The 70,539-nt window shown below is 54.9% G+C and overlaps 1 protein-coding gene across 1 annotated transcript; it reads right to left on the bottom strand.

Annotated features, from left to right (window-relative positions):
- Positions 1–11,334: 11,334 nt before the first annotated feature.
- HS6ST1 (heparan sulfate 6-O-sulfotransferase 1) lies at positions 11,335–50,266 on the bottom strand. The gene is made up of 2 exons (XM_055397555.2): positions 49,474–50,266; positions 11,335–14,584 (listed from the first exon to the last, which is right to left on the bottom strand). Exons 1-2 carry the CDS (start codon positions 49,998–50,000, stop codon positions 13,876–13,878), a joined length of 1,236 nt encoding a protein of 411 aa, XP_055253530.1. The 5' UTR covers positions 50,001–50,266; the 3' UTR covers positions 11,335–13,875.
- Positions 50,267–70,539: the final 20,273 nt, after the last annotated feature.

Consider the following 70,539-nt stretch of genomic DNA (forward strand, 5'->3'; position numbering starts at 1 on the left):
CATCACCAGTCTGTGAGCAAGTTGCAGCTCTGGTTTCACGTTAATGCTGTTTGTTTCGTCATGTACAACTTGTAATGTTGTTAAGCCCTGGGCTTGGTTGGCCTGGCCTCCTCCCAGGGCTCAACAGTCTCAAGAATCTTCCCCTATCTTATCTTTGCCAGTAGTCATGTATTGTAAGAGTTGGACCATAAAGAAGGTTGAATGACAAACAATTGATGCTTTTCAACTGTGGTGTTGGAGAAGACTCTTGAGAGTATCTTAGACTGCAAGGAGATCAAACCAGTCGATCCTAAAGGAAATCAGCCCTGAATATTCGTTGGAATGACTGATGCTGAAGCTGAAGCTCCAGTACTTTGGCCACCTGATGTGAAAAGCCAGTTCTTTGGAAAAGACTCTGATGCTGGGAAAGATTGAGGGCAAGAGGAGAAGGGGGTGACAGAGGATGAGATAGTTGGATGATATCATTGACTCAGTGAAAGACAGGGAGGCCTGGCACGTTGCAGTGCCTGGGGTTGCAAAGAGTTGGACACAACTGAGCAACTGAGCAGCAAAATCATATCGATGGTGCTGCAAGGCTTGCACTCCTGGCAGACAGTCAGGACACTCACAGTCTGTCTCATATAGAAGAAGTCTGGGCCAGTATGGTGCTTTTATGATGTCTCAGGCTCCATCTCTCTGTGGCTCACATTCTCAAAATCACTTCATCGTCTGAGATGGTGGCTGGGGCTCCAGCCATCACATTTGTGTTCCAGATACAACCTTTCTAGAGGAAAGAAAGATGAAGGGCTCTGTCCTTTTAAAGGAGGCTTCCTGGAAGTCATATATAACATTTATGCTTACATTTATTTGGCCAAAAGACCAAAAAACACTAACCACAAAACCAACAAAAATTTAATGATTTAGACTTCATTAAAATTGAGATGCTGTCATCAGCAAAAGAGTAAACAGTCAAGCCAAAGGCTTAGAGAAGATATCCAGAATCTGACAAAGGATTCCTATCAAGAAGAAAAATACTTCTGACAGATTAAGAAGAAAAAGACAACACAAATTTTAAAAATAAGCAAAAGAGACATTTTACAAAACAAGATTCCCAGCCCACAAGCATATGAAAAGGTACTCCACATCATTACCTATCTGGGTAATAAAAATTATTAAGCCACATGAGATATCACTATTAGCTGCTGCTGCTGCTGCTGCTAAGTCGCTTCAGTCGTGTCCGACTCTGTGTGACCCCATAGACGGAAGCCCACCAGGCTCCCCCATCCCTGGGATTCTCCAGGCAAGAACACTGGAGTGGGTTGCCATTTCCTTCTCCAATGTGTGAAAGTGAAAAGTGAAGTCGCTCGGTCGTGTCCGACCCTTAGCGACCCCACAGACTGCAGCCCACCAGGCTCCTCCATCCATGGGATTTTCTAGGCAAGAGTACTGGAGTGGCGTGCCATTGCCTTCTCCGATTCAGCTGCTAAAATGATGAAAATGGAAACGATTGACATCAACAAAGGCAAGATGTGGAATGTGTGATGGAAATTAGTTCTAACACTTTGAAAAACTGAAAGCTTTTTTTTAAAAAAGAAACTGGAAGTTTGTTATAAAATTAAAATGCACTTTTATATGGCTCAGAAATACCACTCTTTGGTATTTACCCAAGAGAAATAGAAACATTTTTCATGTAATTTAACAGCAAGTGCATTTATAAATAATTAAAGCTTAGAAACAACTCAATAAAAAAAAAAAAAAGAAACAACTCAATGTCCTAAAACAGGAAAATGGATAAAGAAATGATGTGCTTTCCTTTGTCACTGATCTACAAAAGCACAGAGGGGACTTGCCGTGGCTGGGTTCGCCCCAGGCCCAGCTAGGAGCAGATGGCCCCTGTGGGCCTGATCCGGTGTCATGAGACAGTACCTTGGCCGCAGAGTCAGGGAGGGCATGGTGGGCAGCAGCCAGTGACCCCTCCTCCGGGGAGACTGGGGGACCCTACCAGTGTCTGTGAGGAGTTGCGTATTAACACACATGTTGTACAATGTGCGTGACACACAGCACAAGTAACACACAATTCACAGTGCGGAACACGCACAGCCGCACATGTGCATGCATGACACACGACATGCCCCTGCTGTGTGTGAAACAGATGACCCATCAGGACATCCTGTAGCGCACAGGGAGCTCTACTTAATAACATGGAACGACCTGTACAGGAAAAGAGCCTGAAAGAGAGTGGATACATGTATATGTGTAACTGATTCACTGTGCTGCACACCTGATGCTAACAGAACGTTATAAATCAGCTATGCTCCAACAAAACTAGAAAAGTCACGCAATACCCAACACATACTGTAATCACGCATAACCCGCAATTCAGTGTGTGCATATGTATAGCACACAGCACAAAACATGTACCAGAGTATGATGGGTAACATGCAATACATAGGATGTAACGCAGTGAGCAGTGACACAGCAGGAAACATACACAGCAATCATGTGTGGGGCTTCCCTGGTGGCTCAGATGGTAAAGAATCTGCCTGCAATGCAGGAGTCTTGGGTTCAGTCCCTGGGTTGGGAAGATCCTCTGGAGAAGGGAATGGCAACCTAATCCGGCATTCTTGCCTGGAGAATGCCATGGACAGAGGAGCCTGGGGGCTACAGTCCATGGGGTCAAAAAAAGTCAGACATGGCTGAGCGACTTTTCATAACACGTAACATACATAGCACATATGGCATAGAATACACACAGAACGTGACGCATGTTACAGTACTTGCATGGTACATGTGGTGTAACATGCCTAGTGTGTAACACATGACAGGCAACAAACACAGCGTGCACACATGCTTAGCATGTGACAGAGGGCGTCTCGTCTGTGTAGCATACGCCACGCACAGCACGTGACATACATGGCGTGAATCACTCGGCCTATAGCAGAAACCGCGTGTGTACACACATGGCGTGCAAGGCACTAGCACAGCCCCCATGTGGCTTGCCCTCCACGAGGTACCTCTCCTGGGGGTCTGGCCTAAGGCAGTCACTTTTCTGTTGGGTGTAACTAGGCTTGTTTTGCCCTAGCGCTCACCCTCTACCCTTTACTTTGCCTTGGCCCGAATAAGCTGGGATAAAGGAGGGGGCATCTGTAACGTGGCTGCAAGCAAGGGAGGCACGTCTGTCCCAGTCCCTGAAGCCACGGGAGGTGGTCACTCTCAGAAGGGCCGGACCTCTGGCTGCCTTGCGGACTGCACCCCCAGGCTGGCCCCCGCCCCCCAGTCCCCTCGTGTTTCCACCCAGGGAGAAGCAATGTGGAGGGAGGCCTTAGGGGGATGGCCCTGGAAGCAGGGTCCCCGGGCTTGTTTTCCCCATAGGCAGGCCTGAAGCAAGGATCCCAGTGATCCAGCATGGTCAGGAGGTGCTTCCAGGCAGCTCCAGTGTGTGGCTGAGGATGTGGCCTGGACAGAGAGCAGGGCATGGGGCCCGCTGGGGCCCTCGGGGACTGATCCTCTCCGTCCCAGAGCCATTGGCTTTCCAGCTGCAAACAGCATGTCACAGGGAGCTCTGGGCGGCCACTGCCTACCTGCATCTCAGCGCCTGTCTGGGCCCTCATCTTAGAGCAGAAGGACAGGCACAGTGAGAGCTTCAGTCGTGTCTGCCTCTTTGTGACCCTGTGGACTGTAGCCCACCAGGCTCTGATGTCCATGGGATTCTCCAGGCAGGAATACTGGAGTGGGTTGCCATGCCCTTCTCCAGGAGATCTTCCCAACCCAGGGACTGAACCCGGGTCTTTGTCTCCTGCTTTGGCAGGCAGGTTCTTTACCACTTGTGCCACCTGGGAAGTCCAGTGAGAGCAGCGTTCTGCCCCAAAACTGGCAGGCAGAGGGTCTGGGGGTACAATGTCCACACTGGTTCCTAGGCTGGTGGGTTCAGAACCAGAGTCATGGGCAAGGGTAGGCGTGGAAGGGGAGGTTGTGAGGAATGGCCGGGGGTGGGGGGATATGGGCACACTCAAGGGAGCCCCTTTCTTACCAACCTACGAGCAGGTGAGTTGAGCTGGAGCTGAGGGGTGAGCCTGTCATGCCCACGTCCTGGCTCAGTGCCCTCTCCTGTCACTTGGCCCTGCCCAGCCCTGAAGGGGGAGCCTTCCGTAGTCAGGACGGGCAGCCAAACCAGCAGGAAGAAGAGGTAACTGGAGAGGTTCCAGTTCGCCTGGGCCTGCTGAGGGCGGAGCTGACTCGAGAGGGAGTCAGGTCTTTCTTGGGCTTGGGAAAGTGAAAAACACTCAGCTCAGGAGGGCCTGCGCCAAGCTTGCTGCCGGCGCCGACCTAAGTCCGGGCAGCAAGTGTGCCGGGTGGTCACTGCTCTGCCCTCATACCCACTTTCGCAGGGCCCGAGGCCCTTCTTGTGGAGCCCCTCTGAACACTGGCCAGAGGAAACACCGATGCCTGTTCTGGATTAAGAATAACACTCCCAAAGGCAGCTCGGTTATAATAGTCTTCTAGACAGGAAACTTCTGCTCTGGGAATGTGGAGTAGACATGCTTTTCCCTATTCTTCCTGCTAAGTTAGACCATATCTATGTATCTCTATAGAAGATCTATCTATAATATATATTATACATAGCATATCATCTATGTATCCTTCTATTATATCTAGCTATCATGCATGCATGCTAAGTTGCTTTTTGTGACCCCGTGGACTGTAGCCTGCCAGGCTCCTCTGTCCATGGAATTCTCCAGGCAAGAATACTGGAGTTAGTGGCCATGTCCTCCTCCAGGGGATCTTCCCAACCCAGGGATTGAACCCGCATCTCCTGTGGCTCCTGCTTTGCAGGCAGATTCTTTACCACTGAGCCACTGGGGAAGTCCATCTATCTCTCATATCTATCTATCGAGGCTTTAATGGCAAAGAGAAGAAGACACAACAGCTAAGGACTTTGAAACCCAAGGAGTGACATGGTACTAAGTTCCTGAATTTCCTTTTTGCCTCACATATCCCAGAGTCGGAGCAGAAACAGCCAGGAACCCAGAAATGCCAGTGGGCATAGGCAGCAAAGTCCTAAGGAAACCTGCTGTCATAATTAAAGGGCCAGGAAAGGGGCAGCCTAGCAGAACGGAAAACCCTCAGGTGATAACCACCCTATTCCAGCCAATCCTCATGGAAGAACCTGTGGCCCTGTCCCACCACCACTGGCCAAGGCCAAGTGGGGATCCTAGTTTACCCAAGGCCCCTGCCAGGAGGTGGGAGAAAAGGAAGGCCAAGCAGGGAGCCAGGACTACTTTTATCCCCACAGGCTGGTGATAAGCCCCCTCACGAGGGTCAGTAGTGAGGAGCCCCCTGACTCCAAGTGTCAAGAGAGGCCAGTGGGGGAACTCTTGGAGCTTCCGTGAAAGACACAGGTGGATGTGTGGGCAGGTGAATGTGTGGACAGGTGGATGTGTGGACAGGTGGGTGTGTGGACAGGTGGGTGTGTGGACAGGTTGGTGTGTGGGCAGGTGGGTGTGTGGGCAGGTGGGCCCACACCAGTGACCATCCCGACTGCTCAGTGACTCATCCAGCAAAATGATGTGAAGCAGTTCCCAGACCCCACATCCCTCAGCCCACATCTCAGCTGGGAGTCCTAGGCCTTGCCTGTCTCCCTGGCTCTTTCCTGCATCAGGAGTCCGAAGCCTGAGTTACCTGAGTTTGGTGCCTGCCTGAGTGCAGGCTTTTCACGATGATGATTTCATTTTGAGAGACAAATCATACAGAGAATAACTTGACAACCTCCCTGCCCTGTGCCCACCACCCAGAAGTGACAATTGTTATTCTTTGATGTGCCTTGTTTTCTAACACATAAAATGTTATAGACAAACTTGAAATTTCCTTATTCCTCCAGCCAGAGTCCCACCTGCTCCCTGCTCTGTCAACTCTGAGAAAATCACAGTTTTGAATTGTGTTTATCTTTCATTTCACTTTTGTTTTTATTTCAGCCATCTATATTTTGAATAGGTAATTTATTCACACGTTTCAAAATTCAGAAGGTACCAAAGTATATACAGGAAAAGGGCCCACTCCACCTGTGGAGCAGATCCACGTGGGTGAGGCCAGGGCAGCCAGTGGAGTGGCTGTGTTGTCCCTTGGCTGGTGCCTTCAGCTGGGTTCCCTTTGCAGGAATGCCACCCTCAGTGGTCATGGCATGTGGCCCACTGCGTATAGGACTAGGTTCAGTTGAGGGTGAAGGAAGTTGTGGATGGCAGTTGCCCACATTAGGGGCAGGTCCATTTCTCGTAGATGGAGTGGACAGCTCAGAGCTTGTAGGGCAGTTCCATAATCATCAGAGACCAGTCTTGTTGCTCTGTCATCTTCAGCACAGGCTTCTACCTCATGGGCTAAGATGGCTGCTTGACCTCCAGCCATCATATCTTCATTGTAGCCAATCTGTAGGAGGAAGGAAGAAGGGTCCACTGCTTCCTCCAGTATTATTTCTAAAACTGCACATGTCGTCTCCTCTTGCATACTGTCAGTCAGTGTGATGTGGTATAGCCACATGCCATTTTAAGGGGCTGGGAGGTGTAGTCTTGACCATGGCTGGTGTGCTCCCGCTGATCCATGGAGGCTCTATTGCTTAGGAAGGAGGGGAGGAGCACAAATATTAAGGGGTAACTAGCAGGCTCTGATGACCGAGTTTGAAAATCTTTTGGTGTGGAGATCTTTTCCTGTGTGGAGTGCCAGCTGAAAAAGGGCAAAGTCTAGGCCGTGTGACGTGTAGGAAGCACAAGGGCACACTGCACCTTAGAGGACAATGTGTGAGTTGTACCAGCTTCTGCTGCATGGAAGCCCTCTGGCCAGAGCCCCCTTGAGGCACCCCCCTGGAGATGACACTGAGAAAGTGCCAAGCTGACGCTTCAGCACACAATATTGTTTGGAGCCCCTGAGTCCTGAATCCGGGCCTGTGGCTTCTGGGGAAGGGCACGTGTCACAGAACAAAGCAACCCGTGGAGCCCCAGCCACAAGGCTCCAGGCCGGCTCCCTAGAGTCTTGGAGAGGCTGTGCCTTGAATGCTTGGCTTTTTGTTTGCTAAAGAAGTGTTTCCCAGTCTCTAGGCTTCCTTTCACAGAGAAACCTCAGGGTCCCGTGACAGGTCGAAGAGCGGGGTGGGGGGGAAGGTAGGGTGAGTGGGGTTGGTGAGGACAGGCCCTTCAAAGGGAGAAGCTGCTGGGGGCCTGGGGTGCGGGTCCTCTTCAGTTCAGTTCAGTTCAGTTCAGTCGCTCAGTCGTGTCCGACTCTCCGCGACCCCTTGAATCACAGCACGCCAGGCTTCCCTGTCCATCACCAACTCCCGGAGTTCACTCAAACTCATGTCCACAGAGTCGGTGATGCCATCCAGCCATCTCATTCTCTGTCGTCCCCTTCTCCTCCCGCCCCCAATCCTTCCCAGCATCAGAGTCTTTTCCAGTGAGTCAACTCATCCCATGAGGTGGCCAAAGTATTGGAGTTTCAGCTTTAGCATCAGTCCTTCCAATGAACAACCAGGATTGATCTCCTCTGGAATGGACTGGTTGGATCTCCTTGCAGTCCAAAGGACTCTCCAGAGTCTTCTCCAACACCACAGTTCAAAAGCATCCATTCTTCGGTGCTCAGCCTTCTTCACAGTCCAATTCTCACATCCACACATGACCATGGGAAAAACCGTAGCCTTAGGTAGAGATAAAGGGGAGGCCCAATGGATCTCAGTGCTCCATGCCTGTGGCCTTGGCCAGGGCCAGGTACTGGAGCCAGCGTGGCTGGGCTGGGAGGGAGTAGAAGGAAAGGGGACCTTGTGTGACCTGTCTGGGGCCTTGGAGCTGTGTGTTTGCTGGATGGGTCAGCTGGTGGCGTGGCGGGATAGCCAGGGCAATGAGTTGGCCTCCCATGACTGGTGGGCTGGGGATACATGTCTGGGGGAGTTTAAGAGCCCTATGCCTGCTGGTGTCGGGGTCCCTGTGGCAGGGGGAAGGGCTGGAGGGCCAGACTTGGGGGAGATCTCTGTGCCCTGTCCAAGCTAAGGGGATCACCCCGAGTTCAGGCTGCTCTGGACACCTCACAGTGGAGTTGGTGAGGACAGAAGCTGGTGGTCCTGGCTGGGCCCCAAGGTGTTGGGGGGATGGCAAGGGGCATGTATGAGCACCTTGCCACCCATCACTGGGGGATAGGAAAGTCCCGTGCCTGGACGCCTCCCAGAGGGGCGGGAAAGCAGGAGAGTCCCTACACACTGGTTCTAACTGGGAAATTCTGTTAACTTGAATGGATATATTTAAAAAATTCAATCACACTTCAAAGGGAATGGAAATTTAAAGTGAGAATATGAACAATTTCTTTAGAAAGGGCCTGTTCGGGAGCAAGTTGGCTAATGCTGTGTGTTCAGACCCCTCTTCTGGGCCTACCAGGAACCTGGGTCCCACCTGCAGCCTGAGTAGAGAAGCCCAGGGTTTGGGTGGGCTGGGCTGGGGGTGCAGGGAAGTGGGGCGCCCAGCGGGGGTGGGGCCAGGAGACCAGGTGGCGCTGCCGGGGTGGGGATGGATGGTGCTGGTGGGCAGGGAACCTGGAAACTCACTGTGGTCCTTTGAGGGGAAGAAAGCAAGAGGGCCATCCTTGGATGTTTCTGCAGCGGCCCCTCAGCCCATGTGGCTTCACTCCCTGCGGGGGCAGTGCCACGGGTGAGACTGAGTTGGTCCTGGGGACGGTCAGGACTCCCCAGTGGCTGGTCGCTGGTCAGGGCTGACTTGTAAGGTTTGGTGTGGCCCCACTTTGGTGTCTGGACCCAGTTTCTTCTCTTCCAGAAGCAGGTGAGCCCTTTCAGCAACCCTCCCTGTCATAGAGAGTGGCCGAACCGGCCACTATAATCTAAACCTGACCTGACAACAGGCTGTACTCCCAGAGGCTATGTCTGTTGCTGCAGCATGGAGGGGAGGGAGACCCGCCCCCATTGCAAGGGCAAGGCCCTTTGAGCCACACCTGCTTGTGTGTAGGGGGCCTGGAGCTTGTGTGTAGGGGGCCTGGCCAGTCAGGGGTGCTGGTCAAGGCTCCCCGTGATCTTCCCAAGGCCTCTGGTCTTGGAGGTCCCCGAGACCAGGCGTGTGCTCTGGGAGGGGTCCTCAGGGTTGGTGATGGCTCCCAAGGCCCCCCTGTGCTCTGGGCTGGGAGGAGGGTCCTCTCATTCCCATGCAAAGGGTCTGGGCAGGTCAGTCAGGACTGCCTCCCCAGCAGGAACCTCGCTCGGAGTGCCGAGAGTCTGTGAGCTCGCCCCGAGGTTGGGGCCGAGGATCCACCGCTGGGGTGTCTGGTGTGAAGAGGAAGCAGCAAGGGATGCAGGGGTGGGAGGCTGGGCTGGGGGGCTGCGGGCTGTGGGGGTGGGGGAAGGGTCGGGGGGCAAGATCAAGGAGGAGCAAGGTCAGAGGGGAGGGTTGGGGGGCCAGAGAGGTGGATGGGCTTGCAGGCTGCAGACGGTGCGGGAAGACTTGGACGAGACCTTCACCTTCAAACAGAAGGTGAAGCCTCTGTGGGGAGGTGCTTTCAGGACTGATCCGGCCTCTGTCTTCACACTCTGGCCCTGCGGGGCTGCGTGGACCTGCCGCAGTGGGAGGAGCCCCTTGGGTTTGCTGAGGGAGGTGTCCGGGTGGGCTGCAGCGGGGGCTGCACGGGCGTCCACTCTGGGCGTCCCCTGGGCGGGCGGGGACGGCAGGCTCTGCCCTTCCCCAGCACTCTGGGCTTTGCTCCGAGAGGACACTCCCTCGCAGGCTCAGGTGGCTGAGAGCCACACGCTGTATTGGGTCTTAAGGCACAGCTGCGTCTGCTCCCCTCTCTGCCTCTCCCACATAGGAGAGGGAGCTCGGGGGACCAGGAGGTGGCCACCTGTGCCCACTGGCACCTCTGTGGTCTCAGCTGTGACCGTCTTGTCCTCCTCGCTGCAGGCAGGGGTGGGGAGGAAGCCTGGGCCACAGTCTTTCTCCTGCACACACAATGCAGGAGTATCCAGATTGTGGGAAGGGGAGGGAGGGGGGCCCTCGGGCCGGGGGTCAGGACATAGCCCTTCGAGAGTCTCGCACGTGGCTGCGCCTGCAGGGGAAAGTGCAGGTCTGGTACCCTAGTCCCTGGCCCTACACCCTCTGGCAACAGCCAGCCCCACCGCCAAGCCCAAAGGATCCATGCCCACGGAGAAAGAGCCAGGGAGGCCTGGGAGCGCATCGGGACCCAGAGATCGAGCAAGGGCCTTCCTCCCCATCCTGTGGGACCGAGAACTAAAATTCACCGGTGCTGGCAGCCAGCACATTGGTGCAGCAGTGATGCCCCGAACCTTTCACTGAAAACACACTCTGACCTTGGAAGAGACAACTGGCTTATGTTAAAACGTCAAGGCTGAAGAGGGCCGGGTGGGACTCTGCCCAGCCTAAGGACACAGGAGAGGCAAGACAGACAGCGCCATAAAGATCACACAAACATTCCGGACAGTGTGGGGATAATCAGAAGATCGGGATGTGGCCTGTGTATCCGCTAACATTATCATACGTTAGGAATATGATGTGTGTGTGTGAAAGAATGTCATTTTTAGGAGGTACATACTGAAGAAGTTAGAGATATTCTGGGGATATTTATAATGTTATTTAAAATTTGTTTTCTAACGTTTTGAAAAAACGTCCTGTGAATGTGTGTGACACATGTGCAGAGAGAAGATGAGTGTGAGTGCAGGGTGACAAAACACGACACGGCGGCAGCCCAGGTGAATCTCGGGCAAGGCTTCACGATGTCCGTGAACTGCTTTTTCCACCTGCCATTTGCAATCTTTTAAAATTAGAAGTTGAGGGGAAACAGGCACTGAGAAAATAAACAGAAGGTGTGGGCCTTCCTTTAAGCTGGGCTCATCTTTTCAATGGAGAAGAAAATGCAACCCACCCCAGTATTCTTGCCTGGAGAATCCCAGGGACAGAGGAGCCTGGTGGGCTGCCGTCGCAGAGTTGGACACGACTGAAGTAACTTAGCAGCAGCAGCATCTTTTCAAATCCTATAATTAATGAGCTTTTTCTGGCCATGCTGCGAGGCTTGTGGAACCAGAGAACAGCTCCAAGCCCTTGGCAGTGAGAGTGTTGAGTCCTAACCACTGGACCGCCAGGGAATCCCTGAAGTTATTCTTTGTGGTGATGACAGTCACAGCTCTTACTTTCACAAAGCAAGGCATAGTGACGCAGTGTGTAAACTCCTCTTACTGGGCCTCTTGCCCCTCAGGGAAGCCCATCTGCTCCTGTCATTCCTGGCTCACAGACACAATTCAAAAATCAAACTGGGACGGGCACCACGCCACGTGGGCTGCTATGTGACCACAGACCACACATACCAGTGTTCCTTTTCAGGGTTTATTTCATCTGCTAACATTCATCTTGACCTAGACAAAAACAATTAGATGATTATGACTTGCGTTTCCATCAACTCATTTTTTTGTATGAGTCACCAAAAGGTTTCTTCTCAACTTTTTTTTTTTTTAATAAGAAGCTATAAATAAATAAAGCTTTAAATGCTCCTGGGTTCAAGTTAAAGACTTCCAGTTCCCAAAAAAGTTCACAGACTCATTGCTCAGACAGTACTGCTGTCCCTGACTCCTCCTCCGAGAGAGGGCACTGCAGGCTGGCACGGGGGAGCTGTCCGCTCACCGCACGTTTGCTTCTGTCCCTCGGCCCTGGGAAGAGGCCGGGAGGCCACGCTTTCCTGAAGCCCCAGCCTGTGGCGTCGGAGGAGATGCTGAAGGCATGAGAAGACTTCGCCTCAGAGTGGGTGTCCTGAGCAGGCAGTGCTGGACGGGAGACCCCAGCAGCTGAGGGTGACACCAGCCGGGACCCTCACTGGTACCCATCAGGGTTTTGGCCGGAGCCAGGACCTCCTCCTGGATGCAGCGGGGAAGCCGAGGAGATGGTATGACTTGGGACAACGGGCCATAAGCTACAACGTTCCATTATGTACAAACAGATCCTGCACTCAGGCCCTCACACTCAGGAGCCCGCCATGAGGAGGGCTGATGCAGCCAGGTTACTGGCTGGGTGCCAGGGGCTCAGGCAGAACAGGGCTGAGCTCTCCTCCTAGTGGGAGGCCACTGCGCGTGCTTGTGTGAGAGCTCAGGGCTCTTGTGAACCTGGAGCACGCCCACCTCATGTAAGTATCAGCAGATACCCGCGCTGACTTTCACATCCCTTCCAAAAAGCCACTGGGTCACCTGGCGCTCACCTCCTCGGCATGATGTGTCCACTCTGGGGGTCTGCTGACCGTTCTGCCCTTGAGCTGCAGGATGAAGTGGCCAGTGGCACAGGAAGCCCCTGTGCCGGACAGGCGATGCCGATCCTGCCTCCTGGGTGGCCGCCTCATTTGACAACACCCTAGCTTCCCCGGTGCTGTGGAAGGGTCCCCCTCCCACTCTCTCACCCCACAGCAGGGCAGCTAGGGTGGCGGGCGAACCTGGGGCAGAGAACCCCAGGGCGATCTGTCCAGGAGGCTGCTGTGGCCTGTGGTCCTCACCTCCTCGAGTCACAATGAGTCCTCTATCGGACAGAAGAGGAGCCTGTCCACCTCAAGTGTGGGGCTCACACTCAGCTGCCCAGATCTCGGTCTCACACGGACGGGGGTAGACCCAGAGGTGACGCTGGCCTGGCCCCCTCAAACACCGGAGGGATGGGCGTGGGGCAAGCATTTGCAATGGACTGAACATGGCTTTTCCAATCTGCAGGGCTGTGGGCACAGGCCTGACCAGCTGGTATGGGCAAGGGCGCAGGAAAATGCGGGGAGAGGCTGGGATGGGGGTTGTGCATCTGGGCACAAGGAAGCCACCCATAGGTGCTTCTCCCAACTCTAGCTGAGAATCTGAAAGAACCGTGTACCCTATCCTGGCTGTGCTGAGCCACCATGGCCCCAAACTATGGCTCGTGGGCACGGCCACAGTCTGCAGTATTCTAGCCAACGGAGGCCTGACTGAACTTTATACACAGGGTTCTAGGGGCAATAGGGTGTAACCTCAAATAAATGTCCCAGTGGTGGGCTTGGAGCCCGGGGCGGTCCACTGACAAAGCCCAGAGGGTCAGGAAGGAGACCAGGTCAGGCAGAGCTCCGGATTTCCACCCGCTTCCTGTCTGAGCTGCAGGTGGGGCGGTCTGCTCGGGCACAGGCAGCATCGCCCTCAGCCACGGCCTTCCTACTCCTGGGATGCCCTCTGCCCGTGGGAGGGGGCGCTGCAGTGTGGGGCTATCCCCCCACAGCTCCCCTTAGTCTAGGGACTCTGGACAGTGGGGTGGGGGACCCCAGGCAATGTGCTTTGATCTCCTCAAGCCACACTGCGGGTTTTGACCTTGGGCTAGAGAGGGGAGTGGGCTGCCCAGTAACTAGGCTAGAAATGTCTTGGCTTTACAGAAGGTGGGCCCTGACCTTGAAGGTGGGTGAACTGAGAGCTCCATTCCTGAGGCCACCTCAGAGGGCTGCCTATGTCCCCCTCGGGCCCTCAGGCAAGGGTTTCCCTGGAGGCTGAGGGGCTGCTGGGTGGCCTGAGGCTGGGGGAGGTGGCCGTGTGCCACATCTCTGACCTGGCAGGGCTGCTCTCCACCACACTGGCCTTTTCTAGTCTTCAAATCTGTGGCTTTTGTCACCATGAGGTCGGGGCCAGGAGAGTGGGTCCCCGCTTGCTCCCAGCCCTGCAGGCCAGGTAGGGTGTCCTTCAACACACTCCCCACAGTGATTCTGCAGACCCCAGCCTGGCAGGGTGGGAAGAACCCAGCCGCCTGGCTTACTCCATGGCTCAAGGCGCCTCTGCCTTCTGGCTAGCGGGTGGGGGTCCTCTTCCCCGAGTTCTGGGGGCTGTGTGTGCTGGTCAGTCTGTCCAGCCCCGCTCCCCCCGGCCAGCCGCCACTACCACTTCTCGATGATGTGGCTCATGTAGTCCTCCGTGGGCACGCGGCCGGGTTCCTCGGCGTCCCCCCGCGGCGGGGCCTCCTTGGCCCGGTGCAGCAGGCGCTCCTCGCGGCTCCGGAGGCGCTGCTGCCGGCGCTCCAGCTGCCGCTTGTACTGGTAACGCTGCTGGAAGAGGTCCCGGGCATAGTCGTACAGCTGCATGTCCAGGTCGTTGAGCTCCTCGATGCGCCGGATGGTGTCCTCGCCCACCTCCACGCCGCCCGCCCGCGTGCTGTTGTACTGCATGAAGGGCCGGATGAACTTGAGGTTGAACGTCCGCTCGAACAGGTACTGAGTCTTGCGCTGGAACTCGGTCAGGCCAAAGAAGGCCATGCCCCGCAGGTTTTTCTTGGCGCTGTCCAGCAGCAGCTGGGCCCGCTTGCCCTCGGGGATGAAGGACAGGTTGTAGCAGCCCACCAGGCTCAGATCGGCCAGCATGCGCACCTGGCGGTTGTTGGCCAGGTTGTAGGGGCAGTCCATGAACTCCTGCAGCGTGCAGCCCGACCAGTCCGTGCCCTCGTAGCAGGGCGGCAGCTCCTCGGGCGTGGGCGTGCGCCCGTCACACATGTGCAGCGACGTCTTCCACGTGGCCCCCCGCTGCACGTGCCGCCACTCGCTCAGGTAGCGCGACACGGGGTCGCGCAGCAAGGTGATGTAGTAGAACTTCCTGCAACGAGACGGGGAGCGGGAGGTGAGGCTGGGGTGCCGGGCAGGGGCTGGAAACACAGGGGCCGTCTGGGGGTGAAAGGCGGGGCAGGCCGCAGTCCTAGGGCCGACTGCTCACCATCTCCCCTACAGGACCTCCGGGGAGCGCTGGCCCCACATCTCAGTTCTCCAACGGCCACGGCCAGATGAGAAACCCAGGTGTGAAATGTGGCATGACCTGTAAACATCATGGACCGCCGCCTCTCATGCACAGTGTGACCACCACAGCGTCTTGCAGAGCCCAGCTGTGGCGCCCTCTCGAACCCTGGTCCACTCTGGGTTCCTGCAGCGGTCCAGTGGGGCACCCAGCTCAGGACCCACTGGGTAAGCCATAATTCATCATTTGTATCATCTCCCAGCAGCTGTTCCAACCCCCACTTCCCTCAAGATGCCATCTGCCTAAAGTATAAGGAAGGGGCATCTGTGCCACAGGCCTGTGCCCGGCCACCTGCTGTTCTGAGCCCCCGCTCCCATCTCTGCCCTCCTTTGCGCATTATACAGCAGACACGTCAGCTGTTTATGTTCTGGCTCACTATCTTCGGAAACGGGGAGCGACGGCACTGATCAAAAGTGAGCAGGGGGGAGGTGCAGCGTGGGGTGGGAAGGGCAGAAGACCTCCACCCCAACATCCAGGCAACTCCCTGCCCAGGATGAGACTGGATGTGTGTTTTCTGGAGGTGCTCATGGCTCAGAGACACGAGGAACTGGGCAGGCTGCACGTTCATGGGAGACCAGCCCCTGCCACCGTGCCCAGGCTAAGCTGACCCTGCCCTAGCCCCACACCAGAGGAAAGTGGAGAGTCTCTGCCCAGAGCGAAGTTCCTCACATCTGGGGTCGCTCACAAACAGGGGGCATCCTGCTTCTCAGGCGCCAGCAGGATCTGCCCGTCCAGGCTGTCCATGTGCTAGCCTTTAGAGCTCCAGAGGAGGGGAGAAAGGACACAGGGGAGGAGGCGACGGAAGAAACAGCGAGAAGCAGAGTACTTAATTCATCCAGCGTGAAACGGCTCACCTGCCGCCCCGCGAGTGAATGGGAGATCAGACCCAGGATTACAGAGATGACCCATGAAGCATGTGGACAGAAACCCGGAATAAGTTAAGAGGGCTGGCTGTCAGAATGGCACTCAGCTTCTCTGTGGACCACCAGATGTTAAGAGTCAATGGAACAGTGGCTTCAAAACGCTGGCAGGAAACGACCAAATGGATCTCAGGTCTAGCCAAGCTATCAACCAAGTGTGAGGGGAGAGGAGAGACATTTTCACACCAATGAAGGCTTGGGAAATGTATTTTCTGTGAATCCTGCTCTAGGAAGATACTGGAATGTGTACCTCATTTAGTAAATAAAAAAAAAAGTGTAGGAGACAGGAGCTGGAACCCAGGGAGATCCCAGATATCCCCTGGGCATCCCACTCGGCCTGTAAGGAGTAGAGGGACGGGATTCTAGAAAAAGGGGCGCGGACAGATCACCTCACACCACAGAGCATTTGTGGAAAAAAACACATGGTATGGTAGATACACGTCAGGTCTTTGAAATCATTTGGAAAAAAGCAAGTCTATGAAGATGGAAGACAAACCAAGTAAAAAGTAGGGCAATCATTACATCCAGGAAAAATGAAGTTACATAAAAAAGAAAACTAAGTGTACCACTAGACTCAGAAGAAAAACACAGGTTTTTGAGACAGCAGGATGCAAATGGTGGTTACTAATTTAATAAAGACTTGAGCTTTAACTCTCCTTGGAGGATGGGTGGGGGTGTGGAGAAGGATGATCATGTTTAAAGTAGTCAATCAAGAAACAGCACTACAGGACTTTCCTGGGTGGCCCAGTGGCGAAGACGCCGAGCTCCCAATGCAGGAGGCCTGGGTTTGATCTCTGGTCAGGGAACTAGATCCCACATGCCACAACTAAATATTTTACATGCTGCGACAAAGATCCTGCATGCTGCAACTAAATATCTTGCATGCCGCAATGAAGATGGAAGATCCTGCATGCTGCAACTAAGAGCAGCTAAAACAAAAAGAAATAGCACTAAACATTATTTAGAAACATGAAAGTAAAAGCAGGAAGGCCTTCTCCATCTTTTCGGTTGCACATGGTCTTCGGCGCTGTGCTTGTTTCCTGTCCTTGAGGTGAGTGGGGGCTCCTCTTGCACAGCAGCGCGCAAGCTTCTCAGTGCAGTGGCTTCTCTTGTGGAGCACAGGCTCCCGGGGCTTGGGCCAGTGTGTGGCGAATGGGCTTAGCTACCTTGCGGCATGTGGAATCTTCCCAGACCGGGAATCAAACCCGTGTCCCCTGCATTGGCAGGTGGATTTTTAACCTACCACCAGGGAAGTCTGACACGAGACTAGTGAGAGAGCTGCAAGAGGTTCTCTGGGGAAGCTGGACAGGAAAAGCAGTGCTGGTTTTTATCATAAGCCTCTGGAGCTATTTGTCTTTAAGCATGTGTGTGAATTCCTATCACTAAAACCATTAAAAGTAAAACAATGAGGACACTGGCTAAGAAGGCATGTGGAGAGATGCTCCCCTTCATCAGGCATGGAGGAAACAGCACCCTCAGCCGCAGGGACACCTGCTGGAGTGGCACATCAGAAGCGGGGCAGTGACAGCTTTCAACAACTGCTTACGGGATGTTTACTGGGGACAGCTGCCATGGAGTGACTTCACAGGAAGGCTGGAGGCACACACAACCACCCATGACCCTCGAGTCCTCTCCTAGGCACACATCCTGGGGAACCCTTGTCTGTGAGCTCTGGGAGATGTAAACAAGACCATCACAGCACACTCCTGGTGACAGCCCCAAACATCCTCCGCAGAGGCATGCATTCACAAACGGGGTACATTCTTCCAACAGAGCACGGCTCAGTGACAGAAGGAACAAACTATAGCTACTCACAGCAGCGCAGGTAAATGTGATGAATGTCGCAGGAAAAAAGCAAATTAAGAAAATACAGAAGAGTACTACTGTCTGAGCCACCAGAAGCCCTATGGTTTATCAAGCTTCTAAAAATAAAACCAAAGAAAGAAAAACTATTTAGTGGTACAAGAAAAGGTGATGTTAAAATATTATTAAAATATTAACAAGATGAGGTGATGTGATACACGGGAAAGTTCAAGTCAGAGGTTAGCTTCGGTCTGTTGGGGGAGGTGGGCACAGTGGCTTCCGTGGCATTGTTCATGTCCTCATGCTTAAGACAGGCAGCGAGGGGTTTATCTTTATACCTTATTCCTTACGTACATTCAGGCAATGTATGTTTGGGACATATTTGGGACGTATTTCTTTTGTGTGTCCCAAACGCTTTATGATAAGGAAAGCGGTTTTAAGACCAAGGTTCTCCAGGGCAGCCTGCGAAGGCCCTAGAGGGCTCTGTCGAAGTGTGCTGGTTCCCGTCCACGTCTGTGCCAGCCGACTCCAGGTGCCTGCAGCCCCTCCCTCAGCCCACTCTGTCACACCCGCTAACAGGAATAGGCAGAGGCCCCACGGGGAGTGGAGGGCCCCTGTGGGCACCACCTCTGGGGACCGTGAGGGTGGCCAGTATTCTGGGTCAGGCGGGGCTGCCCTGAGGCTTGTGAACGAACCACACGATCAGCAGCCAGCTGCTCCTGACTCGGGGAGGAGCCACAGCTCGTCTGGAGCTGAAGGTTTGGGCTGCTGGTCGGCTTCCCATCGAAGAGGGCTTTGGGGTGCAAACAGGGCCAGCAAACAGTGCACTCCACTCCCTGGAGCCAGGGAGGGGGCCTCACACTCAGCCTCTCTGCCTCCAACACTGAAGCTGCCCAGGGAACTCAGAGGGTCGGGGCTGGTCTCCTGGGAACTGGGAGGAGCCACAGTGGGCATGACTGCAGCTGGGGAAGTGGGGCAGAGGCGGTGGTGGGAGCCCGCGGCCCTGCCCTGGCACTCAGGCCCCAGGGCACCCCATGAATGTGCGGCAAAGGGCCAGCAGTGTCCCCAGGGCCCCAACGGCAGCCACCGTGCCCACCACAAGCCAGGCGCAGCCCAGACCCAGACGCTTTCCCCCTTTCAGGCTCAGAGGGGGCGGGGCTCTCAGAGTGCTCTGGGCTGGGAGGGGCAGAAGCAACAAGCATGGGAGGGGGAAACGAATGGCATGGCTCCCCAAGGGGGAGGTCAGGAGGGCTTCTCAGAGACAGTGGGGACACGGCCTTTCCTGACTTGAGAAGGGGGCAGTACAGGCTTGAGGCACAGGCAGGGCCAGACAGAGAAGGGTCTTGTTCATTTACAGGAAAACAAGCTCAGATGGGAAATGGCACAGCGTGCAAAATTCACATGGATTTCAAAGACAGAACATGGGACTTCAGAGAAACTTCAGGCTGTGAAATAATTCTAGCCTGCATGGGCTGCGAGCAGCCGACAGCCCAAACACAAACCTCCTGTGTCATGCTTCCTTGCGTTTAATTTCGCTTCGTTTAATGCTTTCTGCAACCTTGGCTGTTCTGACATTTTTGTGTGCCCTGGTTCAGTGCATCCCACAGCAACGGACGTCCCAGTGGACAAGCAGTGTGTTTTGTTCTTGGGTGCAAACACCGCTAACAAGGACTGGCCCGCTCTACAGTTTTAAGAGTTAGTTCTGGGACCGCCCTGGCAGTCTGCTGGTTAAGACTCTGTGCTTCCAACGCAGAGGACGTGGGTTCAATTCCTGGTGGGGGGACTAAGACATCTCTTACTGCTTGGCTCAACAACAACAAAGCCTGAATGATGGCCTCTGGGAAAACTCTGCAAGATGCAGCTTTGTGATCCTTCCTTGGAAGGTGACAGCTTAGAAGTGGCTGAATGGCAGGGGCTGGGGAGCCGACCCTTCTGCAGGGCTGGGATCAGGGAGAGGACCGTTTTCACTCTGTCCTCATAAGCCTGCTCCCTCCTACACCTGTAGCGGGCATCAGGCAAGCTGGAGCCCACGGCCCAGTTGGGAGGTTGGCTTTGTATCCCTTGCACTTTATCAATGATAAGCAAACCAGAGCCAGCACCTGTGCTCTGAAGCAGAAACGGCCCCTCCCCTTCCATAGGTCATACCTGCAGTGAAGGGGCTTTATTTTCTCTCTTCTGCCCAAGTGTGGGTTTGACCCAAACCCCACTCCTGACCTTCCTTCTGGGAGCCCAGAGCCGAGGTGGGTACACAATTCTGTGGCTGGATGAGTAATTACACTTCTGGAAGGAAATCTGCCCTAAAGAGAAAGGCTGAGTCATGGTGAGGTTGTTGCATGCTGGCATCACGGGAGATATGGATGCATAAGTCAACGGCAGACACACATGGCAGACCGTCCCGCAGCCAAGGGCACAAGGCACAAGGCTGCTGGCACGGAGCAGGGCCTGTGCCCACTTGTGTGGTGACACCTGTGACCCGTGATCCCTACCCAGGATGGGAAGGCACTACAAAGAGGCTCTCAGGATGGATCTTTTCTAACATTTTATAATGAAAAACTTCAAACTTAAAGAAAAGTGAACACTCATATGCCCAAATAGGTGATTTAAAAATTTTCTTTTTTATACTTTGGCACTGCCTGCAGTGAGCACACATTATTTAAGTAACTGAAACAAGTAATAAAGGTTATAAAACACCCCTGTTGCTTGGAGTGCAAAGAGGCCATCAAAAAGGGCCAGCTTTGCAAGGTCTGTGCTCATGTGGCCTCTGTGGCAGGATGCCAGCCGCCCTCTCCCCTCCTGGGCGGTGGGCTCCGAGGGCAGGCGTTTGTGAACAAGGTCTAACTCACAGAAACAAACTTGGACCCTGAAACAAAGGTGGATTTTTCTACCTGTACTTGGGAGCTGTAGCTCCCTAATTGCAGGTGAGGACGCTGTTAGATAGGATTAGAATTATAACACCCCCTCTTTTTTTAAAAAAAAAAAATACTGTGTATTACTTCCAGATACACAGTCAGTGGAAAAAAAATTAATGTATAGGGGGATTGGCTTCACTGCCACTTTCTCCCCCCAGGACGGGCTTTGGGGTTCCAGAGCAGCAAGGGAAACTCTGTGAGGGGCACCCCAGCTGCATACTGTGGTCTTTCAGGGCCCAGAAGTCTCTTCATGAGGACAAAGGCGACACCGTGAAGCTAGGATCCAGACGGTCAGTTGTTTTTAAATCACACTCACTCTGAGAAGTTTCTGGAACTTCAGAGGGGGGACCCAGGGGAGAATTTGCCATGGGGCCTGCTCGGGGGAGCCAGCTCCCTCACCAAGCCTTGAGTCCCTCTCCCAGCAAGAAAATGACAACCTTCAGGGGATCACGGCATGAGCCACCTTAGTTAATGAGCTCACCGAGCTGAGCTCCTGCTGGCAGTCAGCGCTGCTGACCTCAGGCCAGGCGCGCCCCAGGGCCTGCGGCCTGGCAGCACCCCGCCCCCCGTGGTCCCCTGGCTTTGGAAAAGGCCGCATGTGGGTCCAGCCAGCTCCAAGGAGTGCATTCACGCCGTAAAACGTGCAACACAGAACTCAGATAAGGGGTTCGGTGCCTTAAAAAAAGCCCAAGCCTGACCTAGCTCTGATTCCCACAGTCAGGTGGAAGCAGCTGAGGTGCGGGGCTGGCTGCCACCTCCCCTTCCCGTCACGGGAAGGGGCCATGGGCACAGCTTCCTGGGGGCATGTCACCTCCCTTCCTCACCACGGCTGAGTGGGCAGCGCGGGCCCAGTGAGGGGAGTCTGGTGGGGGAAGCGGTGGGCCCCGCTCTGATCAGAGCGCAAGGATGGGGCGCTGGACCGCTCCCTGGAGCGCAAGGACGAGCAGCTGACGGGTGAACGGCCAGCCTCCACCGGCTCCAGCCAGCACTTGCCACCCTGTGCCAGAGCATGCCCCTGCTCTGCGCCGCCTGCAGACCATCAAGCGCTGGGCTGGCGGCACAGGCGGGGAGCCCCCTCCATATGCAGGAAAGGCTGGCCCAAGGCCATCCTTCCTGGCCCACGTGTCTGCACAGCAGCCGTGAACTCACAGCCGTTACTTTAGTCAGTTCACTGACTCTGCTTCCCAAAATACCTGGGTTGGGAGAGTGGCTCCACAGCATCGGTGGCTGGGTGCTGTGTGCAGGCAGGAGGGCCAGTTCCCCCGCTCCTCCCACAGCCCCTATGCCCTGGATGCCCCGGGCAGACAGAACCTAAAGCTGACACCATCTATGGCAGAACCAGAATGGAAGCTCTGAGACAGGCCTGGCCCTTCACTGGTCATCCTAGCTGGACGGGCGGGGGAGGTAAACGACGGCCCAAGGCCACCTGGGCACGGGAGCCCAGTCTTCCTTCTCCAGCAGCAGGCACACCTGGAGGCACGTGGCCTCCTGCAGGCTGGTGCCCAGCCAGTCTCACAACTCTTTTCTGCCCCACCTACCTCCAACAAAGTAGGGAGGCCCTCCTCGGCTCACCCAGTGGGCTGAATTGTTACAGACAATGGGGAAAGTACAGCTACAGGGAGTAGTGCTCACGTGGGCCCCCAGGTGACTCCACAGGCTTTGGAAACAGCATGGAAATCCCTGAGGAGGAAGACGCTCAGGAAGTGTCTTGTAGCCAGGTGTGGCTGTGTGACTCAGCCTGGCCATCATGATGTCCTTAGAGACACCTCCCCATTGTTTTGCTCCTGTTGGATGGAATGTGGATGTGACTGCAGAGTGCCAGCAGCCACCTTGGGCCATGAGGCAGAACACGGCTTTCTGGGGATGGTAGGGCAAGAGAAAAAGCCTGGGTTCCTGCTGTTTCCTGTGGCTGCACCACCTGCCTGGCCTGCCTACCTGGGCTTCTTTTCAAAGACAGAAAAAAACTGCCACCCTATCTTGGTCTCTGAACCTTATCCATCTACTCTAGGGCCAATGCACAAGGACCTAGGCATGATCAGAGGTAAGGCCAGCCAGGCCTGAGTATCAGAAGTTCAGTAATAACTTGCATTACTTAAATGAACCCTCAATGTTTTACCCTGATCATTCTGGACACTCCCAGACACTCTTTAGGAAGGAAGTGTTCCCATTTTGCAGATGAGGAAACTGAGGTCCAGAAAGGTTAAATAGAAGACCCAGCCACAAGTTGGCTGGTGGCAGTGCTCAAGCCCCTGGACCCTGTAACCACCTGGTGAGAACTGTTCACCTGCTGAGCTACACCCTCCTAGAAGGCACACAATCATATAACCTAGCATGGTTGGTCCTGGCCACATGCTGACCACTTGCCAAACAACAGTCACCAGTGGTGGCATTTTAAACTAAACCATGGACACAATTTATGATTCATTTTCGTTACGGAAAAATGAGTTAAAGAGTCAGAATGGTCTGCATAAAGGAAAAACACACCCAGGCCCACAGTGAGGAATAACTAGCAGTGCTGAGCGGAACCACTTTCCCCAGCAGCTGGGGCCATCCTCCTGACAGCTGTCCTGGATGGGGAAGAGCCAAGATCCTGGACTTGGCCTGGTCCTGGCCTTGGGCACCTTGCCATGGGAGGCTGCGGAGGCCTCCAGACAGGTTTTTCTCTGGTCACAGCCTGCTCCAGCCCTGCCTCCTGCTGGCTAATGACCCTGATGCAGGTGCAGAGCTTGGGCGGGGGCAGGGCTTGACTCTCATGAGGGCCCCGTGTCCCTGCCAACGCAGGAGCAGTAGGGCTGAGAGCCAGGCTGCCTGAGCCCTCACCTCAATGCTTCAGCGGCTCTGCCCTAATGCCCTCGCTCCCCACTCCAGGGAGAAGCCCGTGCTCCCTGGAGCTTCTGCCTGAAGGAGGGGGGCCTGGCTGGAGGCCTAAGTGTGGCCAGCGACACGTGAGTCCACAGCTCTAGATGCAGGCCTCTCTGAGCATCTGGCTTGCAGAGCCTCTGGGATTCTGCGTCTCAAGGGATGGAACTTAAGGGGGAGTGCCAGTATGACCCTGGCACGCAGTGTGCCCCCTACTGACCAGGGCTGGTATGTTCAGGCTGTCGGGAGAGGGCTGACAGACTGTGTGGGGCTGCCTGAAAGGGGATCAGGGGAGGGGGGCTGCTGGCCTCCAGGCTGCGGGGCCTTCGATGGGACCGTCCCACAAGTCCACGGGAGCAGAAGGCCCTTCCAGGCATCCTGAGCCTCACACTTCCGCCCGGAGGTTCATACATTGTCCCCTACCCATGTGGGCACCCTGGCCGTCAACGACGCCCAGTGCTGGCTCAGAGGGGCGGTGCTGGGAGCTAAGAGCCCCAACCCGCTCCCTGGGCCAGCACGGACATAGGCCCTGCTGGCGCCCAAACAGCTGCCCCGGTTAGGAGGCTGTGTGAGCAAGAGACAGGAAGGTGAGCAACGGGGGCTCTGTGTCCTGGCACTGCGATCCGAGGCATCAGACTCGGGCAGGCCCTACCTCCACCCACGTGGTCTGGGGAGGGTCACCGGCCCCTCTGAGCCCGTGACTGTCTCCTGCACCTCCCAGTTTCCTCAAGGATCCGTGAAAGGTTATATGTAACAGATATCACAGCCCAGGCAGGTATGGGTGTGTGAGCTCTGAGACTGCATCTGTCTGTGTCTGGGATCGGTGCCCTCTGCAGGAGCCCACGGCCCCCTCGAGTAGGACTGCTCTTCTCCTCTGTTGCAGAAGCACCTGCAGGACCAAGGCAGCCCTGCCCTCAGGCAGCATCGGAAGGGCTGGACCTGTGCCCATGAGATGCCCAGACAAACATGTGCCAAGGGGCAGGTGCCTGATGCCAGGGCAGGGTCAGGTGGGCCGCCAATGTGTGACACCTGACCTGAGATCTGAAGGACAGGCAGGAGCAGGCCTGCCAGAGGGTGAGGGGTGGGAGGCAGCGTTTCTCCCGAGCCCCCAGAGCACAGAGGGTAGAGAGGAGGGGTCCAGCAGGGTCGGGGTGGGCACGCCAAGCACGCAGAGCGGCTCATCAATGCACGGGTGGGGGGAGCGGAAAGGAGCCTGTGGTTTCAACAAGGCAAGGACATTGTTATCACTGAGAAAAAGGAAATTTTCCTCCTTATTTCAAGATTCCAAGTTGCTGAAAAAACATGTATGAAGAAAAACAAGTCTTCCTAGTTGAGGTGGAGGAAATATCTCAGCAGTCCCTTCCTCCTCCCCTGACAACATCCAGAGTTTCACAGGCATGTGAACATCTTCCCTCAGTTTATAAACAAGGTTTGCACAGTTTCAGGGAAGCAAAACAGGCTCTCTCAGCCCCCAGCTCTGTTGCGCAGAGAATCCAAGGAATTGCTGACCACGTGGGGATAGCAAGGTGTTCCTGAAGGCAGGGGAACATTCCTGAGTGCATTCCTGGGCCTGCAGCCCTGCCTTCCCCCAGAGGCAAGTGACCAGGAAGAGGGATCCCCACGGAAGCCTGGCCCTCTTCTCCCAAGCCCCCTGACCTTCATGATCCCACTGGACCCTCACAAGGCTCCCTCAGGACACTCATGGGGCAGAGGTGTGTGTGACTTAACCCCCAGGCCAACACACACTGGGGGGGTGCACAGCCCTGGGCACGTGCAGTGGGGAGGAGAGGCCCACAGCGAGAGCTGGGTGCCCCGAGCGGCAGACCGGCCTTGCATGGCCTCCAGTCAGGCCCCCGGCTCAGTCTGCCCTCCTGCTTCCAGCCTGTGGTGCCAGTTGCTCTCGAGTCTTGGTCAGGGCGATCACCCTTAGAGAACCTCTCAGGCAACACATCCAGCACTGGGGGCTCGGGTGCTCTGCCCGTGAAGGTGCAGGTGAGGCCGCCTGCAGATGCAAGCAGGAACAGATCCTGCTGTGCCGGGCAGGGCTGCACAGACCCACAGCAGGCCTCCCACTGTGGATGCACGTCCTGCCATCCCTGACACTGACGGACCCAGCATCGACGCCCAGCGCTGATCCCCGCTCCAGGCAGCTGACTGGAAAGGCTGTGGCTGACCTGCCTGAGGTCACAAGGGGATCCACCAGTCTTGTCCTCCCAGCTGTGGCCAAGCCTGGGGTTACACTCCACCTACCCAAGCACAGGTCTCTCCAGGGATGTCCTCTCCACCAGGCAAAGGACTGACTGACTGGCGGCTTTCTGGGAGCTTGTCCGCAGCCCCCAAAGCCACCACAGTGAGGGTCAGTCCCAGCCCTGGACTGCCGCCTGGTCATCAGAAGCAGTGCTCCGTCTGGGGCCATCCAAAGGCAGTAGGGAGCCTCTCCTGCCCTCCAACTCCTCCAGGCTTCTACCTGCGGCTCCTGAGCAGGGCTCTATCCAGGTGACACATGCTGCTCAGGAGGTGACCAGACTGGCACCAGCCGGGCCCCACGGGGCTGCTGTTCACACACGCCTGCTCCCTGGCACTTTCTGGCTTCTGACAGCGGCGGGGAGGTTTCACTGTCCCCTGAACATCACATGTGCCCACCTCGGGGTAAAGTGAAGGTGACCAGCCTGCTCCTTCCCTGGGAGGGGCTGTGTGCTCAGTGATGGGGCCTGAGACCTGCCTGCAGAGCCCTTGTCTCCTGCCATCAGCCTGAGTCTCGGCCAAGAGCTGTCGGGGTCACTTTCTGCGCTTCGCGGTCTCTGCTGGTCCCCCCACGTCCTTGTAAGCTCTCCCTGCAGACCCGCTGTGGCGAGAAGGAAGGAGAGTATGGCCTGGGGGCAGTGTCGGGCCTGCCAGGGCATGCAGCACACACGCCCGGCTCCACCTGCTCCCATCGTCTGCCAAGCACGCCAGCCTCTGTGTCTCTGTGCCAGGGACAAACCCCACAGCAGCCAAGAGCAGTGCAGAAGACGCACACAGTAGGGCACAGCTCAGCGGACACCGGCCCCGCCCCGTCACAAACAGTTCAGGGCCTTAAGAGAGCTCAGCGAGCTGAAAACCTACATCTGATGACCCCATGCCAACCGGGACAGCCCTTCTGGGGACCCTGCAATGACAGGGGCACAGTTAACATTCGCATGATGAGCAAAGGCACCGCATCAGAGCTCGTGTTACAACCTGACGCCACTCAAAGTGGGCACGGAGGAAAGGCAGGGCAGAAACACCACACCCGCCAAACGCGGAGCGGCCTGGCCCCAGGCTGGAGTGCCAGGCAACTTTTTCTACTGCTTCCAATTTTTTGTTATTTCCCCAGGTTTATATAACCAAGCATGTATTACAGAGCAAACACAAAAAGATTAAAGGCCCTTTGTGCGCCTGATCTAACCTGATTTTCTCACCAGAGGTGTGAAGTCAGAGGCCTAGGAAGCTCTGGGCCTCCCTGGCAGCTGTGCAAATGTCTCCAAAGCCGTGAGACCACCAGTGACTACTTATCTGGGGGACGGCAGGGCCAGCACTCATCGGGGGACCACTGGGGGCAGCCCGATACTCCCTCCAGGCTCAGCCTTCTGACCCCACGGCTGGCGGCTGGCTCCAGGCTCCACGACACCCCTCGTCCCGGATGAATCCCCCTGGTCCCCTCCCTTGTGGCTGCACGAGGGCTCTGAGCAGAGAGGAGGGGCTGGCCCGCGCCCCCTGCTCCGTGCACACACTCTCCCACAGGGCACGGGGTGGAGCGGGGGTGACGGTCTGACGGGCTCTCTGAATAGGAACTGTCCTTCCCTGAGACAGAAAGTCAGAGCCTAGACGGCACCCGCTCCAGACAGAGCCACGTGACGCCCGCACTGACGCCGCGTCCCGCTTTCTCCTGTGGTGCGGTCTGCGCTTCCCAGGGGGCGACCACCTGGGAGCTGGGAGGGCGGCCACCTCAGCGATGAGCCTTGGTCTCTGGTCCTTTACAGAACAGGGACCCCCAGGCCACCTCAGGAGCCCCTCCAAGGGCTCCCGTGGCTGGGGCCCGCCTGGCACTCACTTGCTTCATTCCCACGACCTCCGGGGCGGGCAGCACTGGCAGGGCCCCCTGCAGACAGGCAGCCTGAGGCTCAGGGGGTCCTCAGCCAAAGTCACTCAGGCACGAGAGCGAGAGCTGGTGTGCGTGTCTGCCACTGACCCTGGAGGCAGGGTCTCCAGGAGGAGCTGGGGCAGGACGCACCAGGAAAAGGGGTCCCTGCCTGCTGGGAGCTCAGCCACTTAGCTGCTATGTGGCCCTGACAGGCAACCCAAGGACCATCTCTGTATCAATTTCCTCACCACGCAACACAGACCCCACGCCATCTCAGGGACCCCAACTGGCCAGAAGGCAGGAGAAGAGGGCCACGGGACAGGAAACAGCCAGAATGAACTCACCTGCTCTTGCCACCCGTGGGTAGGGACACCAGGAGAACGTGCGAGAGAGAGACAGAAGCCGTCACTCAGAAAGAGAAAACCCACAAATAGCCCCATAAGCTTAAAGAAAAAAAATCAAAGCAGTAGTTAGAAAGCTTCCTACAGGTTTTCGAGTACTGAGGAATGTCTGCAGCCTAGTTTCACACAGTTCTGCCAAAATGCAACAAAACAAAACCAAGCACGGACAAACACACAAGTACAATGTGTACACACACATGTACATGTAGATACACACAGAAGTACACGCATACAGACACACAAAGGACAAGTATACACACAAGTGCATGCATACACACATACATGTAGACACACACAAAGTACATGTCTACACACAGGCAAAGCACATGCATACACAGACACACACACGAGAGAACAAGGGACAGTATGCACATCCACACGTGTGCCAAAATGACAGACATTAACAACAGTGTCTTTCTAGGGGGAAGGTTTAAAGTTTTACTACTATTTTAACTACTTTGTAGGTTTGACATTTCTCAAAATAAAAAGTGAAGGGACAACTCCTACACAGAAAATTTCTACCAAATTTTAAAAGCAGATTACCCAACTTTATGCAAACTCTTATAGATAATAGCAAGAAAATGCACACTTCCACCCCCAAATCATTCTATGAAGCCAACATAACCCCAATACCAAAATCAAACATACACAGAAGAAAGGAAAATTGAAACTCTTTTCATTCTCAATATAGATGTAAAAAAGCTGCAAACAAAAACCCTGTCAAATTGAATCCAGTAGAGCATATAAAATATATGACACTGTGACTAAATCAGGTAATCCCAGGTATGTGAGGATGATTAACACGAGAAAATCCATATATGGATTTCCACACCAACAGATTACAGACATCAACAGATACGTAAGAAGTTATGTAAAACTATGTTATGTAAAGTTAAAGAGTTATTCATCATTAGAAGAAAATTCCTATAACCTGAAAAAGTATCCAAAAGAACCTAGAATAAACATGGTCCCAGTGGGGAAAGAGTCCAATGCGTTTTCTCTGCGACAAAAAATGGGGCAAAGAGGCCCCTACTCTCCTGGCTGCATCTCTCCAGTCTAACGATGAAATGACAGGAAGGAGTCGTCTGTCTACCGTGTCTCTGCTGAGCACCTGTGTGCAGGCTTCACCCTCAGAACCCGGCTCGGGGAGGGGGCTGCTTTGCAAGACAGTGCTCTCTGCTGGGACCTGGAGTGAACCACAGGCAAGGTCTGGGTTGCCCTTGGAAGGCTGAGGGCTCTGGAGACTTGGGGCAGCTATGCACTGGGAGCAGCTCTGCATGTTCCCTGTGCCAAGCCTCCTGGGACCTGGGCCTTGGGCAGGAAGGGCCCCTGGCCCCAGGTGAGCTCAGCAGATGCGTCAGCTGCCTGAGCGCCCGCTTCCGAGTGAGCTCAGTGGGCTGGCTTCTGGCCCTGAGGAAGAGCCCCTGGCTGCATGACCTGTGGTCTCCAGAGGCTGCTGTGTCATCTGGAGCAAGTGGCCCAAGAGTGCCTCCATGGCGGCAGGATGTGGGGCCAGGCCTCTGCAAGCCTATTTCCTGCTTCCTGGCACCGGCCCTCACTGCCTCAATCAGCTGGCCCCGTCTCCATTTGCGGGAGGCATATGGACCAACCAGAGGGGAACAGCCCCTGCGAGGGTGAGTCCCAGCTGCTCTGCCCTGAGCTCAGAAGGCTCTGGCCCCCGGGGCCGGCTCACACTCCATCTGGTTTGGCTGAGGGGCCACAGGCGCCCTCTTGCCCCAGCGGAACTGTGCCTCCTAGGAGACGGTTCTCAGTGCTCCCTTCCCTCCATCCAACTCCATCATGGCCCAGGTCACCTGGATCACACTCTCCCCTCGACCTGCCCAGGCGAACCCCCGCTAACCTCCTTGATCCCAGGGTGGCCTCAGGGAGAGGCTCTGGCCCAGGAGAAGGCCCCTGCATGCCCGGCAGAGGAGCCCTGTGTCTCTGGGGTGGAGGGAACCAGCGAGGGGACGCTGCGCTGGGCGGCACTGGGGGCAAGGACTGCACAGGAGGCCCGCGGGCCGCGCCGAGCAAGCCCCAGGCCCCCCACCAACATAGGCACAAGCTCAGTTGAAAGGGGTGAGACCTCGGAGGGGCCATCCCCAGCCACCCACGTCTGTCCTGCCCTAGAGGCCGAGCCCGGCGGGGTGCTGGCTCCCCTACGACCACACACTCAGGCCCAGCAACAGAGGCGGGGACACCCGCACCACGTGCTGACGAGGAAGCGCTGGGCCCAGGCCCCCACGGGCCTGGACACAGAACCACCCAGGGCTGGGCAGAGTGTTCGGGGTCCAGAAGCTCAGGGGCCTGCTTCCCAGGAGAACCCAGGCCAAACTGCCCATCAGCAGGACTCCCCACGTCTGGCAATGGGAGAGGACAGGGCGGATGCCAGCATCTGATCTAGCACCCTATCCTTGGTGGGGGCACTGCCAGTCTACCCAGAAACCCCTTGGTGTAATGCCGATGTGAACGGGCAGTAGCAGCACATGGGTTCCTCCGGGCTGTGGGCACTGGGCAGAGGCCCAGGCTGTCCTGCAGCACAGGGAGCAGGGTCTGAGTAAGCGAGCAGGGCCCCAGATTCAGGGCATGCGGGTCAGGGCATGGGGTGTGACTCACTGGGCAGGGGGTGGGGTGGGGGCAGCGGTGGGTGGGGTACAGTCAGCTGACAGGCTCCACCGGCAAAGGACGGCCTGACTCATGCGGGACGATGCCGAGACACAGATCCCAAAAAAGACTGTGCAAGGGAGGCAGCCTGGCAGCAGGGCTGAGGTCAGGGCTCTGCCTGGCCCCGCCAACGCCTGTGGTCATTGGTGCTCCGCTCCTGTGGCAGTGGACATGTCCCAGCACTGACAGGATGCCCACCATCCCACTGTGGCAGCAAGCAAGACCTGGGGGCACCCCTCTTGGCTCAGAGGCTAGCACGAGGGATGTGAGGAGGGAGAGGTCACAGCCCAGGTCTAGAGAACAGGGCACTGGGGGGTGCCCACCCCTTCAGGGCCTCTCTAGACAAGTCCAACGGGCTGCAGCACAGGGTTATCTAGCCCCCTGGAGGGCAGGCCACCTTATCTGCTTCCCCCAGACATGCACGGTCATGCCAGCGTTCCCATCTGGTCATGTCTGTCTCCCCGAGGTTCAGGGCAGGCAAAGTCCACGGCTGAGGCCTGTCTGTTGGGCTCCTTGTGGGCCTGGCCCGCTAGGCGAGGCGGGTCTGTGGAGAGCCACCCCATTGCTGTTGACCACTGCACCTGGCACAGCCGAACCCAGGCCCATCCCAGCCAGGTCTTCCCAGTGCTTCCAAGGGGCTCGGGCCCTGCGAGTTGTCTGGAGACACAGGTCTTCTTTAGGACCGAGGACCCTGTGCCGTGGGAGCCCACTCAGCCCATCACCACCCTCGGAGCTGGGCTGACAGATCAAGGGAAGATGCCACACGCCTGCCACAGCGAGTGTGGCTGATGGCTGCCTCCTTCGTGCCAGGTCCCTGGGGAGGGGGCTCCCTGAGGGATCTGAGTTCAGGCTCACGGAACTCAGGCCCCATGCTCTTCACCTACTGTGACACCACCTGCCTCTTCTTCCCGACTCTGACCCCACTCCTGCCACAAATGGTCCCTGGAGACTACCCTAGATGACTCTGGGGACATCCAGGCCCAAGTCTGCGGTCCTCCGTGTGGCTGCAGGTTCCTAGCTGTGCATGCACGGCTTGATGTTTTCTGTCTCAGGGGCCCTGGCTGAACTGCTTGCCTGCTCAGTAACCCTCCACGCTGCGTCCTTCTGCCCCAGGAGGCAAGCCCTCTGTATGCAGCAGGGACCCCGCATGAACCAGGCACCTAGCCCCCAACTGCACGCGCACCTCCATGCCAAGAAGCGCTGCTCCCCAGTCTTGTTCCAGGGACCCTTCTTCTCCCCTTCTTTCCCCTCAGACCGTCCCTGCCCTCGCCCACCTCTCAACCATGGCGTGTTTTTTTTTCTTCTCCTGGCCTGTTTCTCACTAGCCTGGCCCATCTGCCCTAGTCCCCAGGGCCAGCATGGGGCCTGGGCAGAGCAAGGACTGAGAGAATGACTCAGGCTCCGAGGCTGGAAATGAAACTGGTCAGGGAGCCTGACGCTCACTCCGAGGCCCCAAACAAGAGCAGTGAGTGGTGGTGGGCTCGGCCACCATCATTCATCCATCAGGCAGCTTCTGTGTACAGAGCAGGCGGTCAGGAGAGTGGCTTCCGGACTTCCCAGAAACACGCTCTCCGACTCCTAGAGAGGAAGGACCCTGGAGGCTGAAGAGCGTCAGCAGCAGGAAAACCATGGGCCCCCAGGCCCTGGGGGTGGGCTCCCTCCTGGCCAAGACCAGGGTGTGTGTAGCCTGTGTGGAGAAGCAGGGTGGGCCTGGGGGTGGACGGCACCCATGGGACCCAGACGAGGCTCCAAGATGGGGTCTGAGTGCGTCCCGAATGGCAGGACCACGGCTCCTGCGTGGCCTGCTGGCATGTACACCACAGTCGACCCCACAGGGGCTCTGGAGGGAGGGCTGGGAACCCATTAGGGGGCCTCACTGCCCGGCAAGCTTGCCAGGCCCCAGGAGGACTCAGAAGTGGGGATGCGCACTTTGGAAACGTCTCACGAGGAAGGAGAAAACCATGGCTAGAACTGTGTCTGGACGGTTAGCCAAAGGGTCGTGGCCTCCAGGGCGCTGCCCATCCCGCCTCTGTGCACCCAGGGCCTCAGCTGCAGAGCAACAGCCTCAGAGGCAAAGGCCACTGCGCTGCCCTGATGGGGCGTAAGTCCTGGTGGGAATCGCGAAGCAGGAATGTGAAGGCAACAGGCCTGCAGGAGGCGCCAGGTGCCCTGTAAATGTCCTGCCGTTCAAAGCCCTGTACCCAGGAGAGGAGCAGGAAGAGCACTGAGGCCCCCGAGCCATGGACGACCCTACGCAGGGACGCCGTGAGTCCAGGGTCCCCAAGGCCCTTAAGAGCTTGGCGCGTGCTCCCGGCACCCTCGAGCCCAGCCAGCACTGCACCCCAGGGACAGACGGGCAAAGAGGACACGGGTGGCCTGACTCAAGAAGCCCACGTGTGCGCGACCACAGGTCACTGGGAAAGAGGGCAGGCCACCCACCTGAGCAGACACAGCCGCTTCCCGGCGCGGGCTGGGGCTGAGAAACTGACAACCAGGCGAGCGAGTGAGGAGGGATCCGCCTGCCACACAGGGCGGGTCTGTGGCCCAGACGGGGCCTGCTGAGTCTGCCGGCTGTCCTGAGAGGACCACGGCCACGCTGAGCCCGGCAGAAGCGGACTAGCCACGCTGGGACTCCCAGGGTGCACGCCTGGCCCCCGCCGTGGGTCCACACCGAGATCGCTGCAGCGCCAAGCACACCACGCAGCTGCCAGTCGTCAGCTCAGCGCTGGAGCCAGTGTGGGGGGGAGTGCCCCCTCCTTGCTGTGCCCCCAGACCCTTCGCTAGACACCTGCCCCCAACTCCACACAGCACTGTCCCCCCAGCCTCCAGCCTTCCCCAACTTCCAGACTCCTCCTGGGACTCTAAGCAACTTCCGTGCCATCACATTCCAGACCGTCCTGCCCTAGGTCACGACCAGCCAGTCACCAAGCAGCAGAAGGCATGTTGGCTAGGATGTGGAGAAAGTGAACCTTTATGTGCATTCTTGACGGGCAAGTGAGGCAGGATGGCGGTTCCCTACAAACATTAGACATGTAACTATCCTGTGGCCCGGCAGTCCCACCAAAACGATGGAAAGCGGAGACGTGGACAGATACTTCTGCACCTGTTCCCAGGAGCAAGCACTGGGAGTGAGCCAGGTGTCCGCCAAATGGTAAGGGGAAAAGCAAAGCATGGCATACACACGCAATGGTGTGCTGTTCAATCTGAAAAAGGAGAGAGATTCTGTCACCTGCCACACGTGGATGGACCTTGAGGACATCATCCTCAGTGAAATAAGCCAGTCACACAAGGGCAGATGCCACCTGATTCCACTTATGTGAAGCCCCTTGAGGGGTCAGATTCATAGAAACAGAGGGCAGAAGGGGTCGCCGCGGGCTGCGGGGGAGCGGGGGCTGCTTAACGGGCAGAGCTTCAGACAGGCAAGTTCTGGAGGCGGCTGGGGCGATGATGGCTGTACAACATTGTGACTGCACTTAAGGCCACCGAGTCACACACTTACCACCTGTTAAAATGGTAAATTTTATGTGACATGTATCTCTCTCTCTCTCCCTCCCCTCCAGTGGAATGTCTGCACGTCTGCAGCCAGTCCTGGCTGAGCAAGTTCCAGGCAAAACCGGACCAGGCTCTCAGGAAAGAAGGCAGCCCTGCTCTGTGTACAGCCACTTCAGAGAACCTCAGCGACGGGGTGACAAGTGGAGCTCGCTCCGTCTAAACCTGCCCCAACCATGGTAGATGGGGCACATCCTCAGCTCTCCTGGGGGTGGGTGCACAGGACCAGGATGAGCCCAGGGCATGATCTTGCTGAGAATCCCGCTTCTGTTCTTTCTTTGGCTGAACAGAGCAAGAGGGCAGCAAGCACTTGTCTCGTCTGGTGGGGACAGGGGCACACAGCCACCCCCTGCACATTGCCATGCCAACGATGGGGCCCCTAACCCCGACTGCCTGTGAGGCAGTCACACCCTCCTGACAAACAAACTGGGGCTCCAGGCCTCTGCCCCCACTCTCAAAGCCAACATGGCACAGACCTCAAGCTCAGCCCAGGGCGGCAGGGAGACAACTGGTAGCCCTTTCAGGGTCCCCTGGTCTCAAACCTGTGACGCAGGGGTAGACAGAAGGGATGGCGGGCAATGCCCTCTCCTCTGGGACCCTCCCTGGGTGTCTGGTACCCCAGCAGGCCACGCTTCCTGCCCTCAGGGGTATCAAAGAGCAGCCCTGGCCCCAGTGGACAGATGCAGAAACTGCGGCACAAACTTGCCACACTGACCTGAGATTGCAAACGGCGAGGAACAGAGGGCTTGAGCTGGGGCGCCTCTGAAGCCATGACCCACGCTATGCCCAGGCCCTCAGCCGAGAGCTGGGACCCACACAAGAGTTCCGGTGGCCTGGGCCTGACTTGAGGGATGCCGACTGAAGTGAGACAGAGGCCAACAGGGAGGAAGCTATGGTGGAGAGAAGCTCATGGCCTCTTACCAACCTCCGGCTCTGCAAACACTGCCCATCTGCCAGGCAGAGGCTGGGGGGCTGTTGCGGGGGGCTGCAGAACCCCACCTTGGGGCCAGGGGTCCTACTGGCCTCTTCATGTCCTCCACACCCAACCACCACATTTCCATTTCATGGCCCAGGCCAGGGCAGCGAGGGACACCAGACCTCAGCCAGGCGGGCGCTGCCCGGTTCTGCTTGGCAAACGGACTCCAGGGCCCCTTCAAGCAAATTGTGACCCTGAGTTTTCACAGCTAATTCACAGCCCCCCTCAGCCCAGTCACACCTGCCTGAAACCAGGACAGATGTCATCAGCTGGGGGCAGGAGAGAGGCAGGGAGCCCTGAGGCCCAGCTGTTGAGGAGTCTGGCTTTTCACCCTTAGACGGCCTCCTGCAGAGCCCAGGCCCACGTCTCTGGGGGCAGGGGGCTGAGGGCTCGGCCCTACTTTTACAACAAGAGCGAATTTTCCATGAACACACTATTTTCTTAATGTCCCGGCCTGTTCTGAGGTGGCAGGGATGAAGGGGTGGCCCAGCCACGGAGTGGAAAAACCACTCAGCTCTTAAACACGGCTAGTGGGAAGGAATCAAGCAGGAGGAAATGTCTCAAAGTGCCAACCACTTGGAAGGAAAGAGGAATTCTCGTTCTGGGGTGTTTCTGAGTCACCACTGGCCCTGCAGCACAAGCTGCGGGCAGGCGCATGCGGCTGCGTGACCACCTGAGTGTTTGGGTGCCCTGCACAGCCTGTGGTCAGTCCTGGAGGCTCCCAGCCCCTCACCCTGCCCTCTCCCTGGGGAGGGGTGCGTGTCCCTGAGGAATTCTGGCCCCAGCCCGAGGTCGCTGCTCCATGAGGTGGAGTAGACATCACAAAAAGGGCCTCCGAACTAGAGCAGGGGCCATGCCATGCTCCCCACAGCAGCGCCCATCAGTGCTCACCCTGGAAGTGTGCAGGGCAGGCGTGGGGCTGGGAGCCGGGTGCAGACCCAGCAGGATCAGCCCAGGAGCTGCCGGTGTGTGCACAGGACGTAGGGGGCGGTGCTGGTTCTGACATCAGGAACACTAGTGTGCAGGTCCAAGACTGTGGCCCTGCCAACCAGAGCCTGGCCCCCCGGCGTCCTTCAGCACCTGTGCAAGCTGCGGTGCTGAGTGCCTGCGGGATTCGGCTCCCTGCGTCTCCCCAGCCAGGCCCACCGAGGTCCCAGTTGGGCCTGAGGTTGGAGGCGGGGCAGAGTGCCATCCTGTCCATGTGCCCACCATCCTCTCCCTGGGTAAAATCAATTCCCAGTCAATCAGAAAAGACTCCCGCCTAGCCCTCACCATACACAGTGTGGCCAGAGCGCAGAGGCCTCCCCAGAGAGGCAGCGTGAGAGAAGGAGGCTCTGTCCGGGCCAACGACTCCCAGGCAATTCCTGAGCTATGATACGTATTGCTGTTTTAAGGAGAAAAATGAAAAATAAATAATAAAAAAAACTAGTTTTCAGGCCCAGCACAAAATTTTCCACAACCTGGAGCTTCCGTTCTGCTGTACGTGGGACAGAGTGGACTGGCTCCAGGCACCCTCGGACCCCACCAGGACGCCGCTGCTCCCTGGGACGGCCTCTCCCTTGCTCGCTGCTACCTGGGCAGGCACTCCTGCTGAGCGAAAACGGCTAAGGGGCTGCAGCCATGGGTGTGGATGGGAAAGACAGGATCATACCTGTCTGGACACTCAGGTCTGAGCCTGGGGACGCTCGGCGGCTCCCTGACTGTTCTGTGCCTCCGCTTCCTCACTGGTAACAGGAGAGCAGCGGAGGCATCTCATGGTCCACCTGGGGGCAGTGCCCATGCCCATGGGTCCCCGCAGGCTAGGGCCAAGTGCCCAGAGCCCAGCAGAGCCGCTGGGGTCAGCCGTGTGTGTGCAGGGACCCTGACTCGGTGTCACCTGGAGAAGACCAGAGTGTTGGCTGGCCGGCGGACAGCAGAGCCGCCACCCGAGGGGCCGAGGCCCTCGTGCTGCCCGGGAACTGAGGGGCTGCAAGCACTGTCCGACGGTGGTGCTGGATGCCGTGAAGCCTCCTACTTCTGGATGTCCATCAGACACAGCTGGGCAGCCCTGGCAGGGATGGCTGGGGGCCAGGATTCCACACCGGCACCCTTCTGGAGACTGCACAGAGTAAGCGCTCAGTCAAAACTTGCTGAACAAATTTAAGGACCCAAAGAGGTCCATGCGACAGCTGCGGGCTCACAAATCTCAGACTCCTGTGCCAGCTGACTCTGGGGTCAGGGGTCAGAGCTGGGGTGGACTGGGGGGGCAATGACCGAGTGCCACACGTAGCACAGGCCACCACCCTCAGCTCTGTGCTAACACACTGACCCTCTGAAGGGCAGTTCCTCTACAAATGCTCTGCTCGTGTGCTGTACTGGCTGCACACGGCAGCTCTGCAGGAGGCCCACCCCTGCCTGCCACCCCCGCTCTGGCCTACGGTGGGGGCTCTGCTCAGTCAGTGCCCCTCCCGCCCAGCAGCTCTGGGACTGCCCCTCCATGCCCGGTATGACCTCAGGATGCCTCTGGCCTGACTGGCAGAGGGCCAAGTGGCCAAAGACAGCAGGGCTCCGGCTGGGGGTGGGCAACAGGGGCTGACACACCGCCCCGGCCCTGCCACGTGGGGTGCAGCCCGTGCCCTGTGGCAAGTCCTGCCTGATGCCCACTGGGCCCCCTTTTGATCCAGTGATTGGGGCTGCGGGTCCACTTCGGCTCTGGGGCAGCCCTCCCATCCCCCACCATCCCGTTGCCTGTCTCTGACCCACTTGTCTGAAATGTGACTGCATTTGACTTGATAAAAACAGTATTTTCTGCCGGGCACTCTGCCAGCCAAGCTTCCAGGAAAGCAAAGGACAGACCTCTCCTTACAGGCCTGGGCTTCCTGATTGAGGGATGGTCTGAAAGCAGGACGTGGTGGGCCTTGAACTTCTGCAGGTTTCAGACCGTGGGCCAACGAGCAGCCTTCTGTCTGGGCTTGTCTGGAGCACGCTGCCCGGACCTGCCTGTCTGCCGATCGGCTTGCTAAGGGAATGGGGGTGGGTGGCTGTGCCCAAGCTGGTCTCTCCTTTGGGACAGAGGCTGGGGTCTATAGTAACTGGGGGAGAGGACTCCAGAGTGGCAAGGCTGGGAGGCTGGACAGTGAGGCTGCAGTGCCCCAGGCAGGTGGGAACTGTGCTCCCATGCTGTGCGCTTGCCTGGCAGGGCCCCTCCTCACAGGTGACATCAGAAACCTCCAAACCCCTGGAGCCCCTGTGTTCGCTTGCCCTGCTTCCACCTGCCTCCATTCTCTCCTTTGAGGATCAACACGTCAGACCTTGTGGCTTAGCTGCTTTCAAGGGCGGCTACTCGCCCAGCTGGGCCAGAGGAGGGGCTCAGAAGTCACCAGGGGTCTCCCCCCAGGACCCTGTACCATCTTGGGCTGCTGAGAAAGCCCACCCTCAAAGCAGCCTCATCTCGCTCCATGACAAGCAGGCAACGTGGTGAGTTTGAGCCCTATATGCCTGGGTGATGCCTGGCTCTCCCCTCTTGGGGGACCCACCCCTCTCCCTGCCACTGGGGAGAGGTTAAGAGGAACCCCTGGGGCCACAGGCCAAGTATGAGTTCCAGCCCTGTGGTGTGTGGCCGTGGGTGATGAGTCTTTGAGGCCCTTGGTACCTTGGTTTCCTCATCTGCAAGGGGAGGGCCCTAACGGTAAGGTGGGAGTGAGGCAGCCTGGCACCCAGGCTGACTGTTGTCACAGTCACTCTTTGTCCCCAGACTGTGTCCTCTGGGCAAGGATGCCTGCTCAGCCTGCCCCCAGCACGAGCTCAGCACCCTGTGTAAGCAGGGCACACAGGGAATGGAGCTTTCCGCAGCCCCCGCCTCCCCGACCACGGTCTGGCTGGAGGACTTCCTCCTGCTGAGTAGGATCCCTGAGGATCCTACTTCACCCAGGACTTGGAGGAAACTCTCACTGCTTCGAGACAGTGGGCCAGCCGACCCCACCTCCTGGAGTAGTGATGCAAACACAAAACCTCCATGTGTACAGGTCCTCCTTTTCCAAGGATACCAATGCTCCAGGGAGGTAAATATTTACGTGTGAGCCTTTCAAGCTCGTAACTCCGAGGGGAGGTGCTCGCCCACTGCCCACGGACCGCAAATGCCTGCCGTGCTTGTTCTCGGGGCCCAGTGAGCCCTGCGGCAGCTGGAGCTAACTCTTAGATGAATGGCGTGGGAGGTGGCCCAGGTGGGGGCCAAGTTGGGGGTTGCATGCCAAGGTTGCCCTGCCCCAAGTGCCTTTGCAGGAGGATGTGGGAAGCTCTGTTCTAGAGAAGGGTCATGTGGGGGTTAAGTCCTGGGGTGTGGCTGCTGCAGATGGGGGGACCAGGCACTCGGCTGGAGGTATAGCAGGCTAGGGGGTACTGAGGTCAGTCCTCTGGGAAAGCCCCGCTGGGAGGTGCCACGACTTCAGAGCACTGGGCTCCAGCTCTGGCTCTGGCGGCAGGATCCTTCTTCTAGCCTGTTCTCACTGGGCCCTCACAGGCAGAGCTGATGGGTGTGAGATACGGCAGGAAGACCGCCTGTTTGGCTTTCTGGGCTCGTGCAGCTGCTGCTCTGGATGCTGCTGAGGGAGGACTCAGATGAGGGTCCCAGGGCCTCCCTGCTGCAGGGAGGACGGCTGGTCAGCTGGTCTACCCACTCACCCTTCCAGGCCTCTGGCTGGGTCCCCACCACAAACGGGTCCGGGAGGAGTTCCAAGGTCGGCAGGTACACGCCCCTCCCTCCCCCGCAGGGGTACTTGGGGCCATTGGCACGAGGACAAGGACGTGTCTGGTCCACTGGGCCCCTCCGGGTCCAGGCACCAGGAAACCAAAGGCCCAGACCCACAGGCAGTGGCAGGATGGTTAGGAGGAGATGCCCGACAAGCACAGCACACACAGAACTTTGTACCAGGGCACACAAAGCAGACGAGCCACCTCCCGGGCAGATACAGCCCAAAGACGTGGGGAGGTGAGCGGCTGGAGGGAACCTCCGTGGCCAGTAACCACACAAGGGGATGCCCACCTTGCCTGTCACGGGGAAAGAAATGTGTGGACCATTTCACTGCTTTGACAGAAACGGCAACACCTCACAAGCCAAATGATGAAGACCTCAGGCGCGGCTGGTGGAGGGACTGGGGTGGTGTCAGCGGAGCCCGTCTGGAGAGCACTGGCATGTCCAGCAGAGCCGAGGATGGACCGCCTTCCTTTGCTTCACTCCTGGGGACACGGAGGGTGGGGCAGTCTGGTCACTGTCACCTGGTCTGCGAAACATGCCTCCCATATACTCTGGGAACAAAGCGCAAGGAAAAGGACGTGTCTGGACAAACCCAGGAGTCGATGAACTAAATACGCGTGTCATGGAGCCACAGAGATCAATCTCACCCACGAGGCTGAGTGAAGGGAGCGAGGGGCAGAAGGTCGAGCAGTCTGACACAGGCGCGAGGAAGTGCAGCAGCCAGCGGAGCTGTGTGCCCTGCACAGGACCGAGCCCACAGCGAGCGGACATGGAAGAGAGGGCGCAGCAAACACGAAGCAGACGGCAGCGTGGCGGAAGGGCAGAGGCCGGGCATGGCTCACGGTCACCGCGCGAACACACGCGACTTCGCTCCATTCCTGTCGGTGCCCGCGGCGAGTGACTGCATCCCGGGCCAGAGCGGAGGGGGGCCGGGAGCGGGCAGCCCACTGCACCCCTGGGTTCCTGCAGGGGGCGGGCGGAGCAGGAGCGGGGGACCCACCTGGCCTTTCTGCCCCTCCACCCTCTCCACTGAGCTCTTCCTGGCTGGGTCTCTAGGGTTTTCAGGGGGGCAGGCAGGAAAGTTGCTGCCAACGTAGACCAGACACCAGGCCTAACCTGCACTGTCCCCACAGGCCATGACAGCAGGAAGGCGGAGGCTTTCTGGCGATCCGGGGAGCGAACAAACCCTTTTGTTAAGTGGGCACAGGCAGGAAGGTGCCCAGCGCCACAGCCTGGGAGAGCAGGAGACCCTTATGGCAGAAGCACAGCACACCCCAGGTCATCCTGTTAGAAGGCCTCTAATGCCTGTGGACAGCCCAGATAACTGCCCAGACTTTAGCAGCTGGCTCCTAAGCTGACCGACTCCGAGTGGGGACAGGAGCCAAGTTCCCGGCCGCTTCTGAAGGGCTTTTTCCTCTTCCCAGAGAGAAGGGATATGCTATAGCCTCTTGTAAAAAATAACAGAGTCCCCAGCAACAGGCACAGTTCCAAGTTCTTACCTAAGAGGCAGGCACTGTCGGCAGACCCATGTTACAGATGGGAAAATCAAGGCACAGAAGTCATAGAGTTGGCAGGTGACAGAACTGGGCATTCAACCTAGCTGCTGTGGCTCCAAGCCTGGGCCCCCAGCCTGGCTCTGCCGCCACCTCTGGTATGGAGCTGGAGTTCCCTGGTGGAGGCAGGGCCAGGCCACCTGCTGCTCCTGCTCTCCTACTGGTGGGCAGCCCAAGGACGGCCCCTGTCCTTCCTTGTCCTGGAGGGCAGAGATAAGCTGATGGAGCTGACAGCCTGCTGGGGAACAGCACATTCCACTGAGTTCTCCATGGCTCCACTAGGTGGGTCAAGAAACTGATACTCAGAGCCGCATGAGGTGGGGAGCGGGGCCAGATGTGGAGCCCAGACTGGTCTGACTCAGGTTGCGTCCACCTGGTGTGCTGGGGCCAACACAGACGTCTGTGGAGGGGCCTGGCCTGCAGAGAGGCTGGGGGCCCAGCCCCTGCCTGTGGCCTATGGGCAGTGTGGTCTCCCACACCACTGACCCGCTTCAACTCTACAGCTTTATAAACTGTTAACTCCAGAGTTTTTATTTTTTTAGCTACAATTAACACATTTCCAGACAATTACTGATTTGCTCTGATCCCCCGCCCCAGGCCCCCTGGGCCTTTTAAAGTTCCCCACATAAAAGAGGCTACTGAGCTGCTCACAGGCGACTCACAGACAGCCGGATGCTCCCACGGGGCCCCAGGCCCATCCCCCTTCCACACTTGTGCTGTGGGAAGCCACTGACAGCCCCCTGCACAAAGGAGGGCCTGGACCTTGCTCCTGGGCACTGAGGCTTGCACGCATCCCTGGACTGAAGAATTCTAAGGGCTTACCAGTGGCTGTGGCGCCAACAGGACACACACAGTCTGGGGCTGGAGGGTCCAGACGCCATAGGCTACAGGCTACTGGCTCCTCTACAGGCTCAAATGATAAGCTCCCATCCCCATTTTAGAGATGGGGAAACTGAGGCTCAGATGGTTGTTTCTCTATGCCCATGAGACCCACCAGCTCCAGGCACAAGGTTGGAGAGGATCCTGGGTCTCCTCTCTCCTCCTCTGGGTCCCAGTCTGGGCTGTTGGGGCCCAGAGCTGTGGGCTGGGCTTCCTGAAAGGAACCCGAGGGCTGAGTCCCCACATACCTCAGACCCTGGAGCCTAAGCCCTGGGGCACACAGAGAGGGTGGCCTTGAAGAACTTGGGGTGTCAGTCCCTGCAGGTAGCCCTGGTGAGCCGAGGATCCGGACTCTGGGTAGCTGGCTGAGTGACTGAACAGGCCAACAGCCGGGGTGGGGACAGGGCCTCCAAATGGTTCAGCTGTCCTGGGGGAGCCTCGAGAGAGATGCACATGGGCAGCGCTGCAGGAAAGGCCTCTGGCCAGCTGGGGAGCTGCACAACCTCAGCAAAGCTTTCAGCACCCAGGGCCAGCTGGGAGCCTGGCTGGGGGCTGATGATGGTGACGGGGGGGCAGGGCTGCCCGGGATAGTTTCTGCATCCCCATCAAGGAAGACAGGCCCCAGGTCCACACTGAGGCTGGGACAGGACATGTGCGGTCCCCAGGGGCTGAATGACTCCTCCCTGGGCCCACCTGCTGACCCTGACATCCTCCAACAGTACCCACCTGGGGGGTGGGAAGGGGCAGTCCGGGAGCAGTGGTGTGGGTATGTTCATACAACACTTTTCCAAAATAACAGGCTCTGTAAGTTGGGGACTCGGGACAATGCCACAGCAGGAAGGGGACACTTTACCAGGGAGGAACAGAGAGTCAGGCCGCGCACCCCATAGCCAGACGTGACAGGGCCCTTGTCCACGCACACTGCCTCCCTGTCCCCACTGCCCTCTTTCGTTAGCACCTGCTCCTGTGACTGCCTGTGGGTCTCAGACAATATGAGTAACCTTGATTCCACAGCACTGCTTTGGTCTGTACTCCTAGCGATCCTTCTGCACCCATGCAGAGGCGCTTCCGCTAAACCCCTCAGATCCTGCAGGTCACACCTTCTGCTGTCACTACTCACACTCCTATTTTTGTGATCAGGAGAAACTTTTTTCTGTTATGCATAAAAAAGGTCCAAATGCCAACATCCCCCACCCCCCACAAATAAGACAAATCAAACTGACAGCAAAAATGTAAAAGCAAGAGAAAGCGCGAACTGAGCTCCGGAAGAGTCGGGAATAAGAGTCTCCAGAGACGGAAACCCTGCAAACGTGCCTTCTACCTGTGAGCGCTGGCCAGTGAGGCCAAAGGACAGGCCCCCAAAGAGGAGGGTGGGCGGCCACGAGATGAATCTCTGTGCTGTAAATCCCCGCCAGGGAGATCACACTGTCAGGAGGGCCCGTCCTGTCCACCCCACAGGCCAGCCAAATCAGGTCCTGGCCTGAATCCCATGGCCCTTCCAGCAGGGCTGGGGTGGGGCTGGCAGCTGCAGGCCAGGACCACGTGAGGAGGACCTGGTCCCCCAGGAAAGGGGGTGGAGCACTGGCTCCACTGGGCTGGGAGCCCCTGCGCTGTGCCTGGTCTCAGCTGCCAGCAGCACTGGTGCCCCCAACAGATCCCCCTGTGCTGCCCGCCAGAGACAGGAGGATGTGGCCTGATTCCCACCTGGCTGCTACACAAGTCAAGGCTGCCAGATGCCCTCCAATAAACGGACAGCCCAGATCTGCACAGTAAACTGCCTGTGTCCGCCCAGGTCTGGGGAGCCCACGCCTTCTGCCTGGGTGGGATGCCCGACAGCGGGCAGTGGCTCTCACCGCAGTCAGTCTTTCTGGGTGGGGGCACCGTGGGAGAGGGGTGCCCAGGGCACACAGGCCTCAGAACAGACAGACGTTGGGACGCCAGCTCCCTAACTCTTCTGGGTCTTGCCTTCCTTGTGGGGAATATGGGGACAACTGCTATGCACTTGCTTTGTGGGAGCGGGGGAGCTAAAATAGAAGCACCCACTGAGCACTTAGGGGACAAGAGCCAATGTCTCGCCTATACCATCCGTCTGCTGACCCTGGCTTCCCAGACTTGGGCCCTCATGGCCCATCACCCTCCCCTCCAGCCCTACATGGCAGAGCTGCACCCTTGCTCTGGACAGGGGTAAAATGCAGACATCTGTGACCGTACGGACAGGCATTTGGGGTGATTTAGGCACACCCTGCCCACACCCTCCACCTCCAAAGTGATGCACCGCCCTCAGGGGTACACTTGTCAGGCAGGACTTCTCAATAAAAACTAGGTACAGTTTAGTCATTTAAGGAAGTCAACTCTTTAAACCCAGAACATATTTAATACCAACGAGATGGGCACTCAAATATCATTCGTGGCTACAAGGTATAGCCTTTCTGAGAAGTAATTTAACATACATGTTGAGAGCATTTAACCGTTCACACAATTCAACTCAGAAATTCCACTCCTAGAAAATTCCAAAGGAAATCAGGGCTATGCAAAATATTTTATTTTATGGATAGGGGTGTCCACTGCAGCATTACTTATGGGAGCCAGAAATGGGAAATCTGTGCACTCAGCACCAGAGGAGAGCCAACCACGGTGCACCCAGAGGTGAGTCATCTGCAGCTAATAAATCACTGTTTTTGACACAGAATAACATCTACAGACAATTCACACTATGGTTTTAATTGTAATAGAAACAATAGGTGTGCACAGAGAATGGGCTTCCCAGGTGGCTCAGTGGTAAAGAATCAGCCTGACAAGCAGGAGACTGCAGCTGTAATCCCTGGGTTGGAAAGATGCCCTGGAGAAGTGAATGGCACTTCACCCTAGTATTCTTGCCTGGAATATTACATGGGCAGAGGAGTCTGGCAGGCTGTAGTCCATGGGGTTGCAAAGAGTCGGACATGACAGCAAACACACATGTATAGATAATAGTCATTTTCCTTTTTTATACTTTCCTCCTGATTGCTCAGGGTTTTATACGGGAAGTAGCTGGGAGAACAGAAAACCCTGGTCCTACATGCTCCATGGTGCTCCAGTGACAATAGGAGTTGTCGAGCTGATGACTTCACAGGCCGGGCACTATTTAAAATGATTGTCAGAAAGTCATTTAGAAGTTTGCCTTACAAGTTCACTTAAAAAAAGGAGGTTTCTTTTTCCGAGGAAAATCTAGCTCTGAATTTCTTGACTTTAGATTCCTTTGGGCTCAACCCAAGGCCTGCCTGGGTGACTCCCCGGGGTGGCCAGTCCCCGCCACGTGCTCTGGGTGCCGTCTGCTCCCTGCAGGCAAACGGAGACTTTGTCTTTTGACTGTACTGAGACTGTGACTGTGAAGGCGAGCCGCGGACTGTCAAGTGCCAAGGAAATGCTGCAAGCGAGCCTGTGTGGGGCCACTGAGGCTCTCCGGGAACAACAGTGCACTCAAGGCTGGCTCCTGGAGCCTGACTCACCAGGGGACACACAGGGGAAGGGCAGGCCGAGCGCAGCTCCCGGAGAGGCTGCAGGGCCAGGCGGTGAACTTCCTTACTGTCAGACTGGGCAGCACCGATTTGGCCTCTGGCCAGTGCCAAAACGCCATGGACACGTCAGGATGGCAGGTGGAGAGCAGCCAAGGGCACCTCAGGCAACAACGGCAGCCAGGGAAGGCTTTTTGGAGGAAGGGGCAGCAGAACTGAGGCTGGAGGGGGAGGCAGAGCCGGCAGAACAGTGGCAGGGAGGAGGGTGTGCTGGGCAGAGGGCAGCACAGATCCCGCTGCCGGCGCCAGCAGACCTCTGAACCCAGAGGGGCCTCTGGGCCACGGAGGCAGTGTGAGCGGGCACAGCGAGGCGGCAGCACTGACATCACGGTGCCTCCTTCCTGCCGGGCGCAGCCTCTGCTGGGAGCACTGAGGGTGGAGGGGCTCAACCAGGGGCTCCCGGGGGTCCTACTGCAGAGGGGACCCCACGGAGGTGGCCCGGAAGCCACACTTGGGTCCCAAATGCCCTCTGTGGCTCCAAATGAAACCTACCCAATTTTAGGGACATGTCCAGGGCGAGATCCTGACCGTGGCTCCTCTTCCATCCCCTTTGGAAAAGGAACTGGGGTCATTCTGGCCCTTAGGAGCACCGTCCTGACCCTGCAAGGTGACATGGGAGCGAGGGCTGCTGAGATGCTCTAACCAACGTGGGCCTTGGCAGCGCTTAGCCGCCAGCCTGCTGCCATGGACAGCCACACCTCTCTGAGGCCAGTCCTTCCTGGGGGCCTTACAGACACTTCTGGCAGATGCCAGCAGGTGTGGCAGTTCCCACCATGGACACAAGACCAAAGAGGGAGCTGCCAATGCTTTGTACCCACACCTGTCCCTCTCTGCCAAGTCAGGAAGCACTCACAGATGCTGGAAGTGCCAAACCATATTCCAGCAAAGCATTGGAAACCCATCCATCTCCATTTGTCACCTCGACGCATGCCCAGCTCAGAGGCACCCAGGCCGATGCCGTGTGGCAACGAGGCGCGGGAGCCGTGAAAACCTTCACTTTCCTGCACCTCAGACACTGGCACCAGGAACTGGGAGAGGCTGGGGGAGAGCTTCCAGAAGCACACCTCCCAGCGATGAGACATCTGGCCACCATCCACCCCGCCCCTAACCCCCCCGCCCCCGGCCCAGTGCAAAGCGCTTGGCTCTAGGGACTAGGGAGGAGGAAAGAAGGGCTCTTGCCCAGGGCCAGACCCCAAAGTGCCCTGTCACTCCTCAGGTCGCCAGTCAGGTGCTCATTCCAAGCACAGGGTTGTTGCGAAGGCAGGAAGGAGGGTGAGGGTGACATCTGAGCCTCCTGAAACCAGGCACCACTCAACACCAGGCACCCCTTGGAGGTTGGGCACTGCCACCGCCCTTCTGGGTGCTGGGTCCCTGGGCAGATGAGGGAGCTGCACCCTGAGCACTCTGGCCCAGCCCCAGACTGGGGGAGCACACAAGCTTGTAAACACACAAAGCAGAGATTTCCCTGGCTCCTCCAGGAAGCTTGTTAAGAAAGCCATCTATCTGGCGCTTGCACCAGAACTGAAGGGAGAGGTGGGAGAGCGTGACAAAGAATTCCGGCAAGGCTCCACACCTGCCTGGAGGCACAGCCCACTCCTCGAGCAGACAGCAGAGGGCGGGCCGCACAAGGACCCTGGGAACCCCTCCTCCACGGCCGGCGGAAGCTGCTGAGCTCAGCAACTTCCCAGGGTGGCGGGCAGCAGGCCAACTGTGCATGGAGTCTCCCATTCCCGCTCCTCAGGTCCACCTGGAGGAGGGGGCGCCAGGCATCCCTCCCTCCTGCAGCACCTGGAGACTCCAGTTTTCTTCCCCACTCCTGTCTGTGGGGGTGGCTGGGCCTGCTGCTCTGGTGGACAGGCTCTGGAGAAGAGCCCAGGGGCCCTTCACCCTGATGACCCAAAGAGAAAATCAGCCTCAGAAGATGGGGCTGTAGGAAAGCGTCCTGGTGGCCAACCAGGGCCGAGGGATACGTCTGCTGGGCAAGCTCGACTCAAGCCTCTCGACAGTGCCCAAAGGGAGGCTGGCACACTGTCCCCTCCAGGGCTCTGCCTAGCTAATTCCCTTTGGCAGATGGGACCCTTCTGACTCCCACCCCCCACTGCTACAGGCAGAGAGTTGCCTGTGAGTGTGTGTTAATCGCTCAGTCATGTCTGACTCTTTGTGACCTCACGGAATATAGCCCCCACCAGGCTCCTCTGTCCATGGAACTGTGCAGGCAAGAATACTGGAGTCAGGAGCCGTTGCCTTCTCCAGGGTAAGAGGTGCCTACCTAGGCCTATTTGGGCTGCTCAGTGTCCAGTTCTGGGGGCCTACGGTCCTGTTCAACAGGATGGATGGGCAAGTAGCGGCAAGACCCTGTGCTCAGCTCAATCTAGCACAGAGTGGCTGGACCCGGGGTAGCAGAGGGGGCCTAGGAAGTGGTACAAGGCCAGGAAAGTGCACCTGTACAGACAGACCAAGCGCTGGGCCGGCAACAGTGCTTTCAGGACCCCAGACAGGCTGAGTGGTAATTCACGTAGCCTTAAATGACCCAGCAGGACACTTCTCAAGCTGAGAGCTGCTGCTGGTGTGGGGACAGCCAAGGGAAAGTGGGAAGACCCCTTCTCTTCCCCTCTACTCTGACAGTCTAGGAAACACTACAGGAGAAGGACTAAGAGCCGAGCTGGGAATCCAGAGCTGGCCAGATACCAAACCTTCATCTTCCAAACACACCCAAGACCTTGCACCTTCGACCCAGGAGGGCTGACAAACAGCTACCCAGGTCACACCGCTCCCGAAGCCCAGCCTTCCCATGAACGCAATCTTAGGGCAAACAGGGAACATAAACAAAAGGCAGGCAAGCAGACCTCTCTTCTGGCCCTTCCCAGCCTAAACGTCCTAGTGGGAAGGCCCCACAGGGCATGAATACAAACCGGAGAAAAAGAGACCCAACTTTAACCCTTGGAAACCCTGCACCGTGGGGAGGGAGGGTGTTTCTGGCTAAAAAGTCCTTCCCATGAAAGCTGTCCCTGCGACAGGTCAGCCCTACGTCCCCAATCTCTCAGGGGAGGTGTCTGGGTGCCCAGGTGCCTCCAGCCAGCTCAGCTCCCCCCAGCCTGCCCTTGGCCTGCTTCTGCTCCTCTTTCAGAGAGAGTTTACCCCTAGTTAGGGCCCAGCTCGCAGGGGCGGGGCGGGCAGCACTGCTTCCTCCCCGCCCCCAGCCCCAGGTGATCCTCGGGCCTTTGTTCTACCTGCACACTTGGGCACGGCAGAGCCAACCCCCTTCCCTAGCAGCTCCTCCCCAGCCTTCTCAAGGCAGGCTGGCGGGCCGGGGGCCCCCGCAGGTGCAGGGGGAAAGGCCCCTCACTTCTGTCACTTTCGATTTGGGCGCGAGAGCCGCGCGGGGAAGCCAGGTGGGCTACACGCGCACAGAAACCCGCTATCCCGCCCGACAACACAGGCCAGCCTGGACGCAGAGCTCCGGCATGACAGGTGACAGCCCGTGGGCAGGGGGCGGTGACCCCCGGGAAGCCCAGACGCCGCGCGGCCCGGCGGGTGGTGGGGAAAAGTGAAGAGGTGCCGAGCACGAGGGGAGAGGGGGCATTCGAGCGCGGGGACCACAGCGGGCCGCGGTAGACGGACTGCGGGCTCGGGCGCCCAGAGATAAGGCGGCGGTCCAGAAGGCTGCAGCGAGGGGCAGCTCCGAGAGGGCAGGAGTGCAGGGCAGGGAGCGAAGGGCGGGCCCGGGACCGGCCGGCGGGGGCCTGGCCCGGGGGAGCGGCCGCGAGCCACCCCGCCGTCGGTGGACGCTCACCTGGGCGTGCGCAGCGCGGCGGGGTCGCGGCGGTCCAGCACGCCAGGCACGCAGTTCGTGAGCTCGGTCCAGTCGGCGTGCAGCCCACAGCTCCAGCCCGTGGAGAAACGGGAGAAAAGCCAGGTCTCGCGGCGGTTGGGCCGGTAGCAGGTGCACTTCTTCTGGCCTGGCCGGCAGTCGCAGGGCACCTCTAGGCGCACGTTCTGCACGAGGTGGCGGCCGAAGGTGGTGCCGCCCGTCTTCTGGATGTGCAGGAAGACGATCACGTCGTCGCCCTTCATGTCGAAGTGCAGCGAGCGCTCCAGCTCGCGCACCGGGAAGTAGTACTTCTTCTCGTAGTGCGGGTCGGGCGTGGGGAAGAGATCCAGGTCGTCGGGCGGCGCGCGGCCGCCGGGCGCGCCCAGGCTCAAGCCCGGGCCCGCGTACTGGTAGAGGATGAGCATGAAGCACGCCGAGCCCACCACCACCAGCAAGAACTTGCTGGCGCGCTCAACCATGGTCCTGCCGCCGGCGCGCCGCCGCCGCATGTGTCACCATCGCCAGCGGCCCGGGCGCGGGGCCTGGAGGGCGGGGGGCGCGGGCGCAGCTGCTCCGCCGCCGCCGCCCGCGCTCCGGCCCGGCCCGGCTACTCGGCGCCTAGGCCGCCCGCCGCGGCGCGCGCCCCGGCTCTCCGCGGCGCCATGGCCCTCTCCGCCCGGCCCCCCGCCCTCCGGCCCGGCCCCGGCCCGGCCCCGGCTCGCGCCCCCCGCGGCCCCACGCCGGCCGCTCGGCTCCGCTGCGCGCCTCGGCCGGAACGCTCTGCGCCGCCCCGCGCGCCGCCGCGTCTCCGCAGTCCGCCGCCGCCCCGCCCCGGCCCGCCCCCGGCCCGCCCCCGCCGCGCCTCTTGCCGTCGCCGCCCGAGTCGATCCTCCGCCCCGCCCCCAGAGACCCGCGGCTGCCGGCGGGTCCGGCCCGGCGCTCCGGCGCGGGTCTCCGGCTTTACCGAGGCCCCTCCGAGGCGGGAAGCGAGCACTGGGAACTGGCTGATGTCCGCAGAGGCTTGGGGAGCGACTGGACAAACGTGTAGCGGGGCGCAGATGGCCCTTCTGGGGTGGTGGTGGTGGGGGCCCGCGGCGACGGCTTCCTCGCGGGACTGGGTCCCGCTTCCCGCTTCGCGGGAGGGAACGCCTTGACTTTGCAAGCCCGGCGCTCTGCAGTTCCAGCGCGAGGGGTCGGGGGCCGGATGCACTTGGTGGGACCTGGGGGCGGTGGGGCGGGGCGCGAAGGGAAAAGGGAAGGTTGGGGGCGGGGAGCCTGGGGTCCACGATGGCCATCGACCTTCCTCCTCTCTCCCCGGGACCCCGGCTTCGGGACCTTGACCCGGAGCCCCTCGCGGAGAGGTGCTGCAGTGTCCGCGGAAGACTTCGGGCCAGCCTTATGCAGTCTTTCGTTCTTTAGCCAACGTGCATTTTTTCCCTCCTAGTTTAATTATAATCTCAATGAGAAAGTTACAAAAAGTTGAGGCAATATTTAAAATTGTGAGCGTCCACAAAAACATTTCAACTTCTGGCTTTGGTCCATGGGTCAGAGGGTCTGGCGGCCCTGGGCCTTTCCGGTCCTTGGTGGCGCCTCGCCGCCCGCGCGGGCCTCTCTCCCGGTTAGCCCAGCCTGCCCCCACGCCTTCCAGCTTGCGCACCGAGCCGCACACCCTGCGCTTGCCCCGGAACCACACAGCCTGCTCCTGACTGGGCTCAGGCTCTCTGGCGTCTCCATGGAACAGGAAGTGGGCCAGGTTGTGAAATGACCTGCTGAGAGTCTCTGCCCGGCCTCGCTGAGGGCGGGCGCTAGTGTTCGGACTCAGGCCCAGTGGTCCCAGAGCGAGACCTGTCAGGCCTGGGTTCAAATGTCCGCATCAATCTCTGCCCTGGCCTTCCCTGGTTTCTGTGATGTGGGTCCTGAAGAGGCTTTGTGAGGGTTTATTGTGTCAGTCATGTTTAAACTAAACTGTTGAAAATATTAATATATAAAATCACACCAGAAATCCTTTTCTGGAAGCAAACCCAGAGAACTGGAAAACCAGCCACCGACACCCCAAAATCCGACTAAGAGGGGAGGATGCTATTTTCAGAAGGCACATCTACTCTGATGCAGCACGCTGAATATAATACAGGGTGACCTAGGGCCCCCTGGGAGTGTGGTGGGGTGGCCAGGCCCCAGTGTGACCCAGGGCCTCAAAATCCCTGCTCCCTCTGTAGCTATTTTAAAACTATCTGGTCCCGGAGCCCTGTGGGTGGCCTGGTCAGACTTCTTCAGGAGGATCCATTCTTGCCAGGAGTGGAGGCCGCGGCAGTGGTGAGCTTGGGGCCGGCGGCTGGTCTGCAGTCACGTGACCCCATTTTGGCCTGAGGCCCGAGGAATCTTCCTGCAGGACCCCGGAGGCGGCAGTCCAGACCTGGAGGGCAGAGCTGCCCTGGGTCAGCCCAACGGTGTCCTTCTCCAGATGCCAACACTCTATCATGTGGTAAATAGTGATTAAGGCTGCTCTTTATCCAGAACTGCTGGGTACCAGTCCCTGAGGATGTGTCATTTCTGATCCCATCAGCAAGTCTGCAGAGAAGACCATGACACACATTTTACAGAAAAGAAAACTGAGGTCCAAGAGGTGAAGATGTTGGCCGAGATCACACGGGTGCCTGGGGGTCTCTCTTTCTGAGAGCAGGGCGAACAAAACCTGAGCAAAAGCCTCCCCCGCAGGCACCCTGCCCCCTCAGCCCTGGGGTCCCCCAGGCCTGGCTGAGCTCCTTTCTTGTGCAGTCAGCAGAACTGGGATTCTGATCCTGGCCTGTCTGGCCCTTACTCATCCCTACACTCCACTCAGCTCCTGAGATCAGGGGCCAAGGCTGGAGTGGGGCGCAGAGACCGGTCTGGAAGGACCACTCCTCAGCTCCTCGTGATGATCTCTGCTGCCGTATGGGAATGTGGTCCAGAATGTTCACAAGAAACCTGGACTGTTACCGAAAGTCCACCCGAACCATCTGTGCTTGTCTGTGGCCTCATCTTGTGACAATCTGATTGTTCCAATGGAGAAACTGAGGCCCAGGGAGGGTAGAGAGTCCCAGTACAGGGTCCCCAGTGGGTGGTTGCCCTGCCCAGAGCTGCCTGACCCACGGATTAGCAGCTCCCCCAGGGAGGCTGGGGGCCTCCCTGGTGGCTCAGTGGTAAAGAATCTACCTGCCAAGCAGGAGACATGAGTTTGACCCCTGGGTCAGGAAGATCCTCTGGAGAAGGAAATGGCAGCCCACTCCTGTATTCTTGCCTGGGAAATCCCATGGACAGTGGAGCCTGGCAGGCTACAGTGCATGGAGTTACAGAATCAGACATGACTTAGTGATTAAACAACAATGCTGCTGCTGCTAAGTCACTTCAGTTGTGTCCGACTCTGTGTGACCCCATAGACGGAAGCCCACCAGGCTCCCCCGCCCTGGGATTCTCCAGGCAAGAACACTGGAGTGGGTTGCCATTTCCTTCTCCAATGTGTGAAAGTGAAAAGTGAAAGTGAAGTCGCTCAGTCGTGTCCGACCCTTAGCGACCCCACGGACTGCAGCCTACCAGGCTTCTCCATCCATGGGATTTTCTAGGCAAGAGTACTGGAGTGGCTTGCCATTGCCTTCTCACAACAATAGGGAAGCTATTTAATCCAGCTTTGTTTCTGCCAGAATGGTCGTAGGGAACCCCATATTTAGCTTAGAAGCCTTTCTTCATAGAAATTCTCTTAGGGGGGAAGAAACTCTTCCTAGACGGCCATAGGATTTTACTCAGCTATCCCCTTTAAGTGCTGCATACACATTATGAGATCCCATGGCTGTAGGTGAGTTTCTCCATCTCAGAGTTGAATCAGAGGAGCCACGAATGGAGTCAAATTGCTTCAGTGACTCAGCGGACCTTCGGGAAGGGATGGAATCCAGACTTTCCCTCTCCCCAGCCTAAGCCTCATCAACCTGCACTGGCATCCCCTGACGAACTGGCAGAAAGAGGCACACCAAAGGGCATGTGTTTCACGTGAGGTCGCAGCATCGCCAGGTGCCTGGCACTCAGTGGATCCTCCTCACCCACTGTTTCCTTTGTCTCCCCACTTGATCAGCTTGGTAGCCAAGATTCCCCATGGTGCTAAGATCGGGTATGAGCATAAGGAAGGCTAATAGTTTGCTGGAGGCAGCGCCCAGCCTTGAGTATTTTCAGAGTTCAGGGAAAAGCAGTCGCCGCCCTCCCGTCCGTGACTTTCTTTGTCCTCTGAATATTCACTTCATAAAGTCTTTCATGTATGATTTCTGGCGTAATGTCGAAGAAAGGGGAAAGAACATGGCTAATGTGATGATCAAATAAAAACAAGTAACTGTACGTCTGCTTTGGGAAAGTGCAAGAAGTGAGACGACTCAGGCTTTAGGAATAAAATGTAATTTCCTTTGAGCCTAAAATAGCCTAAAGAATCCAAAAGCAAGCTTTCCCTCCCTCGCTGCCATGCGTCCTCAGAATCTGAGAACCAGGAGATCAATGTACGGCGCCCCTCTCTCCCGGGCTTGTAGTTCCACCGAAGGGCGCGTGGGGGCAGCACCGCGGCCGCGCGCCCGCCTGCCCGCCGTGTGCCCAGCATCGACACTGCGGGACTGGGGGATTTTCCACGCTTGATTCCCTCCTTCTCTTTCGGCGGGTCGCCTATTGTTGTTTCTGAGCGGGTGGAGGAAGGCAACCCGCCTCTGTCCTCAGACCCTTCTCCGGGGATGGCCCCGCTTCCCGCGGAGCGGCGGAGAGAGAGAGGGGTTTGTCTGGGGACAAACTTTTAAAGCCGACCCTGGATAGCTGCGATTGACCCCACCTGGGGGGACGCGAGACGCCTGTCCGGGCCCCAGTGGGGCCTGGCTGGGTGGCGGCGCCAGGGGCTGAGTTGGGCGACTCACGGCCACTCTGGTTTAACCAGCGTGTCCCCTCTGCGGAGGCCTCTGTCTGCAGGGGTCCCCACTCTGCTCGCTCCATCTGTGCCTCCAGTCTTGGCGCCATCTACCTTCTCCCCTGGTCTGGGGAGTCCTCCCTGCCTGTCTAAGGGCTCCTCCTCCAGGAGCCTTCTCACCTGCCCCTTAGACCGCAGGGCTGTCCCTTTGTCTGGGGCTGGCTGGCACTGCAGGCTCCGCACAGTACCCCCTTCCTTTTATCCCAACCCAGGGTTATGGGTTGAAGGGCAGTCCCCATCTCTGCCTGAACTTTGGAAGCCTTGGGGCCTGTCGGATCTGGGGGAGGGGCGCCCGAGAGCCGCACTCTCTGCATGTCCTGAGTGCTCAGTGGCCAGTGTCTGGAGGGCAGAGCACAGCCTGACAAGCAGGACTCTGCAACTGCCATTCTGAGATGAAAATGAGTTAGTCCACATCCTCTCCGTGCCCCTGAAAGCTGAAGTTTGTGAACTAGCTGTTTCCCAGGGGGAGATGGGTGTGAGTGACTCTTCTGCAGCTCCTGCTGGGTTCAGGCCTGCTGACAGCTCACACCTGGGAGCTTGGCCTGCTGCTCTGCCTGGCCCCTGCTGTGTAGAGGGGACTGATAGGGGGCGGGGGAGGCGGGGACCCGCCTGGCCTGAGACACGTTTCTGAGTCTCCCTCCCCAGCTGGCCCACAGGACAGCCGTGAGGCCCACCCTCCTCCCGGGTGGGCCCTTTCTCCACCTGCCTCAGGTTGTCGACAGGGCAGTGCCTGAACCAGTCAGGGCCAGGTCCAGCCAGTTTGGGGAGGCGTGGATGGGCATCATGTTATCCTGAGGGCATTGTCCCCTTTCTTCTATGTGGAAACTTCTCATAAAGGGACACACCTTTGGAAATTCAAGGGCAAAGGAAAGGTGACGTGAGAAGTGTCTGTTGGTGTGTCCAGCTCAGATTCATATGATTTTTTTTCTTCCCAGAAGGGGCCCTGGCTTAGCTGGTGTCAGGGGAGCTGCCTGGAAAGGCAGTGAATATCCCCTGGGGGGACAGTGGCCCTTTTGAGAGCAACATGGAACAGATGGGGATGAGCCCCCAGGACCATGGCTCGGGGCCAGGGCACGGGGCGGGGGTGAGGGAGGGTGTGTCCAGGGCCCTGGTGCCTCACAAAGCTGGGGGTGTGTGGTCAGCATCCTCTGCTCCATGCGAGGCTCACAACTGGCTCGTGTCTCTGTCTCTCGCTCAGCTGGTCACCTCTCACTTAGCATATGCCACCCCACTGACTTCTCTGGGGGCCTCATGGGGTGTGTTTCCTGCTTTTACCTCAGCTGTCCTTCCTGCCAGATAATGGCCCGCTCCTCCCGTCTCCGCCTCTTTTTTTTTTTTTTTAAAGATTCTTCTCTTACTTTAGGCAATTGTTTAAGATTCACCCTCTTGATATGTTCAACTTGGTGTGACATTTGGTTGATTTTTCTAATGGGAGCTTCTCTTCCTGACAGGCCCAGGGCCGTTAGCGGCCCCTTGACCCGGGTTGGGAAACACAGAAGTGGGGATGCTGGCAGCTTTACAGAGAGGGCGGGGTGGCAGACAGGGTCCCTGGGCTGCTGCTTGTGTGGGCGGCTTGCCCCAGTGGCCTGTGGGGAGGGGGCTGGCCTGTCCTGGAGACTGGACCCTGGGGGGCATGGCCCCTCTGTTCCCCAGAGCCAGCAGCTGGGACCTGACTGGCCACGGTGCCCGCTCCCTGCTCTGCAGTGACCACCTGTCTCTCCAGATAGGCATGTTCTTCCCACTCATTTACCTCTCTTCCCTTCTTTAACCCCTTCCTCTACAGAGGAGTGTTTTGTGACCCAGGCCTAACCGGGCCCTGGCCCAGGGGTTCTGAGCAGCTAGTAGGAAGCAGCTGACACCCCTCTGGGCACCACAAGAGGGATGAGGGTGCTCTTCCCTGGCCACAGCATCAACTTCAATTCTGTGGCTGCTAGGGGGCAGGGGTGACATCATGGGTGGGGTGAGCTGGGACACCCGCCTGCTGAGGCCTGGGCTGTGGACAAGGCCCGGCGGTGGCTACATGCAGCGGGTGGTCAGGAGAGGGGTCTGCTTCTGGCTCAAGCAGGCAGCAGAGTCTGGCAAGCACAGCACAGACTCACTGGCCCTGGGTGGTCAGCGTGCTTCTGTGTCCAGAACCAGCCTGACCAGCCTCTCAGGCAGCTTCTCACAGAATCTGTCAGCGCACACGGCAACTTTTCAGGCCAGTCTGGTTGTTGCCCCCATCTCTACAGATGAAAGTGAGACTCGGGGAGGCCAGGCCGAGGCCACCAGACCAACTAGAGGAGGAGGCAGGCAGGGAACAGAGGGCTTTCTCTGCAAGGCAGGGAGAGGCTGCCCGTCAGATGAGGAGGCCCGGGGAAGGGGGCCACCTGCACACCCCGGCTGCCCTGGGGCTGGGTAAGAGCCTCCTTGGGGACTTTTGGCTTTTGGGTGACCAAGGCTTGGGACAGTCCTTCCCTCCTCAGGCTTGAGGCCCCCTGGGCTGGGATCCCAAGGAGGAGGGTCTCCACCTCTGCCATATAAAAACAGTGGGGCTTCTAGGAATCAGAGTGCTATGTTCACTTCCCAGCTCTGTTCAACCAGCTGTGTGACCCAGGACAGGTTTCTTAACCTCTCTGAGCCTAGATGACTTCATAGGATTGTTGTAAGGAATACGTGAACTAACATACATCAGGGGCTACAGATCCAGGTAAACTCTCCATTGAATACAGACCACCAGCTCCTCACATGTGCTGGCTTCCTCTGGACATTATCTTCTTCAGTTCTCAGCTGCCCTATGGGCATCATTGTACCCTGGCAGAGAGGGTCCCATCACAGGGGAAAGTCGAGGCTGAGACAGTGTAGGCACTTGGCCAAGGTTGCCCTGTTCCCTTCCTGGTGAGAGCTGTGGCTGGGGGTCCTGTCACTTTCCCACTTCTGGGCAACCAGCCCTGGGAGAATTCAAGAACTTGGTTCTGGGCTGGGGTCCAGCCTTCCCCTCCCCCTGGGCTGACCCAGCTCTCCCTGACTTGGCAGGGTTTGGGACTTCCGTGTTCTACCCTGGGGCTCCACCGAGTGTGCCTCCAGTCTCTTGTTTCCCTCACGCGGCCTCCATCACGTCCTCGTGGGAATGAGACGTTTTGAATATGTTAATACACCCATCTCATTTGCATCCTGTGGTCCTGACATCTCTCTTTTGCTGGAGGCATCCTCTTTTGGGCAGTTTGGGCATGCAGGAGGAAACTTCATCTTCAGAACTCCAAAATGAGGCTTTCTGATTTTGCACCTGGCCAGTTGGCTTGATGGAGAAGGAAATGGCAACCCACTCCAGTATTCTTGCTTGGGGAGTCCCAAGGACAGAGAACCCTGGCCAGCTATAATCCTTGGGGTCGCAAGAGAGTAGGACACGACTTAGTGACTAAACAACAAACAAGTTGGCTTAAAAGGCTAACTTCACTGAGAGACACAGGTGTTCTAAATCTTTTATCTTTAACGTTTCAAGATGAAAGTAGGTGTTTGTGAATACTGAGGTGCCTGTGAGGGGCCCAGTTGCTTTGGAGCTGCTTGGTGGGGTAGTCTGCTCTGCAAGGCAGCCTGTGCCAACAGGGGCAGATCCCGACAGGGTAGAATTTGTTCTCCCAAGGAGCCTTTGGTTTCTTTGTGGCTGAGAGCGGGCCCAGAGGCTTCTAGTGCCCCTTCTAGGGATATCGAACTTGACTGTATCCCAGAGCAGGGTGGCTTCCTGTGGGCCAACAGGGGCCAGGCTATTTTGGTGACAGGCAGGTCTGGGGCTGCAGCAAAGCCCATGACCATGCGTGCGGGTCGCTCCCAGCCTTCCCCTGCAGGACAGTGGCCAGATCCACTCCAGCAGCTAGCCCCCTTCCTGTGCAACTCGTGTGCTGTCTTGCTCTGGGCCCTCCTAGACTCCTAAGAATTCAGAATTCTGAAAGAATTTACTTGAGTCATGCAAGTAGAGATCCGGTTGTCCAAAGGGAGGATTTGAGGGTCACAGTATGATGAGAGACACAATTTGAATGACTCATGGAATTTGCTTTTAATATGCTGGAATATGCTTCTGTGGAGGGGGGCTGCCTGTGAAACACGGTGGGTGTGGGCTGCTCTCTGTGGATGTTGCTAACTGATGAGCAGGTGCAGGTTCATTATACTATGCTCTCTACTTCTGTGTGAATTTCTGCTTTTCAAAAATAAAAGCTTAAAATTAAAATAAAGACTTAACAATGATTGGATCAGACTAGAATGACCGGATGGGGCTAAATCAGGTGTTCTCTGCTGTAATCCTGGCATGGGGCTGTCAAGCAGATTGGAGCAGATGGAAAAATCAAAAGCAATGCTTCAGTTTCTGATCTGGACCTGTTTCTTCCTACTGCTTCCTGCTAAGTACAGCTACAAACCCTGGAAAAGCACAAGAAACCACCTAAGGGGGATTCTGGAAGGTGGAAGGGGAGGGTAAGCTAGTGTGAGACCCCAGGACTGGAGGGCAGCACAGGGGCAGGGCTGCACACAGACCCCATGTGATACAGGAAGGGACCTGGGCTTGGTGTTTCCTGCCCCAAGATTGGGAACATAAGGAGCCTGGATGGGCTCATCCTGCCCCCAGAAGACTGGTGGTGCCGCTGAAAACACAGGTGAGCCAGGCGGCACCAGGAGGAGAGTCCGTGGGGAGGTCCCTGAGTGGCCAGGTGAGATGCTCTCCTTTCCTGCTGGGCCTCCACTCTTTCCTGTCCTCCCCACCAGCCCATAGTAAGGGACAGCTCTACCTACACAAGTGACCCCACCCTGGGGAAACCCCATCTGCCTGTCTAGCATCAGCAGGAACCAATGGGAGCTCCAGCAGCGTGGGGTTTAATGGACCAAAATAGTCCCGTAAGTCTCTGAAAAGTCGATTCTTATTGGAAACCCAGGCCATAAAGGTAGGCCAGGACCTCCAGGCTAAATCTAAATTGGTGACTGCTGTAGTGAAATGTAGGATCATATAGTCGCCAAACATAATAAGGAAAATGTCAGAAATGTCATAGAAGTCACGCATCATACATCAGGAAAATCACAACTTGAATATGAAAAAAAATCAGTGCCAACTCAGGATCAGATGTTGGAATTATCTGGCAAGGATTTTAAAATAGTAACCATAAGAATGCTTCAACAAGCAGTTACCAAATTCTCTTGAAGCAAGTGAAAAAAATAGAAAATCTCAGCAAAGAAATCAGTTGTGCTTTTTTAATAAAATTCTTTTTTAGAAATAAAATAAATAAATAAATAAATAAATAAAAAAAAGAAATCAGTTGTAAAAGCTATACCTGAAAAGTACAATTACAGAATTTTTTAAAAAAGTCCGCTGGTTGGGTCAGTAGTATAGTTTGATGACAGAGGCTAAGAAATCACTGAATGTGAGGACAGAACAATAGAATTCATCCAATCTGAGCAAAAGAGGGAAAATAGACTAAAATGAACGAACAAAACATCCCAAACAGAAAGCCTCAGGGACCCACTGAATGACAAGAGATCCAACCTTCGCATCATGTATCCTTGGAGTCCCACTGGAGAAGTACAGTGAGCTTAAGAGTACTTGGAGAAATAATGACTGAAACATCTCTTATTTGTTGAAATACAAAAACCTACAGACTCATGAAGCTGAGTGAGTCCCAAATAAGAGAAACCCAAAGTATTTTGTGTCAAGACATGTCATCGTTAAACTTGTGAAAATAAAGATAGTACATTCTTTGTAGTTGTCAAAAAGAACCTTGCGTTTTTTTTTCCCCTTGGCATTTCCCTGAGACTCATTAAAAAAAACAACAACAACACACTTTCCCTAGTTATTTTGGTGTGTCATTTGATTTTGAAACATTACTTCTAGGTTACATGAGTAATATGTGGTGATTGCAAGAAAATTAAGCATGTTATTTATCAAAGAGATGACAATCACTACAATCCCACCACTAAGCAGACACCACCATTCGTGTTTTGATATTTGTATTTCCAGACTTTTTTCTATGTACACAAATGCACATGAACAAACATTTTAGCTAAAATGTAATCATAAAGTGCATATCGTTCTATAATTTCCTTTTTTACCTTAAAAACATATTGTAAACATCTTTTCCTGTCAAGAAGCATGCAAGTATATCGTTGCTCTTAATGTAGAATTTCATTGTATGAATAGACACAATTTCAATAACCACACATGTTGAAAGTGTAGGTTACCCTGTTTTATATTTTATAATATAAATATTAAATATTTATATTATTTTCTCAACAGTAAATAATATTGTGATGAACATTTTTCTATGTATATCTTGGTGCATTCATCTGATTATTGCCTCAGGGTAAATTCAGAAATTTTGAAGTCAAAGGATACGTGTAGTTTAAGGCTTTTGATAACTGTCATTAAGCTGTCCTCCAAAGAGTTTTGCCAATGAATTTTTCTGCCGACAGTGTGTGAGAAAACTAGTTCCCAGGAATTGAAGGTCTCTGACTTGATCATTGTTTGTTCCTCTTCAGTTCCAGACAGGATGGCTTTCCTACTGTTAGATTCTAAGTGTTCCTAGCATGTCCTGCCATCAGGGGCTGATCCCTGACTTGACTTGCGGATCCCTCTTGAAATATTTTTTCCTCAGAAATCCGAATAGCCCTCACTGTCTTCAGGCCTCTCCTGAGACACTGTTTGATTGGCGGTGCCTTCCCCGTTCATCTTGTGTAAGAGCCACTCCCTCTTCCCCATTATCTCCTTTTTTGTTCTTTATGTGTCCCTTTCTGTCACCCTGTCTTGCCCGTACTGGGCCCTAAGTGCAGAGATTGTCAATTCCAGCTCCCAGCGGTATACACAGAGGTGCGTGTAGAAGCTGAATGTAGAAGGGTGAATGTAGAATGTAGAATGGTGTCTGTAGAAGGGATACTGAACAGATATTTATTAAATGAGGGACTCATTATTTTCAAACTGTAGTAGGTTGATAGTGATCAGTGGTAACTCACTGTTTTAATTTGTATTTATTCAAGTACTGTTTACAATGAGCCATTTTCATTCTTTTTGGTCATATATTTTTTTTCTTTTGCAAGTTACCCATTTATTGAACAGCATTAAATACTGAAATGAAAAAAACCAAAAACAAAAATAAGAAACCTTTTCATCCCAGATCATACAAATATTAAAGTGACAATGAGAGACTATTGTGAACATCGTTAAGCAAGGAAATTCAAGTTAGATGAAACTGACAAATTCCTTGAAAACTGCAAATTACTGAAAACACAAGAATAGAAAGTCTAAATAACCCTATGTCTATCATAGACATTAAACTTATAATTAAAAACTTTCCTACAAAGAAAACTTTAGGCCCAATGGCTTCTTCAGGAAATTCTATCAAATATTTGTGGAAGCACTGCCAATCTGACAAAACTCTTTGGAGAAAATAAAGGAGGAGGGAATGTGTCTCAAATCATTTTATAAGGCCAGCTTGATCCTGATACCGAAACTTGACCAAAAATTATAATTAGACTAATATCCCTCATAAACATATATGCAAAAATTATTAACAGAATATTAGCAAGAAATCAGCAATTCTAGAAAGAACACCATATAATGATCAAGTGGGGTTTACGTCAGGGATAAAGAACTTTATCCCTTTAATATTAATTACAAATCAATGTAACTCACCACCATAAAGTGATGAATAAAGAAAACTAAATGACTAAAGGATAAACGATGTATCATTATTTTTAAAAATGCAGAAAAAATGTGATAAAATTCAACATATATTCATTATTAAAAAATTTCTGCTAGTTACAAATAGAAGAGAATGTCTTCAATCTTATAAAGGAGGCATACTAAAACTACAAAAGTGAGATTAAAAATGCTCAAAAATAATATTAAAATATCTGTGAATAAATTCTGATGAAAGATGAACAAGACCATCATACTGAAAAGTGCACAAACATTGTTGACAGAAACTAAATAAGGGCCAAGTTAATGGAGAGATACACCGTGTTCATGGATCAGAGTTCACAGCGTCAAGAAGGTTCCAATTTCCTCCAAATTGGTTTATGGGCTCAGCACAATACCAAACAAAATTCCATGCAGTCATTTTGAAGAAAGCTGATTTTAAAATTTATATGACAAAGTAAAGGATATAGATGAGCCAAAATATCTTGTAAAAGAGCAACATGAAAGAGGTGTATACTTGGTTTTAGAACTTCCAGCTGAGCTGCAGTAATCAAGGTGGTATAGGATGCCATATGGACAGATGAAGGGATACGTGGAACAGAACAGAGAGCTGGGAAATATACCTACGTAATATGGTCAATTGATTTTTTAAAAAAATTTGCTCCTTTTCTCCTTGCCCCAGACCTTAGTATTCACTATTTCCCTTTCTGTTACTATGAGTTTGGATTTTTAAAAGAATACACCACATATAAGTGAGATCATGCAATGCTTATGCTTGTGTGTCTGGCTTATTCCACTTCGCGTAACGTCCTCCGGGTTCATGTACTGTCACGGGGGACAGGATTCCCTTCTCTTTGGAGGTTGAGTAACTTTCCACTTTATGTGTGAAGCACACTTGCTTTGCCCACTCATCTGTGGACGGATACTCAGGCTGTTCCTATGTCTCGGCTATTGTGAATACTGCTGCAGTGAACACAGGTGGGCAAAGGCGTTTATCTTTCAGTTGATTCTTTATCAAGGAGCTAAACTAATTCAAGGGGGAAAGGAAAACATTAAACATATGATGCTGAAATAAACTGGATATTTGTATAAAACAGTTCCACTGAGAAAATAATTAAAAACTTCATCTAACTGTGGACTTAGAACCATCAAGCTTTTAGAAGGAAAACAGGAGAATATTAGCACAAAAAAAGTGAACCATAAATCAAAAAGTAATAACTGGACATCATCAAGAGCATCTAAAGGTTCTATTAAGAAAAAATTAGCAGGCAGGCTACAGATGAGGAAAACATTATCATGATATGGATATCTGATAAAGGATTCATATTTATAATATGTGCTGAAGAATTCCTAAAAATCATTAATATTCAGACAACCCAAATTAAAATGGGCAAAGAGTTGTAGACAATTCACAGAAGATATATAAATGGCCAATAAGCACTTAAGAAGTGCTCAGTATTAGTAGCCATCCAGTAAAAGCAAATTAAAACCACATGGAGTTCCCACTGTATACCCACTAGGTTAGCTATACCTTCTAGACCAATACATAGTGGAAACTGAGAATAGCAAGTGTGGAGTAACTGAAACTCTCATATGGTATTCATGGGTATGTAAAATAGGATGGCAGTTCCTTGTGAAGCTAAATAAACACTTATGACCTGGCAATTCCACTCCTAGGGACTTAAAAAAGCCTTGTACATAAATGTACCTTACAGTGTTATTCAAATTACCAAACTCTGGAAACATCCAAAATCCATTCATAGGTGAATGAATTAAACAATTTTGTTATATAGTTTTGAAATGCTGCTGCTGCTGCTGCTGCTAAGTCGCTTCAGTCGTGTCCGACTCTACTTACCAATAAAATGAACTATTGATATACATATCTCTGTGGTTGAATATCAAAAATATGCTGTGTGAAAGAGGCCAGATACAAAAAAGTTCATATGGTATGTTTTTCATTTACATGAATTTTTATAGCAAGCAAAACTAATCTCTAGTGACAGAAATCAGAATGGTAATTGATTGTCAAAGCTTGTGTCAAAAATTGGCAGTAAAAGAGCATGAGGAAGCTTTCTGGGGTGATGGAAATATTTTGGAACTTGACTTGGTTGTTTGAAACTGTCAGAATTCTTGAACTGGAAGGTGAAGATCTGTGCATTTGGTTGTATGTAAAAATACATCAATTAGAAGAACAGTACAGCCAAGAGAAATTTATATCTAGATACTTAATTTGTATTGCTGCTATAAAATAGAATACTTGTTTTTTCTGTTGCAGTTTCTCATTGGTGCAAGCAATTTTATAGTCAAAATCTACCAAACTTTAGGTAAATTATTCCCATGGAATTTCCTTGATGTCAAAACTTGATAAGGTCAGCACCTATGTGTACATGTGAGTGCATACACACACACACACACAGATGCACTTGTGCATGTAACTGTAGACGAAATTCACTTTTGAATATAAGTGTAAAAACAATAAATAGGAGAAAATTAAATCTAGTAATACTGAACCATGACAAAATAGGGCTTATACTAGGAATATAAGGAGAAAAATTTCATGATTCTCTTAAAACACACGCAAAAACCTTCTGCAAAGGACGTGATATAGGATGGTTAGGAGATGAGCTTGACATTTTGAGGTGAGTGAACAGCACGGCCTCTCTGCTCACCGGGCGGGCCCCATGGGGCAGCATCTGGCCTGTAGTAGACTCTCAGTCAGCGCTGCTCAGACAAAGAAACGGTGTCAGCAACGGTCTCAGTGTGACCACGAGGCACGCTGGGGCTCCGCAGCCTCTGTCTTTCCACCGGGTCACCTCTGTAGCCACACCCACCCTCTCCTCATTCCTTTCTAAGAAAACTCTTAATCCTAGCCAACTATGTTTGAAATCAGGCTGGTAAAGCAAGGGCTCTCCATGGTCCAGCTCACCAGATCCAGGTGCGTGCCATCCCGCTGCTGGTGTTGTGGGCAGTGCTGGGGTGGTCGGGGTGCTGTGTTCATTCACCCCGGCTACGTCTTTTTCCCTGGCTGGAGGTGTTTGATGGAATGGAAGCCCCACCCGCTGAGTGCTGGGGACCCTGGGGAAACTTGTCTAGAAGAGAACTAAGTATTTTAGGTGGTGAGACGGGTCCTTGAGCACATGCTCGGTGGAGCACTGTGCCCAGCAGCCCGAGGAGCACCGCCTCCACCATCCTCCCAGCGGCAGCCCTTCTGTTGTCCAGCTCAGAGAGGGGAACACCAAGGCCCTGGATGACCAGCCCACCGGTGCAACTCTGACCACAGTACTGTTGCAAGGTGTTGGTTTTGTGTGAGGACGTCAGCTTGTGCAATTGAGGACAGGATGTTGGGGTGAGGGGAGAGAGGGATCCTGGAGAAGGCCCTGATTCAGGCCTTCACAGGGCACATCCTGGGCTAGTGCCTGGGGCCAGGAGGTCAGGACTTGTGGGGCGGCAGCCACTGAGCCTGCCCACTCACCCTGCCTGTGTACCCTCTACATACCTGCCGTGGACAAGCCTGGGGAGCAGGGCTCATGAGGTTCCCCCACCTACACTTCCACCCCAGGGAAAGCAGCTCGCAGGCAGGGCTAAATGCTGGTCTGCCCCTCGCTAGATGGGTGGCCTGGGAGACATCCCTTAACCTCTTCTGTAAATGGGGAAAACTAACAGTCTAGTTACCATGTTTGGTGCTCACATGTGCCAGCGATGATCTAAGTCTGAGCACAAACACCCTGTGGTCAGGAATGCTTCCCGCATTGCTTTAGCAATAAGGAAACTGACGCTCAGGAGTCAGGGTGCCTGGCCAAGGTGACCCAACAAAGCTGTTCCAGGACTCTCCGGGTTCCTATACACCGTCAGGTTGGGGAGCAGATCTCCACCCCTGTCCACCACCCTTACCATCTGAGCCTGCTGCCCACCCATCCAGGTTCTGATGACCACCTGGGCACCTGGCGCCAAACCGAAGACTAGTTCCAAACCCAGGGAGGCCAGTGTCTGCTTTTTCACCTGCACCTGGTCCTTCTCTCCTTGCCACCTCTACTGCCCTCTACCAACCCCTCTCTGGAGCATGACTCCCTCTCTTGCCATCGGCAGCGAGCTGCCTCTGCACCTCCTATTTCAACCCCAGCGAGTGGGGTCTTGCTGTACTCACCAGCCCTGGCACCACCCACTCTGGAAGAAATGCCCCAGCCCTTGGAGTTCCCCAGGCATACAGGCTTGTAGCCATGGCCTCGAATAGCTGTGTTAATTGGTCTCAGTTGTTGGAAGTAAATTCAACACATCACCAACTGGAATACCACAAAATTTATGTTAAAAAATGGAAATAGTAGGGAACTGGAACATTAGTGTCATGCAAATATATTTAAGTTGTAACATCTCTTTCTAACACAGACTTTCAGCATTTTCAGCCAGTGAATTTTTCTCCTTGAACTTCATTTGCTCTGTCCTGCCTTTGATAGAGTTTGTTCAGTCCTTTGTAAAAGGAAAAAAAAAAAAAAAATCAAACTGCTGTTTAATGACCCAATGGTTTTATCGCTTAATTCCATAAAAATTCAGTGTTAAAGCTTTAGAGTCAAATTTCACCAAGGACTGTAGCCTAGACAAAAGGGTAGTATACTCCTACCGCCAACGATGGTTATGGCTCATCAGCTTCTGGAACTTTCTCATGGTGGTTTTTACTATCAAACCCAGAATCAGCAAAAGCTTGCGACTTTGAGCCAATTCTGGTGGAATTTTTGACAAGTCTGAAGTGTTAACTTTTTATAAAATTTTATTGCTTTCAAATAAGGACAACTTCCTTATGTAAGCCGACGACCAACAGTAGACTTCTTACCTGAAATTTTTGTTAAGTTTGCCTTTCTACTGATTGTATAAATATTGCATATGACTCATGCTTTCATGGTGATTGTGAACATGATTGAAGAGTGTGCCTTTATGAGCTGGTTAATATTACCTCCCACTGTTTTGCTTTTCATAACGCTTTTTATTTCTTAAGCAGGTTCCTAAATTTGTCGTTAGTCAAGAAAGTTTCTCCTCATCCTCTGTTGTTACACACGAATCTTCTGGAAGGAAGTGTTCCAGGGAGAAGAAGGGTATCTGAAAGAGTCAGAGGAAATGAAGTGTGTGGGGATTATGGAAGACCTGTGGATAGCCAAGAAAGCTGGACTTTAGCCTCTGGAGCCAATTGTGGGAGGGTGTGGCTTTACTTTCCATTTGTAACTTTTAATTTATACTGGACTGCAGTTGATTTGTAATGTTGTGTTAGTTTCAGGTGTGCAACAGGGTGTGGTGTCCTCTGCAAATCTGAGGTTATTGATATTTCTCCTGGCAATCTTGATTCCAGCTTGTGCTTCCTCCAACCTGGCATTTCTCATGATGTACTCTGCATATAAGTTAAATAAGCAGGGTGACAATATACAACCTTGATGATCTCCTTTCCCGACTTGAACCATGTCCAGTTCTAACTATTGCTTCTTGACCTGCATACAGATTTCTCAGGAGGCAGGTCAGGTGGTCTGGTATTCCCATCTCTTTCAGAATTTTCCAGTTTCTTGTGATCCACACTGTCAAAGGCCTTGGCATAGTCAATAATGCAGAAATAGATGTTTTCCTGGAACTCTCTTGCTTTTTCGATGATCCAATGGATATTGGCAATTTGATCTCTGGTTCCTCTGCATTTTCTAAATCCAGCTTGAATATCTGGAAGTTCACGGTTCACGTATTGTTGAAGCCTGGCTTGGAGAATTTTGAGCATTACTTTTCTAGCATGTGAGATGAGTGAAATTGGGTGGTAGTTTGAGCCTTCTTTGGCATTGCCTTTCTTTGGGATTGGAATGAAAACTGACCTTTTCCAGTCCTGTGGCCACTGCTGAGTTTTCCAAATTTGCTGGCATATTGAGTGCAGCACTTTCACAGCATCATCTTTCGGGATTTGAAATAGCTCAACTGGAATTCCATCACCTCCACTAGCTTTGTTCATAGTGATGCTTCCTAAGGCCAATTTGACTTCACATTCCAAGATGTCTGACTCTAGGTGAGTGATCATGCCATCGTGATTATCTGGGTCATGAAGATCTTTTTTGTACAGTTCTTCTGTGTACTCTTGCCACCTCTTCTTCATATTTCTGCTTCTGTTAGGTCCTTACCATTTCTGTCCTTTATCGAGCCCATCTTTGCATGAAATGTTCCCTTGGTATCTCTAATTTTCTTGAAGAGATCTCTAGTCTTTCCCTCTCTATCGTTTTCCTCTATTTCTTTGCACTGATCACTGAGGAAGACTTTCTTATCTCTCCTTGCTATTCTTTGAAACTCTGCATTCAGATGCTTATATCTTTCCTTTTCTCCTTTGCCTTTTGCTTCTCTTCTTTTCTCAGCTATTTGTAAGGCATCCTCAGACAACCATTTTGCCTTTTTGCATTTCTTTTTCTTGGGGATGGTCTTGATCCTTGCCTCCTGTACAATGTCAGGAACCTCTGTCCATAGTTCTTCAGCCACTCTGTCTGTCAGATCTAATCCCTTGAATCTATTTGTCACTTCCACTGTATAATCCTAAAGAATTTGATTTAGGTCCTACCTGAATGGTCTAGTGGTTTTCCCTAGACCATATTTCAATTTGTCTGAATTTGGCAATAAGGAATTCATGATCTGAGCCACAGTCAGCTCCTGGTCTTGTTTTTGCTGATTGTATAGAGCTTCTCCACCTTTGGCTGCAAAGAATATAATCAATCTGATTTCAGTATTGACCATCTTGTGATGTCCATGTGTAGAGTCTTCTCTTGTGTTGTTGCAGAGGGTGTTTGCTGTGACCAGTGCGTTCTCCTGGCAAAACTCTTGTTAGTTTTTTCCCTTCTTCGTTTTGTACTCCAAGGCCAAATTTGCCTGTTACTCCAGGTGTCTCTTAACTTCCTACTTTTGCATTCCAGTTCCCTATAATGAAAAGGATACCTTTTTTGGGTGTTAGTTCTAGAAGGTCTTGTAGGTCTTCATAGAACCACTCAACTTCAGCTTCTTCAGCATTACTAGTGAGGGCATAGACTTGGATTACTGTGATATTGAATGGTTTGCCTTGGGAGCAAAGAGAGATCATTCTGTCATTTTAAAGATTGCATCCAAGTACTGCACTTCAGACTCTTTTGTTGACTATGATGGCTACTCTATTTCTTCTAAGGGATTCCTGCCCACAGTAGTAGATATAATGGCCATCTGAGTTAAATTCACCCATGCCAGTCACTTTTAGTCTGCTGATTCCTAAAATGTTGCTGTTCACTCTTGCCATCTCCTGTTTGACCACTTCCAATTTACCTTGATTCATGGACCTAACATTCCAGATTCCTATGCACTATTGCTCTTTACAGCATCGGACTTTACTTCTATCACCAGTCACATCCACAACTGAGTGGTGTTTTTGCTTTGGCTCTGTCTCTTCATTCTTTCTGGAGTTATTTCTCCACTGATCTCCAGTAGCATATTGGGCACCTACTGACCTGAGGAGTTCATCTTTCAGTGTCCTACCTTTTTGCCTTTTCATACTGTTCATGGGGTTCTCAAGGCAAGAATACTGAAGTGTTTGCCATTCCCTTCTCCAGTGGACCACGTTTTGTCAGAACTCTCCATCATGACCCGCCCATCTTGGGTGGCCCTACAAGCCATGACTCATAGTTTCACTGAATTAGACAGGGCTGTGATCAGATTGGTTAGTTTTCTGTGACTGTGGTTTTCATTCTGTCTGCCCTCTGATGGAGAGGGATAAGAGGCTATTGGAAGCTTCCTGATGGGAGAGACTGACTGAGGGGGAAACTGGGTCTTGCTCTGATGGGCGGGGCCATGCTCAGTAAATCTTGAATCCAGTTTTCTGTTGATGGGCAGGGCTGTGTTCCCTCTGTGTTATTTGACCTGAGGCCAAACTATGGTAGAGGTAATGAACACACTGGCAACCTCCTTTGAAAGGTCCCATGCATGCACTTCTGACTCAGTGGCCCCAACCCTGAAGCAGGCCACTGTCGACCCATGCCTCTGTCGGAGACTCCTGGACACTCACGGGCAAGTCTGGGTCAGTCTCTTGTGGGTCACTGCTCCTTTCTCCTTGGCACACAAGGTTTTGTTTGTGCCCTCCGAGAGTCTCTTTCCCCAGTCCTGTGTAAGTTCTGGTGGTTCTATGGTGAGGTTAATGGCAGCCTCCTTCAAGAGGGCTTATGCCATACCCAAGTCTACTGCATCCAGAGTCCCTGCCCCTGCGGCAGTCCACTGCTGACCCGTAACTCCTCAGGAGACACCCACACACAGTTCTGTCTCAGTCTCTGTGGGGTCTATGGGTCCTGGTGCACACAAGGTTTGTTTGAGCCCTCTGAGCATCTCTGGCAGGTATGGGGTTTTGATTTCACCTCTCCTACCATCTTGCTAGGACTTCTCTGCCCTTGGACATGGGGTATCTCCTCAAAGT

This window comes from Moschus berezovskii, chromosome 2, assembly GCF_049115385.1.
Source record: "Moschus berezovskii isolate FMDL1 chromosome 2, NW_MosBer_1.0, whole genome shotgun sequence".
Classification (NCBI taxonomy): Eukaryota; Metazoa; Chordata; class Mammalia; order Artiodactyla; family Moschidae; genus Moschus; species Moschus berezovskii.

Bases quoted from the DNA above. Each gene is read 5' to 3' on its own strand.
- HS6ST1 (XM_055397555.2), bottom strand. From the start codon at position 50,000: ATGCGGCGGCGGCGCGCCGGCGGCAGGACCATGGTTGAGCGCGCCAGC. The intron at 14,585-49,473 runs GTGAGCGTCCAC...GTCTCGTTGCAG, and splicing joins GCCGCGCTGCGCACGCCCAG to GAAGTTCTACTACATCACCT.